We start from the raw sequence: 72,089 nt of genomic DNA, 5'->3' as shown, positions 1-72,089 counted from the left end.
TGTGGACTCGCGCCTTTTCAGCTTGGCAATCCATTCTCGGAGCGGCTTCATAAACGGAATGGTGATTAAGAACATGTTAGGAGTCAATCCCATCTTAGATTTGGGAGTCATGTCGCTCCGGTGACACGGCAGATGTTGGATGGGGAACCACTCAATGTTCCGGATCTCCTTCCTGGTTTTGGGGTTGAACTTGGTATCCATGGATACTCCAGGTATTATGTACAACCGGGCCAGCTGCTCCGTGATTGGATCTCTGAAGACGTCTCTAAACACGTCGCTGAGGATAAGCTCTATGTACATGTCATCACGGATACGATCTTTGAGGTCGAAGCCGGTTTCCTCAAAAACTTCTCGCACGGCGCAGTCACGAGGCTCCTCGCCGTCGTTGACTTTGCCCTTGGGGAACCCCCACCCTGTCTTTGCAAAGTAACCCTGAACCAGCAGCACGTGTTCCAGAGTCTCGTCTAGGATGATGGCGCCATAGGTGGGGATTCCCATCTTGTATAGCTTCCACTGCTCGAGGACCTGGTTGATGTCTTCCCCGCGAGGGAGAAGATGGGGACAGTAGTGGAAGACGGCCTTGGTGAAGTCCCTCATCCCGCACTGAGGTAATCCATGCTGCTGCTGCAGGAAGTCCAGGTAGAACCAGTGGGCCAGTTCAATGTGGAAACAGAGCCGGACGGCATTGTCTCTCTCCTCTGCAGGGATGTAGTTGAGGAATCGGGTGCACAGGTCGTCCAGAACCCAGGAAGGGATGTCATGGCGTTTGTTTTCCATGAGGTGAATGGGTTTGTGAAAGTATCAGGAGAACAACCCTCGACACTGATATAGTGGCTGAATGATCACTGTCGAGCCGGTCTATCAAATTTAAAGCTGAGCAGTATGACATCAGCCAAGCCCAAATATGGTGTCAGCCCTGACATCATAAGCTGGGCGAGTAGTGTGGTGAACAGGCACCCTGTGGTATATACCCAAATAAGGAGATGAGATGACTGATGTCAGTACATTCCAGGAATCTCTGTGTATCTTTACGTCTCGTATTTGGTCTGTCTTGGTATTATGCCCTAATATGCAGATAATTGACATTCACTACTGAATGCCATTATTGATTCCATTATTTATTTAATTTGGCTGTCAACGACTGTCCTGTCGGCCATGAATGCCTTTCTATGATAAAGATGTGCTGGAACGTAGATATTATGACCTGAAGTTTATAGTTTCGGTTGTGTTCATTTTGTTTGCAATATATGTTCGTCAGACGATTATTCCCTGGACTAAAACGAGACTAGACGTTCACTGATGTCCTGTCACCAAAGGCACTTTGCTAAAGGACACTTCAACACTAACTCTGGGGGAGCCCAGGATCGAACTGGGAACCTTGCGGTTTTAGGCCCTGAAAAGGGCTCCTGTTAAATTTAGGTAAAAAAGATGATAACACATATATTTTGTGCGCACGCGCACTATGGGGGCCCCAAAACAATTACCAGCCCAGGGGCCCTCGTGGGGGTTAATCCGTCCCTGTGTGCATTAATTTATATTCTCTGGGTGAAACTCCCAGAGTGGCGTCTGGTGTTCTGTTTCCGGGCCTAAGTGCCCTGATCACACTTACAAGAGAAAGGCCATGCACAGACAGACCCCACTCCCAAGGGAATACAGACTATGCACCCACAGTCAGACCCCACTCCCAATTAAGGGAATACAGACTATGCACCCACTGCACACAATGTGGTGGAAAGAGCACTTTCTAACCACTTGCACTCCGCAAAAAGCATGGAATACTTTGAGTGAGTGAGTTTTAAAACATGACCAATGACAAAAAACTCCCTTACCTAGTGAAAGAAACAACAATGTGCGAACACGGCAGCAAGATTTGTGAACTGTTACGATAAAAGGTTAGCCAATGGAATGGAACCACCCTTAGGAATACTGCCTCTGCCTGTATAGAGCGTCGCAGTCCCGCCCCCTCGAGAGACCCGGAAAATAAATCCCCGTTCATTTTCCTCATAGACTTTTCAGAAAGTATTTATTTAAAGATGTTTACGCTGCGGACAGAGCGGACAAATCATCGTGACAAATCATGACAACAAACAAAAATTTTCGGGCTGAACAAATAATTAGAAAGAAGGAGAAAACGGCAGGTTACAACCCTTTTTTTGTTGTTTTTCTTCTTTGTAATTATTTGTTTGGTATTGTGTTTGTTGTCGATGATTTGTCGCGACAAGAGTTGGCTCTGTACGACGCTTATATGGTCTTTAAATAAATACGTTTTGAAATGTCGATGGGAAAAATGCATTGGAAACTATTTCCTGGGCCTGGCGTCGTCATGGAAGGGGGAGGGACTGCGACGCTCTATAGTGTAGAACTCTAGTCTAGACCCACTCCGGGCCGGGGCACACCTTAGCGCACAGCCGCGGACAGAAGAAGCTGACGCCCGACGTCATTCCGGCTTTGTAGACAGCTGGTGGATGGAAAAGAAGCTCCACCTCCGCGGCTGACAAAAGCGACGGACTCCCGGGGGTCAGCCGTGGGGGTTGAACTTTTTTCCACCCACCAGCTGTCTAAAAAGCCGGAATGACGTCGGGCGTCATACCTTGTACATATAACGTACAACGATGCAATGTGACATAGCTCTGTTTACACAATGTGGGTGATTTGAGGCATTTTGTTCCAAAAATGTGTTTAGCAAAGATCCACCTGTTGGTGGCGCTATAACAGGCCAATGTGAAGGGTGGGATATATTCCTCAGCCTAGTAGGAAAGTGCGTGAAAGATTTCACATGAATTCAGACAGATCCGTCTTGAGCACATGACTGAGATAATGTGTGTAACGATTTGCGGGATTTTTGGACAAAATCTGGAGGAGTAATATCAAAAAATGTGTTTTACAAAAACAAAAATCAGCCCTCAGCCTTATCTGTGGGGTTGGGCCATGCATCCAGCAAGCCATGCCAGAATTGTACCTCTCAGTCCCGGCATAGTAGTTCCGGAGTGGTTCCAACAGATTGTGTGGCCCTGGTCTTTCCCTAGCCCGACATGTAATTCAGACAGGGGATTAGTCCGACATGCGTCTGCTCCCGTGCTTGCGGTTATGGTTAGGTTAGGAGTTGAGGTGGGTTGTCATTTTGTCGGACCAATGACTAGTGTGTCTGATCGAGGGTAGCTACTGGGACGTAAGTCGGGACTTGATCACCCCGGCTGGGTCACCTGAGTGAGGGGTACGATGTTCGTGAGACCCGAAACCCGATGACCTTGGGATACATCACTGAGCATACGTCCCAGTTGCATCCATGCGATGTATTTTCGTTCTGCATGTCTTATTGACTGTTGGTAGGGCGTTCCACATTTTGGTGGCATAGGAGCGGAAAAAAATTAGTCCCTTGTTTGTGCCGAATCTGGGTTGCACATGGTCTGTTGAACTCCCTCTGGTGTTGTGGGTGTGGACTTTGTTGACATTAAGGAAGTATTTAGACAGGTACATCCGTTCACCTCCACCATCTGTTCTCTCCCCTCCAGGTAGGATTTCATCCAGCTCACTGATGTGCTATCAAAACCAATTGCTTTTAGCTTGTTAACCAGTATGGAGTGGGTCACAGCACTGTACAGGGAATAATAAGTAGTAGGCAAAGTTTGCCTACTACTTATTATTCCCTCAGTGTGTGTGCAAAGTTTGGCATCGATGACTGACGGACACACACACACACACACACACACACACACACACACACACACACACACACACACACACACACACACACACACACACACACACACACACACACACACACACACACACACTAAAGCATAAACAGTGACAGTGACAGTACCCGATACCAACAGTAGGGGGCAGCAATATGCTAACTGGGGCTACACCAAACTGGTCGGAAGTAGAGAACATCAACATATACCCGGCTCCGTCTTTTGAGCTAATTTAGAACTTCCTGTCTGAGAGCTAGCTAATTTAAGACATCCGGTTGCCTTCAGAATAAAATAAGGTTATTTAATTAATAATTATTACATTACATTATTAGTATTATTATTACATTACAGTTATTGTAAAGACACACATTATGTTTCTGTGTAAAAATAAGTAATTAAATAACATCAAAAAGTTATCTAAATGGATAAATGCTATTCACTGGAGTGAATATTCTATTATATTCTAAAAACGACTTATAAATCCTAAAGCCTTGTTTATACTTCACTGTGCAACGGTCCTATGCTGGACAATAGCAGATATGCAAACTCACAGCACATCTCATTCAAGACACTGAACTTGCAGATCTGCCATTTTTGAACACACTATAAAGTTAACCATTTATCATGCTGCTCTACGTGGCACTGCATTCTGTGACATTAAACCAAATGGCATTTTCCACTCTATGACACTACTGTTCTACATTTTTGTCTAATAAAATAGGCTATTAATTTAATCAATCAAACTGCATTAACTAACAGAGATACTACCCAAGCTATCCATGTCAACATGCTCTATAGGAGTCTCAATAACAGGTATAAGTAACGTTTAATGTTTAGTAATGTTTAATGTAGCAGAAGAGGCCATTCATTGAACAGAGTTTTGCACAATTTTAACATCCCAGATCGATTGAAATATGAATCTACTGTGCTGTGCTACACCGTGATATATTAAGAGTACAATAACATTCCATTGTGAATAAAAACCTATTAACCACAGTGTAATGCTAAAGGTTTCATCACAGGGCTGTCTGCTTCATGTAATATCATTAAAAGTGTTGTTGGTGACAGTTATATGAGTTGGAAGCATTAAGACCCATTTTAACCCTCAATGGCTTCCTTTCTGACAAATAACGTTATTGTAAAAAAAAAAAAAAAGATTCACACGTTCATATGTAGCTATTTTGCATTAGAAGCGGATGGGACCAAGGGACCCGGATGTAACGTAAGAGGACTACAATTTGACTACAATAAATTCACTGTTAAATCTCGCGGGCGTGGCCTCACACCGGAAGGAAGTGCCGCCGTCCTCAAATACGGAAGAGATGCGTGGAGGTAGGTTTGGTCAGTGTTTGTTTGGAACGTGCCACGTCACCATCGCGGGTCCGTCTTCGGAGCAAGTAAGTGATTAAATGTTATTTAATACTTAACGCTGTTGTTGTTTGTGTGTTCAAACGTCTATCACTTGAAGTTACTTGTTATGATGTTTATATATGATGTTTGTACGAAACTGTAAAACAGTGTTTCAGTAGCCGAATGGTTAGTGTCGAAGGTTTATAAACAACTATGCCCGGCCTCAATGTTTACTAACCGTCGACAGTACCCACTCGACTACCGAAACACGGCTTTAAAGAGTAGTATTTACATATCTAAACACAACAAGTAACTTCAAAAGTGATAACATGTTTGAGCCACGGACCACCATTTCACATTAATAGACTCTCACAATGGTGGTCAGTGGCTCAAATGGGTCTGAGAGACTAGATGGCCTCAAATGGTGGTCCGTGGCTCAAACGCTGAATAAATAATCGACTAGAGGTGAAAATAGTATTGTTTGGTAGGTAAAAGGACAAACATTCTGTGAAAATTGGCACGAAGCAACAAACATTCTTTGAAATTGGTGGGAAACGATCCCGGGCACTCATGTTAACAAAGCTCAGTCACTAACCACTATGCTACAATCAGCATTATATAATCAAAGGATCAAAAGTAGCAATCTTCTACATTCTCTAATTGTGTAGTTTTTTTGGAAATTAAGCAGATGCTTAACAACAATTGAACTATTGAGAGTGTAAAGATCTACTATTGGGGTCAATTTGGTTACCTAAATTAAATTGCTCTGTATTGTGACAGTAATCATTGCTATAGTGTGTGTTCAGTAACAGTGTTAAATAGCTCTATAGTGTGACAGTAATCATTGCTATAGTGTGTGTTCAGTAACAGTGTTAAATAGCTCTATATTGTGACAGTAATCATTGCTATAGTGTGTGTGTTCAGTAACAGTGTTAAATAGCTCTATATTGTGACAGTAATCATTGCTATAGTGTGTGTGTTCAGTAACAGTGTTAAATAGCTCTATATTGTGACAGTAATCATTGCTATAGTGTGTGTTCAGTAACAGTGTTAAATAGCTCTATAGTGTGACAGTAATCATTGCTATAGTGTGTGTTCAGTAACTTGCAACACAGCAGCCAAGTATATGCAGAACACATATACACGCATTTGACATAACACAAACAACAAGACAATTTACATACATAAAGACATGAAGAAAAGAGCAATATCCACCGCTTAGATTATCCTGTGGCTACTACAACTCCTGATTAAACCCTTTTCTATTTATTAAAGAGCTGGAGAGACAGGAATATTCCTGTTACTGAACACACACTATAGCAATTATTACTGTCACAATAACTTTGTACTTTTGCTACTGATGTTTGTGTGCAACATTTGAGCTGGTGTCAAGTCACCTTAATTCAAGTGATAGATTATATACAGGGGCATGCCATATGGTCTACCTGCACAGCCTTTGTGATTACTGGTAGATCACGATGTACCTTTTGGGCACCCCTGCAATACAGGATTCCTGTCCAGAATTGTTTTTTATTAAATATAGAGGGTTTAAGTGTAGGGTTTGTCATGTTGGTGTTCTCTATAACTTTTCGTCCTGGGCATGACGTTAAACTGTCCAGTGTAACTCCAAGTTACATGGGGTGGGTATGGTTTGAGAGTTTGTGATGCTCAGTTCTTTTTTTGCGTCTCGGTTCCTCAGGTGGAAGCTGCATAGTTGGGTTTTTGATGGGTTGGGTTTCAAGTGGCTGGTCGTTTGTTTAGATATTGAAAAGGAGGGGGGCGAGCGCGCTACCTTGTGGGAGGCCGTTCTTTTCGGCTTTCCATTTACTCCTCTGGTCATTTAACTGAACATAGAAGCGCCTGTTGTTGAGGAGGCTTTTCCTGACCATTGTGCGGTGTTGGACAGTGTCGTAGGCAGCAGAGAGATCTCTGAATGCTGCTCCAGTTATTTGTTTCCCCTCAAACCCATCCTCAATGTGTTGGGTGAGGTTGAGCTCTGTCCAGCACAGGAGCGGCTGGGACGGAAACCAGCTTGGTCTTTAGTCAGCTTGGTATCTATGAGTGGCAACAAGGCGTTGGAGTAGCAGCTTCTCATATAGCCTTGTAGGTGATGCAGAGGGAAATGGGTCGGTAGCTCTTTGTGGATAATGGGTCTTTGCCAGGTTTAGGGATTGCAACCACTTTGGCCTTTTCCCAGACAGAAGGGATGGTTTTCTGTGCTATGCATGTGTTCAGCATCCCCACAAGCCAGGTCTTTGCGTTGGGTCCCAGGTGCTGTAACATTTCTGCCAGTAGGTCATCAATCCCTGCTGCTTTTCCGGGTTTCAACTTTCCCATTGCAGTTTCAAGTTCTTCTAGGTCGAAGGGTTTGGTTTGAGGGCTGGCTGATTGTGGTTGGTCTGATACCACTGTGCGATGGTATTCTCCTGTGGGTCGGTGGCGGTCTTGGTCACAACTGGTGGCCAACAGTTGTAACCAACACCGCCACCGACCCACATAGAATACCATCGCACAGTGGTATCAGACCAACCACAATCAGCCAGCCCTCAAACCAAACCCTTCGACTTAGAAGAACGTGAAACTGCAATGGGAAAGTTGAAACCCGGAAAAGCAGCAGGGATTGATGGCATACTGGCAGAAATGATACAGCACCTGGGACCTATCGCAAGGACCTGGCTTGTGGGGATGCTGAACACATGCATAGCACAGAAAACCATCCCTTCTGTTTGGAAAAAGGCTGGAGTAGTTGCAATCCCTAAACCTGGCAAAGACCCATTATCCCCGAAGAGCTACCGACCCATTTCCCTCCTCTGCATCACCTACAAGCTCTATGAGAGGCACTACAATTTCTGAACAGACTATATTTACATCAATATGTCTGGGTCCCCACCTACTCACTCAGGGTTGACGTGTCACACCTGCAGTAATGGGAGGGGCACCAAAATGTGGTATTTTGATTGTTTAATGGGGGCACTCCCTTAGTATAAAAGTGTATGTTTTGTGTACACATGACCTGATGAAGATCAAATGGATCGAAACGCTGTCAGTATTTCAACAAAGAACGTCTTTCTTATACCTGTGGTGTGCGGGCTCCATCCAATACCTACACCAGTTGTGATGCAACAGAGTTTGCTGTGACCGTTGTGAATTATGGGTGGTGTGGTTTTTGCCAAGACGGTGGATTGTGGCCCATGCCTTCCTGCTGTTATTTGACATGTTGGTGTTCTCTATATCTTTTCGTCCTGGGCATGACGTTAAACTGTTCCGTTCGAGAGGACCAGCGACCCTCGAATGTAAACGGCCACGAAAGGAAATTATGTGTGTGTGAGGTGTTCTCTATATGTTGGGTTTCAGGTGGTTGTATTGTAGTAGCTTGACATTTCTTGGAGGGCACTTTCAAGGACAGACTCAATCTTCTGGAAGTCTGCTTGTTGGGTCGTAATGCAGAGGTTGTCGGCGTAGATGAAACGCTGGCATTAGGCATTGGGTAGTGGCTGGTCGTTTGTGTAGATATTGAAAAGGAGGGGGGCGAGCACGCTACCTTGTTGGAGGCCGTTCTTTTGGGCTTTCCATTTACTCCTCTGGTCATTTAACTGGACATAGAAGCGCCTGTTGTTGAGGAGGCTTTTCCTGACCATTGTGCGGTGTTGGACAGTGTCGTAGGCAGCAGAGAGATCTCTGAATGCTGCTCCAGTTATTTGTTTCCCCTCAAACCCATCCTCAATGTGTTGGGTGAGGTTGAGCTCTGTCCAGCACAGGAGCGGCTGGGACGGAAACCAGCTTGGTCTTTAGTCAGCTTGGTATCTATGAGTGGCAACAAGGCGTTGGAGTAGCAGCTTCTCATATAGCCTTGTAGGTGATGCAGAGGGAAATGGGTCGGTAGCTCTTTGTGGATAATGGGTCTTTGCCAGGTTTAGGGATTGCAACCACTTTGGCCTTTTCCCAGACAGAAGGGATGGTTTTCTGTGCTATGCATGTGTTCAGCATCCCCACAAGCCAGGTCTTTGCGTTGGGTCCCAGGTGCTGTAACATTTCTGCCAGTAGGTCATCAATCCCTGCTGCTTTTCCGGGTTTCAACTTTCCCATTGCAGTTTCAAGTTCTTCTAGGTCGAAGGGTTTGGTTTGAGGGCTGGCTGATTGTGGTTGGTCTGATACCACTGTGCGATGGTATTCTCCTGTGGGTCGGTGGCGGTCTTGGTCACAACTGGTGGCCAACAGTTGTAACCAACACCGCCACCGACCCACATAGAATACCATCGCACAGTGGTATCAGACCAACCACAATCAGCCAGCCCTCAAACCAAACCCTTCGACTTAGAAGAACGTGAAACTGCAATGGGAAAGTTGAAACCCGGAAAAGCAGCAGGGATTGATGGCATACTGGCAGAAATGATACAGCACCTGGGACCTATCGCAAGGACCTGGCTTGTGGGGATGCTGAACACATGCATAGCACAGAAAACCATCCCTTCTGTTTGGAAAAAGGCTGGAGTAGTTGCAATCCCTAAACCTGGCAAAGACCCATTATCCCCGAAGAGCTACCGACCCATTTCCCTCCTCTGCATCACCTACAAGCTCTATGAGAGGCACTACAATTTCTGAACAGACTATATTTACATCAATATGTCTGGGTCCCCACCTACTCACTCAGGGTTGACGTGTCACACCTGCAGTGATGGGAGGGGCACCAAAATGTGGTATTTTGATTGTTTAATGGGGGCACTCCCTTAGTATAAAAGTGTATGTTTTGTGTACACATGACCTGATGAAGATCAAATGGATCGAAACGCTGTCAGTATTTCAACAAAGAACGTCTTTCTTATACCTGTGGTGTGCGGGCTCCATCCAATACCTACACCAGTTGTGATGCAACAGAGTTTGCTGTGACCGTTGTGAATTATGGGTGGTGTGGTTTTTGCCAAGACGGTGGATTGTGGCCCATGCCTTCCTGCTGTTATTTGACATGTTGGTGTTCTCTATATCTTTTCGTCCTGGGCATGACGTTAAACTGTTCCGTTCGAGAGGACCAGCGACCCTCGAATGTAAACGGCCACGAAAGGAAATTATGTGTGTGTGAGGTGTTCTCTATAGGTTGGGTTTCAGGTGGTTGTATTGTAGTAGCTTGACATTTCTTGGAGGGCACTTTCAAGGACAGACTCAATCTTCTGGAAGTCTGCTTGTTGGGTCGTAATGCAGAGGTTGTCGGCGTGGATGAAACGCTGGCATTAGGCATTGGGTAGTGGCTGGTCGTTTGTGTAGATATTGAAAAGGAGGGGGGCGAGCACGCTACCTTGTTGGAGGCCGTTCTTTTGGGCTTTCCATTTACTCCTCTGGTCATTTAACTGGACATAGAAGCGCCTGTTGTTGAGGAGGCTTTTCCTGACCATTGTGCGGTGTTGGACAGTGTCGTAGGCAGCAGAGAGATCTCTGAATGCTGCTCCAGTTATTTGTTTCCCCTCAAACCCATCCTCAATGTGTTGGGTGAGGTTGAGCTCTGTCCAGCACAGGAGCGGCTGGGACGGAAACCAGCTTGGTCTTTAGTCAGCTTGGTATCTATGAGTGGCAACAAGGCGTTGGAGTAGCAGCTTCTCATATAGCCTTGTAGGTGATGCAGAGGGAAATGGGTCGGTAGCTCTTTGTGGATAATGGGTCTTTGCCAGGTTTAGGGATTGCAACCACTTTGGCCTTTTCCCAGACAGAAGGGATGGTTTTCTGTGCTATGCATGTGTTCAGCATCCCCACAAGCCAGGTCTTTGCGTTGGGTCCCAGGTGCTGTAACATTTCTGCCAGTAGGTCATCAATCCCTGCTGCTTTTCCGGGTTTCAACTTTCCCATTGCAGTTTCAAGTTCTTCTAGGTCGAAGGGTTTGGTTTGAGGGCTGGCTGATTGTGGTTGGTCTGATACCACTGTGCGATGGTATTCTCCTGTGGGTCGGTGGCGGTGTTGGTTACAACTGTTGGCCACCAGTTGTGACCAAGACCGCCACCGACCCACAGGAGAATACCATCGCACAGTGGTATCAGACCAACCACAATCAGCCAGCCCTCAAACCAAACCCTTCGACTTAGAAGAACGTGAAACTGCAATGGGAAAGTTGAAACCCGGAAAAGCAGCAGGGATTGATGGCATACTTGCAGAAATGATACAGCACCTGGGACCTATCGCAAGGACCTGGCTTGTGGGGATGCTGAACACATGCATAGCACAGAAAACCATCCCTTCTGTTTGGAAAAAGGCTGGAGTAGTTGCAATCCCTAAACCTGGCAAAGACCCATTATCCCCGAAGAGCTACCGACCCATTTCCCTCCTCTGCATCACGTCTTTCTTATACCTGTGGTGTGCGGGCTCCATCCAATACCTACACCAGTTGTGATGCAACAGAGTTTGCTGTGACCGTTGTGAATTATGGGTGGTGTGGTCTTTGCCAAGACGGTGGATTGTGGCCCATGCCTTCCTGCTGTTATTTGTCATCATGGTGTTCTCTATATCTTTTCGTCCTGGGCATGACGTTAAACTGTTCCGTTCGAGAGGACCGGCGACCCTCGAATGTAAACGGCCACGAAAGGAAACTGTGTGTGTGAGGTGTTCTCTATCATTTCATTCCAGACTTCACTGTCTATCTCCTGTGTTTTCCATTCATCTTGAGCGTTACACAGTCGTCTGATGTGCGGGGGGAGGTGCCGGCTAGCGCATAAAGGCACGGACGGGACAGGTGTTGTCTTGACCCATCCCATGATGATGCGACAGGTGTCATTTAGGGCTGTGTCGACCAATTTGGTGTGACGTGATCGGCTCCAGCTTGAGCAGGCATACTCTGCTGTAGAGAAAGACAGGGCCATGGCAGTTGCACGGATTGTTTGTGGGTCTGCGCCCCACTTGGGAGTTCACTAGTTTTCACAGGATGTTATTGTGGGTGTTCACCGTGGCTTTTGTGTTCTCCAGGTGTTTTTTTGAAGAAGAGTGTCCTGTCCAGTGTAACTCCAAGATACATGGGGTGGGTATGGTTGGAGAGTTTGTGACCATCCCAAGTGACGCTCAGTTCTTTTCTCGCGTCTCTGTTCCTCAGGTGGAAGCTGCATAGTTGGGTTTGTGTGTCTTTCTTTTTCTGTCTTTCTTTCTTAGGACGGAGATCAAGGTAGACGCCATAGGAAGGCTCAACACTAGCCGATGCCCCTAGAGATCCATCCCAAAGCTTCCCTCAGGGAGCACAGCAAGCCAGCTAGCCAGCAAGCCTGCCCAGTCAGCCAACGCAGCCAGTCAGCTCCGCCAGTCAGCCAGTGTAGAAAGTCAGGCTGCCAAGCCAGAGCATATCAGCCCTTGCAGTCAGCCATTGCAGCCATACCAGCCTTGCTCAGTCAGCTCAGCCAGGCCTCTCTTGAGGCCTGGCTCTCTGTCTGCCTGGCCCGGTCTGCCCTGCCCTGCCTTGCAGCAACAGAACCAGCCTTTCTGGAAAGCCAGCCAGCTCAGAATGCGAGCTGAGCAAGCCAGTGCAGCAGCAAGCCCAGACTAGGTTACCGCAGCCTTACTGTGCAGCCACAGCCACTCAGTCTAGACCAGCAGGAGCTGGCCAGGCTCCAACCCTTGCAGCGCAGCCTTAGGCCGGACAGTCCCCCTGCCTGCACTTTGTTGCCTTCCTGGCCTGTCTGCCTGCCTAGGCGCCTCGGTCTTCCTGTCTGTCTGCCTTGGCCTGCCAGTCTGAAACTGGTTTAGACTAACTGCGTGCTTGCCAGCTGCGCTGGCTTGCTGAGCTCGTATTCTGAGCTGGCTGGCTTGCCAGCAAGGCTGGTTCTGTTGCTGCAAGGCAGGGCGGGGCAGACCGGGCCAGGCAGACAGAGAGCCAGGCCTCGAGAGAGGCCTGGCTGAGCTGACTGAGCAAGGCTGGTATGGCTACAATGGTTGACTGCAAGGGCTGATGTGCGCTGGCTTGGCAGCCTGACTTTCTACACTGGCTGACTGGCGGAGCTGGCTGGCTGCGTTGGCTGACTGGGCGGGCTTGCTGGCTAGCTGGCTTGCTGGACTCCCTGAGGGAAGCTTTGGGATGGATCTCTAGGGGCATCGGCTTGTGTTGAGCCTTCCAACGGCGTCTACCTTGATCTTCGTCCTAAGAAAGAAAGACAGAAAAAGAAACACACACACAAACTCAACTATGCAGCTTCCACATGAGGAAGGCAGGCAGGCACGCAGGCAGGCACAAGCTGCCTGCGTGCTTGCTTCGCCCTCCAGTTGCTGCTCCAGTTATTTGTTTTCCCTCAAACCCATCCTCAATGTGTTGGGTGAGGTTGAGCTCTGTCCAGCACAGGACGGGACGGAAACCAGCTTGGTCTTTAGTCAGCTTGGTGTCTATGAGTGGTATGAGGCGTTGGAGTAGCAGCCTCTCTTGTAGGTGATGCAGAGGAGGGAAATGGGTCGGTAGCTCTTTGAGGATGATGGGTCTTTGCCAGGTTTGGGGATTGCAACCACTTTGGCTTTTCTCCAGACAGAAGGGATGGTTTTCTGTGCCATGCATGTGTTCAGCATCCCCACGAGCCAGGTCTTTGCGTTAGGTTCCAGGTGCTGTATAATTTCTGCCAGTATGTCATCAATCCCTGCTGCTTTTCCGGGTTTCAACTTTCCCATTGCAGTTTTGAGTTCTTCTAGGTCGAAGGGTTTGGTTTGAGGGCTGGCTGATTGTGGTTGGTCTGATACCACTGTGCGATGGTATTCTCCTGTGGGTCGTGGCGGTGTTGGTTACGACTGTTGGCCACCAGTTGTGATGCAACAGAGTTCGCTGTGACCGTTGTGAATTATGGGTGGCTCCCTGAGGTCCTTGATCGCCATTGGGTCCAACAGTGGTCATTGAAGCGTGCACACACATGCACACATGCACCTACACACACAGGGGCACATGCGTATGCACACCTGGACCTTTAAATGAACAACAACACAAAAACTAAGGCACTGGTGTCGGACTTCTGGTTTACCGGAACGGGGTTCAACTCCCTGCAGTGCCCTGCTCAATGTGTTGTATTTCATTCATTGGTCCATGGTCTCAGGTCATTGAGCGGCGCGCTATAGTGTGCGATTCTTCATCATTGTTGAGGATTTTTTAAAGGTGAAAATCAAGGAAAAGCAAAAGGCTATAGTCCATGGTCACGGACCGCATACTGGTCAAGGTCATTTATACTGGTGAAGATCATTTACTAGTCTTCTAAAGGTCATTTATACTGGTGAAGATCATTTACTAGTCTTCTAAAGGTCATTTATACTGGTCAAGGTCAATTACTAGTCTCATGAAGGTAATTTATACTGGTCACAGTCATATACTGGTCACGGTCATTTCTACTGGTGAAGGTCATTTATACTGGTCAAGGTCATTTGTACTTGTCAAGGTCATTTATACTGGTCAAGGTCATTTACTAGTCTTATTGAAGGTAATTTATACTGCTCAAGGTCATTGATATTGGTCAAGGTCATTAAGTGGCACGCTATAGTGCGCGATTCTTCATCATTGTTGAGGATTTGAAAAAAGGTTAAATTGCAGAAAAGCGAAAGGCTAAAGTCCATGGTCACGGAGGGCATACTATAGTATGTTGTTTTTCTTTTTTTTGGTGGTGTGCGGGCTCCATCCAATAACTACACCAGTTGTGATGCAATAGAGTTTGCTGTGACCGTTGTGAATTATGGGTGGTGTGGTCTTTGCCAAGACGGTGGATTGTGGCCCATGCCTTCCTGCTGTTATTTGTCATGTTGGTGTTCTCTATATCTTTTCGTCCTGGGCATGACGTTAAACTGTTCCGTTCGAGAGGACCGGCGACCCTCGAATGTAAACAGGTGTTGGGACAGGGTCAGGTGTTGTCTTGATGCATCCTATGATGATGCCACAGGTGTCATTTAGGGCTGTGTCGACCAATTTGGTGTGACGGGATAGGCTTGTAGGTGATGCAGAGGAGGGAAATGGGTCGGTAGCTCTTTGGGGATAATGGGTCTTTGCCAGGTTTAGGGATTGCAACCACTTTGGCCTTTTTCCAGACAGAAGGGATGGTTTTCTGTGCTATGCATGTGTTCAGCATCCCCACAAGCCAGGTCTTTCCGTTAGGTCCCAGGTGCTGTATCATTTCTGCTAGTAGGTCATCAATCCCTGCTGCTTTTCCGGGTTTCAACTTTCCCATTGCAGTTTCACGTTCTTCTAGGTCGAAGGGTTTGGTTTGAAGGCTGGCTGATTGTGGTTGGTCTGATACCACTGTGCGATGGTATTCTCCTGTGGGTTGGTGGCGGTCTTGGTCACAACTAACAGTTGTAACCAACACCGCCACCGACCCACATAGAATACCATCGCACAGTGGTATCAGACCAACCATAATCAGCCATCACTCAAACCAAACCCTTCGACCTAGAAGAACTTGAAACTGCAATGGGAAAGTTGAAACCCGGAAAAGCAGCAGGGATTGATGACCTACTGGCAGAAATGATACAGCACCTGGGACCTAACTCAAGGCCCTGGCTTGTGGGGATGCTGAACACATGCACAGCACAGAAAACCACCCCTTCTGTCTGGAAAAAGGCCAAAGTGGTTGCAATCCCTAAACCTGGCAAAGACCCATTATCCCCGAAGAGCTACCGACCCATTTCCCTCCTCTGCATCACGTCTTTCTTATACCTGTGGTGTGCGGGCTCCATCCAATACCTACACTAGTTGTGATGCAACAGAATTTGCTGTGACCGTTGTGAATTATGGGTGGTGTGGTCTTTGCCAAGACGGTGGATTGTGGCCCATGCCTTCCTGCTGTTATTTGTCATTTGTCATTATGGTGTTCTCTATATCTTTTCGTCCTGGGCATGACGTTAAACTGTTCCGTTTGAGAGGACCGGCGACCCTCGAATGTAAACAGCCACGAAAGGAAACTGTGTTTTTGAGGTGTTCTCTATCATTTCATTCCAGACTTCACTGTCTATCTCCTGTGTTTTCCATTCATCTTGAGCGTTACACAGTCGTCTGATGTGCGGGGGGAGGTGCCGGCTAGCGCATAAAGGCACGGACGGGACAGGTGTTTTCTTGACCCATCCCGTGATGATGCGACAGGTGTCATTTAGGGCTGTGTCGACCAATTTGGTGTGGCGTGATCGGCTCCAGCTTGAGCAGGAATACTCTGCTGTAGAGAAAGACAGGGCCATGGCAGTTGCACGGATTGTTTGTGGGTCTGCGCCCCACTTGGGAGTTCACTAGTTTTCACAGGATGTTATTGTGGGTGTTGACCGTGGCTTTTGTGTTCTCCAGGTGTTTTTTTGAAGAAGAGTGTCCTGTCCAGTGTAACTCCAAGATACATGGGGTGGGTATGGTTGGAGAGTTTGTGACCATCCCAAGTGACGCTCAGTTCTTTTCTCGCGTCTCGGTTCCTCAGGTGGAAGCTGCATAGTTGGGTTTGTGTGTCTTTCTTTTTCTGTCTTTCTTTCTTAGGACGGAGATCAAGGTAGACGCCATAGGAAGGCTCAACACTAGCCGATGCCCCTAGAGATCCATCCCAAAGCTTCCCTCAGGGAGCACAGCAAGCCAGCTAGCCAGCAAGCCTGCCCAGTCAGCCAACGCAGCCAGTCAGCTCCGCCAGTCAGCCAGTGTAGAAAGTCAGGCTGCCAAGCCAGAGCATATCAGCCCTTGCAGTCAGCCATTGCAGCCATACCAGCCTTGCTCAGTCAGCTCAGCCAGGCCTCTCTTGAGGCCTGGCTCTCTGTCTGCCTGGCCCGGTCTGCCCTGCCCTGCCTTGCAGCAACAGAACCAGCCTTTCTGGAAAGCCAGCCAGCTCAGAATGCGAGCTGAGCAAGCCAGTGCAGCAGCAAGCCCAGACTAGGTTACCGCAGCCTTACTGTGCAGCCACAGCCACTCAGTCTAGACCAGCAGGAGCTGGCCAGGCTCCAACCCTTGCAGCGCAGCCTTAGGCCGGACAGTCCCCCTGCCTGCACTTTGTTGCCTTCCTGGCCTGTCTGCCTGCCTAGGCGCCTCGGTCTTCCTGTCTGTCTGCCTTGGCCTGCCAGTCTGAAACTGGTTTAGACTAACTGCGTGCTTGCCAGCTGCGCTGGCTTGCTGAGCTCGTATTCTGAGCTGGCTGGCTTGCCAGCAAGGCTGGTTCTGTTGCTGCAAGGCAGGGCGGGGCAGACCGGGCCAGGCAGACAGAGAGCCAGGCCTCGAGAGAGGCCTGGCTGAGCTGACTGAGCAAGGCTGGTATGGCTACAATGGTTGACTGCAAGGGCTGATGTGCGCTGGCTTGGCAGCCTGACTTTCTACACTGGCTGACTGGCGGAGCTGGCTGGCTGCGTTGGCTGACTGGGCGGGCTTGCTGGCTAGCTGGCTTGCTGGACTCCCTGAGGGAAGCTTTGGGATGGATCTCTAGGGGCATCGGCTTGTGTTGAGCCTTCCAACGGCGTCTACCTTGATCTTCGTCCTAAGAAAGAAAGACAGAAAAAGAAACACACACACAAACTCAACTATGCAGCTTCCACATGAGGAAGGCAGGCAGGCACGCAGGCAGGCACAAGCTGCCTGCGTGCTTGCTTCGCCCTCCAGTTGCTGCTCCAGTTATTTGTTTTCCCTCAAACCCATCCTCAATGTGTTGGGTGAGGTTGAGCTCTGTCCAGCACAGGACGGGACGGAAACCAGCTTGGTCTTTAGTCAGCTTGGTGTCTATGAGTGGTATGAGGCGTTGGAGTAGCAGCCTCTCTTGTAGGTGATGCAGAGGAGGGAAATGGGTCGGTAGCTCTTTGAGGATGATGGGTCTTTGCCAGGTTTGGGGATTGCAACCACTTTGGCTTTTCTCCAGACAGAAGGGATGGTTTTCTGTGCCATGCATGTGTTCAGCATCCCCACGAGCCAGGTCTTTGCGTTAGGTTCCAGGTGCTGTATAATTTCTGCCAGTATGTCATCAATCCCTGCTGCTTTTCCGGGTTTCAACTTTCCCATTGCAGTTTTGAGTTCTTCTAGGTCGAAGGGTTTGGTTTGAGGGCTGGCTGATTGTGGTTGGTCTGATACCACTGTGCGATGGTATTCTCCTGTGGGTCGTGGCGGTGTTGGTTACGACTGTTGGCCACCAGTTGTGATGCAACAGAGTTCGCTGTGACCGTTGTGAATTATGGGTGGCTCCCTGAGGTCCTTGATCGCCATTGGGTCCAACAGTGGTCATTGAAGCGTGCACACACATGCACACATGCACCTACACACACAGGGGCACATGCGTATGCACACCTGGACCTTTAAATGAACAACAACACAAAAACTAAGGCACTGGTGTCGGACTTCTGGTTTACCGGAACGGGGTTCAACTCCCTGCAGTGCCCTGCTCAATGTGTTGTATTTCATTCATTGGTCCATGGTCTCAGGTCATTGAGCGGCGCGCTATAGTGTGCGATTCTTCATCATTGTTGAGGATTTTTTAAAGGTGAAAATCAAGGAAAAGCAAAAGGCTATAGTCCATGGTCACGGACCGCATACTGGTCAAGGTCATTTATACTGGTGAAGATCATTTACTAGTCTTCTAAAGGTCATTTATACTGGTGAAGATCATTTACTAGTCTTCTAAAGGTCATTTATACTGGTCAAGGTCAATTACTAGTCTCATGAAGGTAATTTATACTGGTCACAGTCATATACTGGTCACGGTCATTTCTACTGGTGAAGGTCATTTATACTGGTCAAGGTCATTTGTACTTGTCAAGGTCATTTATACTGGTCAAGGTCATTTACTAGTCTTATTGAAGGTAATTTATACTGCTCAAGGTCATTGATATTGGTCAAGGTCATTAAGTGGCACGCTATAGTGCGCGATTCTTCATCATTGTTGAGGATTTGAAAAAAGGTTAAATTGCAGAAAAGCGAAAGGCTAAAGTCCATGGTCACGGAGGGCATACTATAGTATGTTGTTTTTCTTTTTTTTGGTGGTGTGCGGGCTCCATCCAATAACTACACCAGTTGTGATGCAATAGAGTTTGCTGTGACCGTTGTGAATTATGGGTGGTGTGGTCTTTGCCAAGACGGTGGATTGTGGCCCATGCCTTCCTGCTGTTATTTGTCATGTTGGTGTTCTCTATATCTTTTCGTCCTGGGCATGACGTTAAACTGTTCCGTTCGAGAGGACCGGCGACCCTCGAATGTAAACAGGTGTTGGGACAGGGTCAGGTGTTGTCTTGATGCATCCTATGATGATGCCACAGGTGTCATTTAGGGCTGTGTCGACCAATTTGGTGTGACGGGATAGGCTTGTAGGTGATGCAGAGGAGGGAAATGGGTCGGTAGCTCTTTGGGGATAATGGGTCTTTGCCAGGTTTAGGGATTGCAACCACTTTGGCCTTTTTCCAGACAGAAGGGATGGTTTTCTGTGCTATGCATGTGTTCAGCATCCCCACAAGCCAGGTCTTTCCGTTAGGTCCCAGGTGCTGTATCATTTCTGCTAGTAGGTCATCAATCCCTGCTGCTTTTCCGGGTTTCAACTTTCCCATTGCAGTTTCACGTTCTTCTAGGTCGAAGGGTTTGGTTTGAAGGCTGGCTGATTGTGGTTGGTCTGATACCACTGTGCGATGGTATTCTCCTGTGGGTTGGTGGCGGTCTTGGTCACAACTAACAGTTGTAACCAACACCGCCACCGACCCACATAGAATACCATCGCACAGTGGTATCAGACCAACCATAATCAGCCATCACTCAAACCAAACCCTTCGACCTAGAAGAACTTGAAACTGCAATGGGAAAGTTGAAACCCGGAAAAGCAGCAGGGATTGATGACCTACTGGCAGAAATGATACAGCACCTGGGACCTAACTCAAGGCCCTGGCTTGTGGGGATGCTGAACACATGCACAGCACAGAAAACCACCCCTTCTGTCTGGAAAAAGGCCAAAGTGGTTGCAATCCCTAAACCTGGCAAAGACCCATTATCCCCGAAGAGCTACCGACCCATTTCCCTCCTCTGCATCACGTCTTTCTTATACCTGTGGTGTGCGGGCTCCATCCAATACCTACACTAGTTGTGATGCAACAGAATTTGCTGTGACCGTTGTGAATTATGGGTGGTGTGGTCTTTGCCAAGACGGTGGATTGTGGCCCATGCCTTCCTGCTGTTATTTGTCATTTGTCATTATGGTGTTCTCTATATCTTTTCGTCCTGGGCATGACGTTAAACTGTTCCGTTTGAGAGGACCGGCGACCCTCGAATGTAAACAGCCACGAAAGGAAACTGTGTTTTTGAGGTGTTCTCTATCATTTCATTCCAGACTTCACTGTCTATCTCCTGTGTTTTCCATTCATCTTGAGCGTTACACAGTCGTCTGATGTGCGGGGGGAGGTGCCGGCTAGCGCATAAAGGCACGGACGGGACAGGTGTTTTCTTGACCCATCCCGTGATGATGCGACAGGTGTCATTTAGGGCTGTGTCGACCAATTTGGTGTGGCGTGATCGGCTCCAGCTTGAGCAGGAATACTCTGCTGTAGAGAAAGACAGGGCCATGGCAGTTGCACGGATTGTTTGTGGGTCTGCGCCCCACTTGGGAGTTCACTAGTTTTCACAGGATGTTATTGTGGGTGTTGACCGTGGCTTTTGTGTTCTCCAGGTGTTTTTTTGAAGAAGAGTGTCCTGTCCAGTGTAACTCCAAGATACATGGGGTGGGTATGGTTGGAGAGTTTGTGACCATCCCAAGTGACGCTCAGTTCTTTTCTCGCGTCTCGGTTCCTCAGGTGGAAGCTGCATAGTTGGGTTTGTGTGTCTTTCTTTTTCTGTCTTTCTTTCTTAGGACGGAGATCAAGGTAGACGCCATAGGAAGGCTCAACACTAGCCGATGCCCCTAGAGATCCATCCCAAAGCTTCCCTCAGGGAGCACAGCAAGCCAGCTAGCCAGCAAGCCTGCCCAGTCAGCCAACGCAGCCAGTCAGCTCCGCCAGTCAGCCAGTGTAGAAAGTCAGGCTGCCAAGCCAGAGCATATCAGCCCTTGCAGTCAGCCATTGCAGCCATACCAGCCTTGCTCAGTCAGCTCAGCCAGGCCTCTCTTGAGGCCTGGCTCTCTGTCTGCCTGGCCTGGTCTGCCCTGCCCTGCCTTGCAGCAACAGAACCAGCCTTTCTGGAAAGCCAGCCAGCTCAGAATGCGAGCTGAGCAAGCCAGTGCAGCAGCAAGCCCAGACTAGGTTACCGCAGCCTTACTGTGCAGCCACAGCCACTCAGTCTAGACCAGCAGGAGCTGGCCAGGCTCCAACCCTTGCAGCGCAGCCTTAGGCCGGACAGTCCCCCTGCCTGCACTTTGTTGCCTTCCTGGCCTGTCTGCCTGCCTAGGCGCCTCGGTCTTCCTGTCTGTCTGCCTTGGCCTGCCAGTCTGAAACTGGTTTAGACTAACTGCGTGCTTGCCAGCTGCGCTGGCTTGCTGAGCTCGTATTCTGAGCTGGCTGGCTTGCCAGCAAGGCTGGTTCTGTTGCTGCAAGGCAGGGCGGGGCAGACCGGGCCAGGCAGACAGAGAGCCAGGCCTCGAGAGAGGCCTGGCTGAGCTGACTGAGCAAGGCTGGTATGGCTACAATGGTTGACTGCAAGGGCTGATGTGCGCTGGCTTGGCAGCCTGACTTTCTACACTGGCTGACTGGCGGAGCTGGCTGGCTGCGTTGGCTGACTGGGCGGGCTTGCTGGCTAGCTGGCTTGCTGGACTCCCTGAGGGAAGCTTTGGGATGGATCTCTAGGGGCATCGGCTTGTGTTGAGCCTTCCAACGGCGTCTACCTTGATCTTCGTCCTAAGAAAGAAAGACAGAAAAAGAAACACACACACAAACTCAACTATGCAGCTTCCACATGAGGAAGGCAGGCAGGCACGCAGGCAGGCACAAGCTGCCTGCGTGCTTGCTTCGCCCTCCAGTTGCTGCTCCAGTTATTTGTTTTCCCTCAAACCCATCCTCAATGTGTTGGGTGAGGTTGAGCTCTGTCCAGCACAGGACGGGACGGAAACCAGCTTGGTCTTTAGTCAGCTTGGTGTCTATGAGTGGTATGAGGCGTTGGAGTAGCAGCCTCTCTTGTAGGTGATGCAGAGGAGGGAAATGTAGCTCTTTGAGGATGATGGGTCTTTGCCAGGTTTGGGGATTGCAACCACTTTGGCTTTTCTCCAGACAGAAGGGATGGTTTTCTGTGCCATGCATGTGTTCAGCATCCCCACGAGCCAGGTCTTTGCGTTAGGTTCCAGGTGCTGTATAATTTCTGCCAGTATGTCATCAATCCCTGCTGCTTTTCCGGGTTTCAACTTTCCCATTGCAGTTTTGAGTTCTTCTAGGTCGAAGGGTTTGGTTTGAGGGCTGGCTGATTGTGGTTGGTCTGATACCACTGTGCGATGGTATTCTCCTGTGGGTCGTGGCGGTGTTGGTTACGACTGTTGGCCACCAGTTGTGATGCAACAGAGTTCGCTGTGACCGTTGTGAATTATGGGTGGCTCCCTGAGGTCCTTGATCGCCATTGGGTCCAACAGTGGTCATTGAAGCGTGCACACACATGCACACATGCACCTACACACACAGGGGCACATGCGTATGCACACCTGGACCTTTAAATGAACAACAACACAAAAACTAAGGCACTGGTGTCGGACTTCTGGTTTACCGGAACGGGGTTCAACTCCCTGCAGTGCCCTGCTCAATGTGTTGTATTTCATTCATTGGTCCATGGTCTCAGGTCATTGAGCGGCACGCTATAGTGTGCGATTCTTCATCATTGTTGAGGATTTTTTAAAGGTGAAAATCAAGGAAAAGCAAAAGGCTATAGTCCATGGTCACGGACCGCATACTGGTCAAGGTCATTTATACTGGTGAAGATCATTTACTAGTCTTCTAAAGGTCATTTATACTGGTGAAGATCATTTACTAGTCTTCTAAAGGTCATTTATACTGGTCAAGGTCATTTACTAGTCTCATGAAGGTAATTTATACTGGTCAGTCATATACTGGTCACGGTCATTTATACTGGTCAAGGTCATTTGTACTTGTCAAGGTCATTTATACTGGTCAAGGTCATTTACTAGTCTTATTGAAGGTCATTTATACTGCTCAAGGTTATTGATCAATATCAATGACCTTGATGACCCCAAGGTCATTAAGTGGCATGCTATAGTGCGCGATTCTTCATCATTGTTCACGATTTGAAAAAAGGTTAAATCGCGGAAAAGCGAAAGGCTATAGTCCATAGTCTCGGAGGGCATACAAAAATGTGTGGTGCTATACAGGCCGTTCTGGAAAATTTGGGACAGAGGTTCATCGTTGGCATCCAGGGAGTGTGTGTGCAAAATTTGGCATCGACCGGGTTAATGGTGCTGGAGATTAGCTGTTAACAAACTGACGGACACACACACACACACACACTCACTCAGAGTGCAAAACATACTCTATCCCCACGGCTTTGGCCTGGTGCCATACCGTTATTAATTATTGCCTACAATGTCAATTGTGAAATTACTTTACCGTTGCAATGCAAAATTTACATTTCAACGAATGGACCTCGTAAAACAAAACAAAAACCAAGGCACTGGTTGTGGTACTTCTGGTTTACCGGAATGGGGTTCAACTCCCTGCAGTGCTCTGCTCAATTTGTTGTATTTACATGGTTCATTTTTATTTTCTGCTCATTGTGTTGCCTTTTCATAGATGATAACCCCCAGGTTCTTTAATGTGTTTGCACTCCCTACAGTTAGGTTACCAAGTCTATTTATTTATTATTTCTGTTCACTAGAACTAGAACCAATTACCAAAGTAGGCTTTCTAATGACACAACTCGCCTTTGTTTTTATGTGTAGCAAAAACGTTCTTTTTATTTACGCCAAAGAGTAGAGGCTGGTCTGCATTCATGCGAGCGGGGAAGTTTAGAGTAACATAGCTCTAAATGAAACGCATTAGAGCTATGGACCAGAGCTAGTAGTCATAGCACTTCATGGTATATGCATAGTTTATATAGTTTCATTATAAATATATTAAACAGAGAGGACTGGAGTCAATTGGGTTATATTATGTTTAACACTAATTTGAAGCTGTCAAAATCTGACAGACTTCTGGCGGCCATGGCCACGCCCACCTTTTGGTAACGCCCACTTTCGGCCAAGCCCACAAAAAGGACCCCCCATGTCATTTGCCAGGCAGGCTCCACTCTCAGACAGATATTTGGCTCCGTCTTATGAGCTAATTTAGAACTTCCTGTCTGAGAGCTAGCTAATTTAAGACATCCGGTTGCCTTCAGAATAAAATAAGGTTATTTAATTCGTTAATTAAATAATTGTCAATGCCCCAAGGCACAGCACTTTTTTGAGCGTTGACCTCAGTAGAAGGTCTGCTGCCGTGAATTTTACACCTCTCCCACTTAGCGGAGAGTGGGGTGTGGTACAGGACATCTCCCCGAACGCGTGGGTATACTGCATCTACAAGTAGTACAAGATAAATTGAAACCATTGACACCTACTTCGATGGTTCAGTTGTCATCTATGCCGGGGAATTTAGCAGCTCTCATTCAAGCGTTTTTTCAAAATCCAGGTCACACATTTGATTGCAAAACAATCTGTGGTGTCACTCAACAACTAGTGAATAGCATCTTACTTGGCCTTAGGAATGCACAATGACCCATTAGATTTTATACACAAACTAGTAGTTTGGTTGAGTATGTGTGGTGTCCACACAGTTGGTCAAGCAAAACATACAGACATCTGTACATTCTGTGCCTGGACAGTTGAAAGCAATTAACAGAACAATAACGGAGGACAATTTGGAAGAAGATGATGATGATGTGGTTTTATGCAATGAAAGTCTAAATGACAATATGTGTGAAGCTATACCATTACCAATTCTAACATTTCTACAACAGACATCTGCTATCAAAAAATGTCACACACAGCGCAGGACTCAACATTTAGACGGAAACTTGAGAAATTCAATCTAGCCAACACATCAGTGTCATTAGTGTCTCAGAAATGTTCTAGGACAGAAGTATGCACCATATTAAATAGATTTGTAGAATACACACTTCGGTCTCCTTTCCTTGGAGATGACCTGCTTTGCCTGAAAAGTCTTAGTCTGTATAGTTGTACTCAATGTGGTGACAAGGCCTTACCATCTACAAAGAACATGTCACAATTCATAGTGCAGCCACTTGACGTGTCACAAAAAGGCATCTTAGACACTATTGCACAAATATTACCTGCTCAATCTGAACAATGTGAAACATGTCAGCAGGAAAAGAGCTTATCAACATATGAAGTAATTAACAGTCCACAGACCTTACTTCTCCTGTTAAGAGCTGGCACAAAAATTCCAAAAACGTTCAATTTATCCTGTCTGTACCACCAAAATGAGTATGCTTTGACCAGTATGTGTGTATTTTTCGACAGGCCACCATATGCGTCATTGTACATCCTTAAAGATCATAAATGGCATATCTGGACAAATGAATCGAATGACACAGCAGGCTATACCTTTGAGCTGATGCAAAGAACATCCGCTCGACAGCACACAAAGACAGTAGTCACAAGTAGTTTCTATGTCGTGTCATACGAGAAAATAAACAGTCGAGAAATAATCAAGTTTCGTCAGGACAAACAAATGCATAAATGCACAGACAGATGCAATCAACGCACACAAGTGACACCCATTCCAAAGCTAGAGGTAACTCCTTGACCTGACTTAGCTTGCGTAGAGAAAGTGATTTCATGTCAATGCCCCAAGGCACAGCACTTTTTTGAGCGTTGACCCCAGTAGAAGGTCTGCTGCTGTGAATTTTACACCTCTCTCTCTTAGCGGAGAGTGGGGTGTGGTAGAGGACATCTCCCCGAACACGTGGGTATGTCCAGATAGTTGCCTCGCGGAGGCCTCTTTGTCCAGTGTCCATTCTGGGTCCGGAAACGGTACTTTTTGTCAGCATTGACCCCAGTAGAAGGTCTGCTGCTGTGAATTTTACACCTCTCCCGCTTAGCGGAGAGTGTGGTGTGGTAGAGGACATCTCCCCGAACGCGTGGGTATGTCCAGATAGTTGCCTCGCGGAGGCCTCTTTGTCCAGTGTCCATTCTGGGTCCGGAAACGGTACTTTTTTCAGCGTTGACCACAGTAGAAGGTCTGCTGCTGTGAATTTTACACCTCTCCCGCTTAGCGGAGAGTGGGGTGTGGTACAGGACATCTCCCCGAACGCGTGGGTATGTCCAAATAGTTGCCTCGCGGAGCCGTCTTTTGTCCAGTGTCCATTCTGGGTCCGGAAACGGTACTTTTTGTCAGCCTTGACCCCAGTAGAAGGTCTGCTGCTGTGAATTTTACACCTCTCCCGCTTAGCGGAGAGTGTGGTGTGGTAGAGGACATCTCCCCGAACGTGTGGGTATGTCCAGATAGTTGCCTCGCGGAGGCCTCTTTGTCGAGTGTCCATTCTGGGTCCGGAAACGGTACTTTTTGTCAGCATTGACCCCAGTAGAAGGTCTGCTGCTGTGAATTTTACACCTCTCCCGCTTAGCGGAGAGTGGGGTGTGGTACAGGACATCTCCCCGAACGCGTGGGTATGTCCAGATAGTTGCCTCGCGGAGCCGTCTTTTGTCCAGTGTCCATTCTGGGTCCGGAAACGGTACTTTTTGTCAGCCTTGACCCCAGTAGAAGGTCTGCTGCTGTGAATTTTACACCTCTCCCGCTTAGCGGAGAGTGTGGTGTGGTAGAGGACATCTCCCCGAACGTGTGGGTATGTCCAGATAGTTGCCTCGCGGAGGCCTCTTTGTCCAGTGTCCATTCTGGGTCCGGAAACGGTACTTTTTGTCAGCATTGACCCCAGTAGAAGGTCTGCTGCTGTGAATTTTACACCTCTCCCGCTTAGCGGAGAGTGTGGTGTGGTAGAGGACATCTCCCCGAACGTGTGGGTATGTCCAGATAGTTGCCTCGCGGAGGCCTCTTTGTCCAGTGTCCATTCTGGGTCCGGAAACGGTACTTTTTTCAGCGTTGACCACAGTAGAAGGTCTGCTGCTGTGAATTTTACACCTCTCCCGCTTAGCGGAGAGTGGGGTGTGGTACAGGACATCTCCCCGAACGCGTGGGTATGTCCAGATAGTTGCCTCGCGGAGCCGTCTTTTGTCCAGTGTCCATTCTGGGTCCGGAAACGGTACTTTTTGTCAGCCTTGACCCCAGTAGAAGGTCTGCTACTGTGAATTTTACACCTCTCCCGCTTAGCGGAGAGTGGGGTGTGGTATAGGACATCTCCCCGAACGCGTGGGTATGTCCAGATAGTTGCCTTGCGGAGCCGTCTTTTGTCCAGTGTCCACTTTATAAAGTCAATGCACTCCAGTGAATAGCATTTATCCATTTAGATATTTATATCTATCTATATTTATTATTATTATTATAAGGATTTAATTACTTATTCTTACACAGAAACATAATGTGTGTCTTATAGCATCATATAGCATCATTTAAATGCTTAATTTGTAGTTTTAATGTGCAAATTAAACTTTTTTTCAATACTCTAGAGGGTACTCTTATTTTGAAGAGATCGTCCACCGGAAGTCTTAAATTAGCTCACTAGATTAGCTCACTAGACGCTGCCAACATATACCCACAGTGCACTGCAGTTGTGAAAAAACAGTGTCGCTGTTGACTTTACTGTTGACATTTTAAAATACCATACAAATTTAAGAAAACGAACTAAAACGTGTCGTTTCAAAATAGTGTCGTCGTTAAGAAGCAGGAGGTTTATAGGACCACGGAAACATAGCAGGTAGGCCTATTATTATGAAGTCATTAATGTGAACAACCCAGTGTTTCGTCAATGTGTCTTTTAATTGCTCTGCTACTGCCAGTAGAGTAGCTCCTGCTCTGTGAGACAGGACAACACCGACGGAGCAGTGCGGCTAAATATACACATTTTATTCTGGTTTTATTTTGGTGATCATAGGCTACCGACAGAATAATAATAACTGATCGAAAAAAACCTCTACGAGAGTCTAAATGTTTGGGCTAGGAGGACACACCATCATTTGGCACGTCTGTGAATTATAACAGTTGTCACAAACTCACAATAAGCACAACAATTGTCACAAACTCACAATAAGCATAAGTGTTTAGACTCTAAACACAAATATGTATAGGCTATGGCTACTAGAATGGTTGGTTTAACGCAGGGCTATCAGCATCATTATTCACCCCATGGAGACTTGAATTCATGGATATTTTTGTTTTTGTCAATCATTTGATGACCACAGTGGGTTTTTTTTATTGATTGATATTAACAGTTTGCAGAATTACCGTACATTTCAAGTACAACTCAATACAACTGTTAACTGTGAGTGGACAACACCATAAAGCATTACACTTGTTTACAATAGGGCCCACCATTTTCAATTCATCAAAACAATTAGAGACGTACGTACGGATATACACAATTATATATATATATAGTCAAAACAGGAAATCATCATAGGCCTATAGAGGAGGTACAAAGGGAAAACATACAGTGAGGGGGGAAAGGGGTGGGGGATTCAGATTTTACGGGGGTTACCAGTTTCGAATTGCAGCCGTCAGTAGGTGCCCTTTGAGGGCGGTTTTGAAGGAGTCAAGGGATTTGCATGTCTTAATGACTGTTGATAGGGCGTTCCACATTTTGGTGGCAGGGGCAAAATTTATTTAGTCCCTTGTTTGTGCCGAATCTGGGTTGCACATGGTTTGTTGAACTCCCTCTGATGTTGTGGGTGTGGACTTCGTTGACATTAAGGAAGTATTTAGATACATGGGTAATGGGTATCTTGGTGGTGTATCGAATCTTGTGGACCAGACCCATTGCACGATGCTGTACTCTGTCGTCAACCCTAAGCCATTCCAGCCTGTCAAAGTGGGCAGGGGTGAGGTGGGTTCGAGGAGTGAGGCCAAGTAGTAGCCTGACCAGTTTGTTTTGGGAAGTCTGGAGCCTAGTTTTAAGGGCCTTAGAGGTGCTGTGGTACCAGGAGGTGCATGCATAGTCGAAGAAACCTTGTACGAGGGCTCCTTCAGGTGTTTTTGTTGACCAGTGAGGAGATCCTGTATAGGAATCTTGGTTGACTTTTTTTATTACGTTGGTTGGTGGCCATTTTATCACCGGAAAGATTTGCCTCCAGGATGGAACCTAGGTAGGTAATTTCATCTTTTCGTGTGATAACATTGTCACCCACTCTAATTAAGAAGTCATTAGCCTTGCTGAGATTACTGTTGGAACCAAAGAGAATGGATTCAGTTGTTCCCAGGTGTAGAGATAGTTTGTTATCAGCGAGCCAGGTGCAGATTCTACCGAGCTCAGAGCTGAGGGCCTTTTCAACCTGCAGCTTGTTCCTGTCCGAGACCAGCAGTGCTGAGTCATCTGCGAACAGGAACAAGTTGCAGTCACAAGCTGATATGTTATGTCGTTATTAGGAACCGTAAAGGAACAGAACGCCACAGCTCACTGTGAGGGGTTCCGTTCACCTCCACCATCTGTTCTCTCCCCTCCAGGTAGGATTGCATCCAGCTCACTGACGTGCTATCAAAACCAATTGCTTTCAGCTTGTTTTACCAGTATGGTGTCAAAAGCCTTTTGGAGGTCCAGCATGACCATGCTGCAGTATTTGCTAGCATCCACCTCTTGTTTGATGTGGTCGCTCAAATAGAGGAGGCATGTGTCAGTGGAGTGGAGCTGGGGAGCCACAGACACAGACCTATCATGTCGTGCCGTACTTTTTGTTTTTTATATTCACTTGGTCATTAAGTTCCACAGAATGAGAGGCCTGATACACCGGAAACAAAGCAATACCACACCATAGATAGACAACCAATATAAGGGAAAATTTCCCAAATTTCACCATGCTTTAAGTAGCATGTGACAATTGTGACATGTCAAACTAGCATGTTTTCATGATTCTGAATCCATTCCAAGCATTTGTTTTGCACGAAAAACACTCCTTGGCCTAAAAACGGCCACAGCCATCATCACAAAATGTGATGAGGTCAGCACAAATGTGATGAGGTCAGCACATTTGGGCACATCTTGGCAAGTGGCTATGGCCGTATTTAGGCCAAGGAGGGTTTTTCGTGCAAAACTAATATGCTTGGAATGGATTCAGAGGCCTCCTAGTTTGACATGTCACACTTGTCACATGCTACTTAAAGCATGATGGAATTAGGAAAATGTTGCCTTTATATTGGTTGTCTATGGTGTGTTATACAAAATGGCCATAACCTTTTTCCGCGATGTTTCCGGCAGAGCAGGCTTCTCATTCTGTGGACCTTAATGACCAAATTAATGGAAAAAACACAAATAAAATGTACGGCATGACATCACAGGTTAATCCGTTAAACCGTTGAGCTTTTGGGCCTGTGGCTCCTCCGGCTATATAGACACAAAGAGTCTCCTTTGTGAGAGTCTCCCAGGAGTCTTCATATGGACTTCAGGGAGTGGTGAAAGTACACATGTAAATTAGCGGGTGGGTGCAACTGCAAACGCAAGCTAAAACTAGTGTCATTATGAAATGTTCACCGATACCAATCCAATCATAACACATGGGTCAATATTATACATATTTTTTTAACTTTTGTGTTGAATTAACTCATGCATATATTAGGGCTGCAACTAACGATTATTTTCATAATCGATTCATCTGCCGATTATTTAAACGATTAATCGGATTATGACACTTATTTTAGCTATCACCTTAAACATATATTTTAGGTTATTTTAGACATTCAAAATGTTTTAATTCATTCAAAATGTTATTTGATTAGCTGCTGATTAGGCTGCTATTCAAATAAAAGACAAACTAAATTAAAATTAATTAAAGCAACTCGTGGTGTCTTTAGGCTTATTCTGACTGCATACTTGCATATTTGATTAAAGAATAGCTACACATGTGTCAGTCTAGAAGGAACAGTACTCTTCTGAACTCAAATACTGTACAAGTGTACATAGTTCATTTAAAATTAAATATTGTTCTTGTTCTTGATATTATAATCGTTATGTGTCATATTTTGCTTTGCAGTCGCTACTGTGCAACTATCATCAGATTGTAAGGGAAGAGAGATGGCTCACTTCTCTTTTACTTTACTTACACTCAACACTGGAAAACTATTGTTAAGTGCATGGAAATCACCTATGATAAATTGCAAAAAACTAGTGATTAGTTGCCGATTCGATTAATCGATTACTAAATTAGTTGACAACTAATTGAATAATCGATTCGATTACGATTAATCGATGAATCCTTGCAGCCCTAGCATATATTCATTAATTTATGTTCACTTTGTAGGATTATTTACTATAGTATGTATTACCGTAATACACCCTTGTGATGTTGCACAGCTATTTGTAGTGAGCAAGGAGGTTGTTGGTGTGAGTAATGAGTGTGATTGATGCACATGGAGATTGGAGAATAGAGGGTATGCGCGTGACATCATCGTACCTTTAAGTTATGCGGGAACGCCCACTGAGTGGCAAAAAACTACTTTCTGGCCTTGACAGCCCATTCATCCAAACAGAAAAGTCCTGTCTGATTGCATTAAACAATGTTAAACTCACCAACATTGCAGCTGAACGAAAAGCTTGAATTATCTTCTATCTGCAAAGTTTTTGTTCAATGAAAATCCACCATAGAAACGTTATGAGCTACTTTCTGTCAAGAAATGCCCTGCATTTGATTATTTTTCTAAGTGTCAGAGTTTGGAAGTGCTTGTTTTCAATAACACAACATTTTGCTACCTCCTGCATTATGTGTCTAGAAACAGGTGGTACGCAGGACGTTTGAGTGATTTCCAACGAGCGCTTTCAAACTCCAACACTGCTGCTCAATGTTTTGCCACTCAGTCTAGATGAGGGGGGCGTGTCCTGATGGGAAAATCATGCAAGTGCATACTCTCTATAGGGTGTAAATGCAGACGGGTAGTAGTTGGACATAAAAATAGCATTTGCACGAGCACCTAAGTTGTGGAACGTACCCCTGACAATTAGAAAGGCAAATTCTATTTTAGAGCCGAATAAAAGTCCGTTCGGCTCTGTAGAGCCTACAATGTGACGTCATTTGAGGTTCGGGGGGGTGGCCGGGTACCGTCCTAAAGTCGGCTCTTCTGTGCTACTGAAAATTTCTGAGTATGAATCGGCCCTTAGTCTTCTCGCCGTTAGGGTTATATGTCTGGGTGGTCTCTCTCTGCAGCAGCGCCCTGCGCACGTGGTGTCTGTTTTAGCTTCCTTTTTCTTTTCGTTGTCTGTGGTCTGTTGAAGGTAGGGGTGGATACATAAAAACAGACGTTACCACCAGGGCTATTTCAACGTATTAACTTTTAAATCAGGCTGTTCTCAAACATTTTTTTATACCATGACCCCATATTATGAGATATATTTTTTGGCCATCCCTAAAAATATATGAACTCACACAGACTGGCTTTTCCCATTTTTCTGTGTTAAACAACAAAATAGGTACTGCGGGTATGAACACTAATTGCATTCACCACAGTCCCCTTCACGTTGGTTGCGACGACCCCAAACTTTTCAGGTCGAGACCCAAAAGAGATATCAGACGTTGGCCAGAGACCCAAACTAGTGAAAATAGCAGACCTACAGTATAAGCACACAACGCAGAAATGCAAACTTGCAAGCTTGTAGATCGGCTATTTTCACAACTTCTTCATTTTTTTTGTATTAATGCCTTGGACTTGGATTTGGTTTTAAATTGTATAGACTTATTAAAAAATATATGTATATATTTTGAAATACATCTATTTTTTGAATGTAGGAAAAGAAAATTGGATTTTTACTCGAGCGAGCCTTGAGCCATAAAAATTGGTCTGTAGTGTGGAGTGGACCACAAATGGGTTCCCGCCCACTGTTTAGCTCATACATCATCAAAGATTAATCTGATGGGAAGTTGGGATTACATTACTGCTATTATTTGAATGCGGTTTTATTCCTTTGCTTTTCTTTTTTTCTCTATTGCTCTGTAGAGCAGTTTGAGCTGCATTTCATGCCATGAAAGGTGCTATACAAATAAAGTTTTATTATTATTTTAATATTTTTGTATTATTAGGCCTTACTGTCTGCAAATATTATTGTTATTCTTCAATCATTAAAGTCCTTCAATTGCTTCATTTCAGACCAGTGTGTGGAGTCCAGACTGCAGGTTGAAGATGAACTCTCCAGACTCACCCAGGGACATTTCTATTAAACAGGAGGAACCTGAAGACCATCCACACCTTGGTACATTTCATGTGCTCTCTTACCTTCACAATATCACATTTTACTAGGGGTGCACGATTATGAAATTATGACCGATATCCGATCTCCGGTTATTTTCAGGGTCATATCTGCCGATACCGATTCTGACCGATTCCGATATTATACAGAGGACCACAATGGAAACAAGACTGTAGGCCCTCCTAGGGGCTTATTGGCCCAAAGCCTGTTAATACAGTATTCAATCAATCAATAAATAGCCTATACTCTTTTCCTACTGTCTGTTTTCACAACTAAATGTAGAATGTAGAATGTTTTTACATTTTTTTGCTGGTGAAAACCGATTAAATAATCTGTATTATTTTGAGACCGATATGACATTTTTATGGCCGATATTTCCGATTATGCTACCGATTAATCGTGCATCTATACTATACTATATAATAACTTGGCAAAAATATCATGACAGTGATGATATCTCGATATGCACAGCCATCATTCAAATACGTAACCTGTATCTCTCTCAATGTTCCCTTTTAAAACTCATTCACCGCCAATCCATTTTTGAGGGGCGCTAGCTCCCCCTAGGCCCAGCTTTCCGGGTTTGTGTAAACACAAACATTGAAGATAAAAGTGAGGACGCATATTGTGATTGGCCACCAGGGCAGGGCAGGTTGTGGCCTCCTGGTGGCGTTATAATAGGCCAATGTGAAAAGGGTGCCATTTCGTCTTACGCCTTGGATGGCAATAGAGGTGCTTAAAGTGAATGGCACATCGAGTGGCAAATCGAGTGGCAAAGCAACATGCAAAGTGAGTTTAACATTGTTTAACGCTGTTTAATGCAATCAGATAGGACTTTTCTGTTTGGATGTATGGGCTGTCAAGGCCAGGAAGTAGTTTTTGCCACTCAGTTGGCCTTCCTGCATAACTTCCTGGTTTGATGATGATGTCACGCGCATACCCTCTATTATCAAACAAATTGTTTTGCAAAAATCCACCTTGAAAGATTTCACGTAAATTGCACACTGCGTTCTGTTTATATTTACGCTACATCATCTTATTCGTTTTTCTTTCCTCTTCTACTACTCCCCTTTATTCTTTTTTGTATTCCCGATTTTTGTAACCCATCATTTTTTACCCAGTGTCAATTATCTAATGTAATCCTGGGCGCTACACTCCCTCTGTCAACCTGGGGAGAACCTCATGCTTTCATGCATGAGGAGTCCAAGCCGCTTCTTTTCACCTGACAGGGGGGAGTTTTTCTGGTTGGACGTAGCGTGGAACACGTTATTCAAACCAGTTTCTTTCCCCTCCATCAAGCGCCCTGGCTGGCCAGGGGGAGGCAGTTTCTAAAATCTTGATAAAACGTTGATGTTTTAGGTTTTTTTCTTCTTAGTAGTTAACGCTTTTTGGGCGGGAACCCAAAATGGGAACCCAAAGCATTGTTATTACTTTAGCCATTGGAAAATAGCAGATCTACAAGCTCATAGCGTGGCACCGAGTGCCGCGCTACGAGCTTGTAGGTCTGCTATTTTTTTAAGCGTGAAAATGTGGTGCAAATCTTTGAATATAAATTCTTTCAGAGCGAACGTTTTTACTCAAATCATTGCTTCTAGGAGCGTCCCTGGAACAAGATATTTTCAGATGGGGGTCGGCGGCCAAATACAGATAATTCTGGGGGTCCTAGACATGAAATATTGAGAACCACTGATACAGAAACATAGGGTTTTTCAGAAAACTTTAGAAGACATTTTTTTTAATTTCGATGTCAGGTCTAAATTAGTTAATAACTCGTTTGGTACGTGGACCACGGAAGATAGAAAACTTGATTTACATTTTAGTAATCCAGTGTTGACTATAATGTTATTATTCTGCTCCTAGACATGCCGCACAAAGAGGAGGTTTCTCATGGACAGGAGAGGAGCCCCAGTCTGCTCCAGGAAGAACCAGCAGAGCCTCCACACATTAAAGATGAACAGGAGGAGCTACTTCAAAGACCAGAGGAGCCCGATGGATCAATGTTGACATTACAAGCAGTGAAAAGTGAAGATGATGATGAAGACACCTCTTCACACTGCTGTGAAGTTGAAGTCGAGCTTGAATCTGACACGGAAGTCACTGAAGGCAGTGTTGATTGTGAGGAGACCAGTGAAGGTCAGTCAGTGTTAAACACAGAGACAGGACTTGAAAACGGAGAACTGGCATAATGACTGAATTTGGTAATAAAAAGAGTAAGGTTAAAAAGGAAATATAAAATATTGACGAGGAAGCCATAGTGCTCCTAAACAACCGACTTGTTTGATGATGGAAGCTTTCAAGTTGTATTCTGTACTCACCAGTTTTTACCTGCCTCGCCCCTTCTCTCCTCTCTCTCTCTCTCTCTCTCTCTCTCCCCTCTCAGGAGTGAGGTCCCCGTCTTCCCAGACTCAGTTCTTCTCCTGTTCTGAGTGTCCATACTCCTTCACATCTCAGGTCTTCCTCCACAAACACATCAAGACGAGACACAACGACCTCTACTACCAAATGCTCAGTCATCAACAGTTTACCAAGATTTTAACTCGACCGGGCGGAGATAAACCTTTCCAGTGTAAACATTGTGACAAGAGTTTCAATTGGCCATATCAACTGAAGACACACCAGCGTATCCACACCGGAGAAAAACCTTTCCACTGTACACTGTGCGACAAGAGCTTCATTCAGTCGGCTCATCTGAAGTCTCACGAGCGTATCCACACTGGAGAGAAACCTTTCCACTGTACACTCTGTAGCAAGAGTTTCAGTGTGTCATCTCATCTGACGGCACACCAGCGCATTCACACCGGAGAAAAGCCTTTCCACTGTAAACTGTGCGACAGGAGTTTCAGTGAGTCGGGTTCCTTCAAGATACACCAGCGTCTCCACACCGGAGAAAGACCTTTCCATTGTAAACATTGTGACAAGAGTTTCAATCGGTCGTGTTACCTGAAGGCACACCAGCGTGTCCACACTGGAGAAAAACCGTTCCAGTGCAAACAGTGTAACAAGAGTTTCAGCCATTCATCTTGTCTGAGGATGCACCAGCGTGTCCACACTGGAGAAAAACCTTTCAGCTGTACACGGTGTAACAAGAGTTTCAGATGTCGAGCTCACCTGACGAGACACCAGCTTGTCCACATTGGAGAAAAACCATTCCACTGTACACTATGTGACAAGAGGTTCATTCAGTCACGTGACCTTAAGAGACACCAGCTTGTCCACACCGGAGAAAGACGTTGTGACAAGAGTTTCAGTGAGTCAGGCGCTCTGAAATACAACCAGAACATTAACACTGGAGAAAAAATGTTCCATTGTGCACAGTGTAAAGATAGTTTTAATGAGTCACGTCAACTGAAGAATCACCAGCGTATCCACACTGGAGGAAAAACGTACCATGGTAAGCATTGTGACAAGAGGTTCAATGAATCGTACAAGAACAACGTACACAGCACATAACCAGGTCTGAAACTTTATGTTTTAGCTCAAGTAAATGTGTGTGTGTGTGTGTGTGTGTGTGTGTGTGTGTGTGTGTGTGTGTGTGTGTGTGTGTGTGTGTGTGTGTGTGTGTGTGTGTGTGTGTGTGTGTGTGTTTTAGCTCAAAGTAAAACTGTGTGCGTGTGTTTAAACAGTAAAAATGTTGTGTAACTTGGAGAGTTGACCTGAAAGAAGAGGGGCATTTAAGTATAACTGTAAACCTGAACAGTGTTTTCCTGAAAAAAAGAAACTTAAAGGGTAAGACCACTTTTTTGAGGTTTGTGTTGTGTAGTTACTTTGCCATGATGCGACTCCAAATGTGGACAAGAAATAAAAAAATACTGCTCCAGTGATTAGAAATTGATAATTCAAAATATGCTCCTCATTGACTTACATTGTAGCTAAAACAGCTCTCAAAGTCACTCTTTTAGTACGTAAACAAACACAAACAAAGTTGATTCAGACAATATAGAGCATCACCCAAACTCATGTGGTTTTATTTTTTCATAAAAATGTTAGATTCCTGTTGATTTTACTATTTGAAGATCTGGAACTGAATCCACGGATCCAGTCCGGGTTTTCTTCCCAATAAAATGGACAAATCAACAGGAAGATAATATTTTTATGAAAAAATAAAACCACATGAGTTTGGGTGATGCTCTATATTGTCTGAATCAACATTGTTTGTGTTTGTTTACGTACTAAAAGAGTGACTTTGAGAGCTGTTTTAGCTACAATGTAAGTCAATGAGGAGCATATTTTGAATGATCAATTTCTAATCACTGGAGCAGTTATTTTTTATTTCTTGTCCACATTTGGAGTTGCATCATGGCAAAGTAACTACACAACACAAACCTCAAAAAAAGTGGTCTTACCCTTTAAGGGGTTGAAATATAATTGAAATAACTTACCCAGTTGACAAGTTATGAACACAATACGTTACTCCTCCCTTGTTGTCCGAGACGAGTTTCTCTTAATTATTCCTAAACTCTTTTTAATTGTTTTATTCCAGACTCTGTGGAGTCCAGACAGCAGGTGCAGATGAACTCTCCAGGTCCAGCCAGACAGGAGGAACCTGAAGACCAGACGGATCTCGGTACGTTTCATTGTCTCTCTCCTTCTTCCCCTTTTCTAGCTTTATGGTGTCTGTCACATCTGTTACTACAATTCTCCAAACTACACACCCCCACAATTCTGTGCGCACAACTGTGCGCCGTGCGGGTGGCCAAGTCATAGACCAGTGCCGTTTCCGCGTGTGCTTTGTGGCCGTGATACACTTAATTCACCTCTGCATTTTCAACCCAGCTTTGTGGGTCTTCTACTACTAGCCAATCACACCGGGGCTTTCCTAGAACTGCGACGGGATCCATAATACTCCGCCACCCCACCTTATACACGGACAGCGGACATGATATTCACAGAGAAACACCAACACAGAACAACAACAACACAACCTGCCCAGCATGGAAATAACATGGTCAGTGGCCAAAGATAAATCGCTGTTTGCCCTCGTTTTGTGTGTCTCACTCAGATCGCACTGCCAAAGTGCGTGCTCTCTGTCACTCAATGTGATTCGCACTCCCCCAAAACAATGGGTATTTATAGTATATACATCAAAACAAGCCGCCATTTTTTTTAAACAAGCCAAAAAAAACACAACCCACCAAGCCATCATCTTTTAACCCATTTTGGGGCGGGAACCCCTTTTGGTGTTTTAAACATTATGTTATAATTTAGCTATTGAAAAATAGTAGATCTACAAGCTACGAGCTTGTAGGTCTATATTTATTTCAGAAAACTGGAGGATTTAGAAGATTTTTTTTTAATTTCGAGGACAGGCCTAAATGGGTTAAAACAAGCCCAGAAAACCACAACCTATGACTCGGGGGGGGGGGGGGGGGGTAAACTCCAGGTGTTCAGTTTGTGAAACCTGAGAACAATAGGGCCATTGAACCAATCGACACCTCGACATACAATATCGAGCCTACATGTAAGGTAATCTCCACCCCCCAAAACACTCACACAAAAGTAAGCATTTGGTGATATCATTGTAACCATATAATGTCTTTAAAACATCTATCTGTTGGAATGAAAACCTCCGTCAACATTCAAATTGTGTTAACATGGGAAAAGACGGAAATCACAAAAACAATGATGTGGCCCAAAGCATTGTAACAAGTCACATAGTGGCAGTGAATCTGCAATAAATCAATGAAAGTGACTGCCACATATTATGTGGAAGCCTGCACATATTATGTGCATGGTTCTTAAATAAAAAATGACGCTTAATTTCAACAAGCTATTACCTTATATTCTTACATTGTCTAAAGGACTCAGAGATTGCCATTAAATGCATTATTGATTTTCAAAGTGATGTGTGATATTGTGAATTTGTCTACTATGACTGCACTTTTAGGTTATTGTTGGCTATGTTATTTGCATCACGGACAGAGGAAAGTAAAAAAAAAATTGACACTTCTGTTGTTGACAGCATAGTATAACGCTGACAAAGGCTATACGACGAAACGCGTACGTTGTGCTGTCTGCTCTGCAGCATACTGTGCGAATATAAAATAATAAAAGTGCCTTAAACCAAATGGCATGTCCGTGAGTGCTGGTAATCTCTCCTTAGAGAATTTCTTGTAGTGTTGCAGTATAATAAATGACCAAAACATTCATTATTATAGACATACATATATTTATAATGATAAATGCAGTGAATCATTTTATCTCGATTATATGGCCACATTATTGGGCTTGTTTGGGCTTTTTTTCCGAGGGGAGATGGGGTGGCTTATTTCTCTCTCGAGACGAGAGTTGGCATATAGGCTACAAAATGGCGTCCTTGAAATTACAAACACTAGACTTCTAAATCTATGCTATTGACTCTAGGCTATAGAGCGTCGCAGTCCCTCCCCCTTTCAGAACAACGCGTGGCCCGGGAAATAAATCCCAATGCATTTGTCCCATAGGCAAAGTATTTATTTAAAGACGGTTATGCCGCGGACAAAGCCAACTTGGATCGTGACAAATCATGACAATGAACACAATCTTTTGGGCCGATCAAATAATTTATAAGAAGAAAAACAAAACAAATAGTGTTGTCTCCTGCCTTTATTTTCTTCTTTCTAATGATTTGATCGGCCCAAAATATTATGTTCATTGTCATGATTTGTCACGATCCGAGTTGGCTTTGTCCGCGGCGTAACCGTCTTTATATAAATACTTTAAGAAATGCCTATGAGGAAAATGAACGGCGATTTCTTCTCTGGAGGGGGCGGGACTGCGCCGCTCTATAGACTCTCTATACACTCTATTGGCTCTGTGGCGGTGATGGCAGAGAAGAGGACTCTGGCAAAGACACTAGCCATCCTGGACCATGTCAGTCACCCACTGCACACAGCACTTTATTCTCAGAAGAGCAGATTCAGTAACAGGTTTTTATCCCAGACATGCAGACAGTAGTATGATAGTATTTTGTGAAAATGGTGTGTTGTTTCAAGTTTCAATAGTGCAGCTGACTGAAAGGTGTCAATGGGTGAGGGGGTGATTATACAGGTGTGGTTAGGGATTGAATAAATTACCATTTGTTAACACCCATTAACAGGCCCTGAATGTGTGAAATCTTTCTAACCAGTTTTCAGTGCTTTGACAATAATGGTTAGGCAAGATTCAAGTGACCATAATCCTTATCTTCTTCAAATAACTTCCAATTTCAATAAACAACACATCATTTGAAAGCTTACATTCTGTATTTTAATAATCTGACTGTCAAACTAAAAATGACCAATGTTGACATGTGGCCGAAAGCATTTTAACTAGTCACATATTATGTTACGAGAAATGAACACTGTGTCATTGAATAAAAATCTGTCACGTGATGTATTTATATTATTTAGCCACATGACGTCTCACTTTGTCACGCCAGTCCAGTAAACAAACACTAAAAGTCCATAGACTTGGCTGCCATATGATGTAATTTGAAAAGCCAGTTCCCCTCACAAATATATTCACATTTTAGGAATCTAGTGTTTACTTAAATGTTTTCTTTTTTTTTCTGCTCCTAGACATCCTGCACATAGTTGTGTGCAAAGAGGAGGTTTCCCCTAAACAGCAGAGGAGCCCCGATCTGCTCCAGGAGGAACCGGAGCCTCTACACATTAAAGAGGAACAGCGGGAGCTACTTCAAAGACCATTACTAGCAGTGAAAAGTGAGGTTGACGATGAAGACATCTCTTCACACTGCTCTGCAGTTGAGGTCGAGCTTCAATCTGACACTGAAGACAGTGATGATTGGGAGGAGACCAGCGGAGGTCAGTCGGTGTATACGGGGACATGTGGGGAAAGTTGGAAGTTGAAATAATGGCTAAATTGGGGAATATGGATGAAAGAATAAATACATAATTAAACAAGGCAGTTGTAATGCTCCTAAACAACGATGATGGAAGCTTTTGATATTTTGGGATTTTGCCTTCATTGATAGATCACAGTAGACTAAATGGGGAGAAAGAGAATGGGAGTGACAGGCAGCAAAGGTTGGGAGTCTAACCCGCAACACGCTATGCTATCTGTCCGGGCAGAAGAAAGCTTTTAAGTTGTATCATACGCACCATTTTAACCTGCTTCTCTCCCCTTCTCTCCCCCTCTCTGTCCTGCTCTCTCTCTTACCTCGAACTACTCTCTCAGAAGTGAGGTCTCAGTCTCCCCAGACTCAGTTCTTCTCTTGTTCTGAGTGTCCATACTCCTTCACATCTCAGATCTTTCTCTATAAACACATGAAGAGGAAACACAACGACTTCTACCGCCAAATGCTGAGCAATGGACAGATCACCTCATCGGCCTGTCAGAAAGTCACCAGCTCCGGAGAAAAAACTTTCCACTGTACACAGTGTAACAAGAGTTTCAGATGTCCAGCTCACCTGACGAGACACCAGCTTGTCCACACCGGAGAAAAACCTTTCCAGTGTACACTATGTGACAAGAGTTTCATTGTCTCGGGTGACCTGAAGAGACACCAGCGTGTCCACACTGGGGAAAAACCTTTCCACTGTCAACTGTGTAGCAAGAGTTTCACTGAATCCGATAAGCTGAAGATACACCTGCGTATTCACACTGGAGAGAAACCTTTCCACTGTACACTTTGTGACAAGAGTTTCATTAAGTCATCTGACCTGAACAGACACCAGCGTGTCCACACTGGAGAAAAACCTTTCCACTGTAAACATTGTGACAAGAATTTCAGTCAGTCATGTAACCTGAACAAGCACCAGCGTGTCCACATGGGAGAAAACTCTTCTTCACATAGTTAATAGTTAACAGTGTTAATTGGCGGGCATCTATGCGACCACAAATTGCCTGTATTCGGGGGAGGGAAGCCGGGTGATATGGTGCATCAAAAAACGACAGTATGTTCAAAACTCTGCCGCCCGCCTGCTCACCAGAACCCGATCCAGGGACCACATCACACCTGTCCTCCGTGAACTGCAATGGCTCCCAGTCAAATTCAGAATTGACTTTAAAATACTCACCATCACATACAAAGCCCTCAACAACCAGGCCCCCCTCTACCTCTCTGAACTCATCCAACGCCATGTCCCCACCCGCTCCCTCAGGTCAAGCACTGCCAACCAACTGGAACCCCACAAGTCTAACAAGAGAACTTGAGGTGACTTCGCAGTGGCCGCCCCCCTCATTGTGGAACTCACTCCCAGCCCACATTTGAAAGCGTGAATTCCGTTTGTGTCCAAGCATAGGCATGGTGACACCCCGCCTGCCTGTGATTGGCCTACCGACACTGCCTGCCTTGACTGTCCTCCAAAGTGGATATGCTGGATAGTCTGATGCGAGGTTACTCCGTGGTGGGAAATGATAAAAGTAGTATGGTATGATACAAGAGAACGCTAACTTGTAAGTTTTATTTCTGTAGAAGAGGCAAACTAATATTGTTTATGCCGTTTGCTTTGATTGAATAATTGATTGAACATGCACGCCATAATATGATTTGATTTGGGTGTGTTTGTGTTGATTGTGTAAACTTGAAACATTATTGTACTATAAAAATATGGCAAAAGCTTGCTCTGGTGCACTGGCCTAAAAGTGGGTCCTTAAAAACTGCTTCAACTTCTAAAATGTATGTAGTATGTGTGTATGTATTTTAAAAGGGGGGCTTTTTTGTAAAAATCCCTGCCCGCAATATCTTCATATATTTAAAAAATAAGTCCAAAATAGGGTTACCAGTGAAGGGCAACCTGCCTATTCACTGGGGACTATACAAGGCAGAGGCGTCCACCCCCCTGAGTCCAAGTTATACTAGACCGCATACCTAAACCATGGTCCGAAACTATCCTCTAAAACCCAATGGTAAAATTGATATAAAAAAATTACATTAACAAAACAACCTAAAACCATAAAAGAGTAAGGCCTGGATACCATTTATTATTTTGCAGATAAATGAACAGAAAAGGGATAGAGATCAAGTATGTATGTATGTATGTATGTATTTATTATTATTATTATTATTATGTAAACCTACAGGCTGGGGCAGAACCTGTCAGCTCCTCACTCACTCACTGGCAGGTATGAGTCAGGGTTGCCAAGTAGGCTTGTTTCCCGCCAATGTTGGCTTTTCTTTTCCCAGAGTTGCAGTTTATTTTCCAGATTAGCGGGTTGCGGTTTTTTGGGCTTGTTTAAAAAAAATCAGTGGCTTGTTTTGAATATCAAACAAGCCAACATTTCTAGAAAGCTTGTTTTTGGAGGTGGGTTGGCTTATTTCTCTCATGAGAGTTGGCAACACTGGTATGAGCCAGTATGATACAGCAGAGGTTCCCAACCACTGGTACTAGTATCATCAGTTGTGCTGATTAGTGATTAGACGGCAGCATTATCTGGCTTAGGGAAGGAACAAAAAGGCAGTTCTTATGGTGGTACTTGGAGAGCCAAATATTTTCTACAATTAAATTCAAAGGAGCTTTATTGGCATAAGCAAACATACGTTTACATTGCCAAAGCAAGGGTCAAAATACAATAAAACAGTTGAAAATGGGGAAAGTATATACAGCTGGAGGGGGTACAGCATTTTGTAAACGGCTATGTCACATTGCATCGTTATATACATGGGTATTAAGTTGAAACAAAGCAGATTTGTTTGTCACTTTGGGACAAATGGTAGCATTTTTGTCAAGACCATTTAAATGGTATACAAAAAAGCTGCTCTGTTTACATGTGATAGAGTTACAGTAAGAGTTCAAATGGAGAAAGAATATAAAGAAACAGAACAAGATTAAAAAATAAAGTAGGGGAAATGTGTCTCTAAACTAAGTGATGGCTATTATGATCCTTTGACAGTCCCAGTCACATTAACAGCAAGTAAAAAAACATGTCAGCATCCTATTGCACCATTTTGTATGCATATTCATGAATATAATTGTGGACATGTCTTTACATTCTGAGAAATGTTGGACTGATGCTCATGTTTATATCGACACTGATGCTCATTATTACCAACAATGGGGGCAGTGTCTGGAGCAGGGTTTGCCTGCGGTAGGTTCCCAAAAGCATGATTTCTGATATCAATCAGATTTTTCCCCCACAAAATGCAACTAAATCGAACCCCCCACCATATGACTCCTTCGTCACAAACTGTGCAATTGAACACTCATCCCCCTGTATGAGTCCCCCTGTGTGTGTGTGTGTGTGTGTGTGTGTGTGTTCTTTTAGACCACACTTTCCTTTAGACTTCATCCGTTGCCACAAACTGTAGGCCTACTTGTAAAGGGCTTTGTGCCTGTATGTGACATTGTGTGCCTCTTCTTAGCTCCCTTTCGGTCAGCTTGTATATTCATATTTTCATGTTTCCATTTTCACTGCTTTTGTTGTTCATCTTTAACCTCTGGAGGCCCCTGGTTTCCGGCCGGACCAGACTGGTCTGTTTATCTCCTCTTTTTCAGGAGAAACTATTCTTAACACAAAGGGAGGTGCAGAGTATCTAGGCAAAATGTGTGTTTTCATTCCGTTTTTCTGGCTGCCATTACAGTCTCTGAAAGCTTGAAGAAAAAATCACTCCCTCATACCAATACCATGTAGGCCTACAACATAATCATCAATGCAACCTAGTAAAATAGATAAATGGGGGGAAAAAGTTAAAAATGTAAATATTTTGGGTTATTATAAACTGTGCACAAAACTGCATTATCATGTCATCAATGAGATGGTCAGTGTTACATAGTGGACACATTTTGAACTGAATTAACTTCAGTGCTCCCGTTTTTTTTATATCTTTAATTGTCTAAACATGCATATTAAACCACGACAGCCTGTTTTGGGGGTCGAATGATGTGACCCTCCCCCCGTCTCCACATTCCTGTGAGTTCACACTTCAGGCCCGTCTAGTGAAGGCATCAATGACCTACATTTGCATCCGTTTGACTCCTTTTCTAAAGACAGCTAATCCACCATGCAGGTGCAGGGTTAGTGACAGATTCCAACAGAACCACACAATTTAGCCTGCAGAAATCTTGAAGAGAAGCAATTGTTTTCTTTACCTCAACATCCTTAATTAATACTGAACTGTGAAATGGCTTCTACGGTTTTTAACTATTTGAATGGAAAGTGCAATGCGAAATAAGGCCTACATTTGTTAGATTTCCTACAGGGTTGAAGTGTTTGAACATAATGTGACGCTATATTAACATTATGCTGGGGACCCCCTGCAACCCCCGGCCCCCTTGAGGACCTTGGACCCCTGACCTCACTTTGAGAACCACTGCCAATGAAGTCGGTATTGTTCAAAGTTAGTCATCATCATCATTTTTCGACCGCGGTCGAGATCATGGATTTCACAATGCCACACCAGACTTTCCGGTCCTTCATTGCCATCCCCAGTTCCTGCGTATTACTGATGCATTGCATTGCGATGACATCAGGGAACGACAGTTTTCTACCTCTGGTCTGTTTTGAGGTAGGACTCCAGAGAAGAATAGATATGATAACCTCATTGTCAGCTCTGTAGCAGTGGCCGGCAAACTGTGTTCTTCTGGATCGGACTATAGTGAAGAGACATGGGGAAGGTTGCCGACCCGTATATTAGATTAGTCGATGGGTGGCTCTTCCAAGACAGATGTTGCGCTCTCATTAGAAGGCGTGTGTAAGTGCCATCCAACCATCAAAGTTAAAACAAAAACACAAACTGTGTTCTTCTGGATCGGACTAGTGAAGAGACACGGGGAAGGTTGCCGTATATTAGATCAGTCGATGGGTGGCTCTTCCAAGACAGATGTTGCGCTCTCATTAGAAGGCGTGTGTAAGTGCCATCCAACCATCAAAGTTAAAACACATAGGCCTATGCTGTTTTAATAAATGTCCTCAATGTATTGTTCATTACTGGTTAGAATGCACAGTGCTGATTGTTATTTAACCATTGACCATTCCGTTATTATCAAGGCTGCATGGGAGGAGTGTGGTGCAAGGAAGTGACATGTTTTTTTTATATAAAGTTTTAATAGAAACAAAGTAATAAAATAAGATGCACTAGATACATTGATAGAATGAAGTCGATGAAGATACAGTTGAGAAAGCTAAGGATAATTGAGAAATCAGCAGCTAAGATTACAGCCACTGTAAAATAGCAAATATAGTTTAGTTTGTATTCTTCCTCCCACAAGAAGACATGTTAGCTGTTATTCTCCTTACCTAATAAACATATTGGGAGTGCAAGGAACTGTGTGCGGACATCCTACTTTATCTGTATATTTTTGTTCAGCACCGGTCAACTTTTTCTGAGATCTGCGTGCTTCCCTTTTGGATTCTATCTCAGCTGTTATGTTAGCCACATGTTATTACGTTTTTACGTTTTCATACATTATTTATCTTAAAAGGCAATATGGTGAATATTATAGTAACATCACTTTGCATTGTTATGAACCGAGGGAAGGGGAACCTGCAGAATGTGAATGTTGTAGGCTAGTTGAACTACTTCTATCATTGAATTTTGTTATGTAAACTAAATGCAACAGACTATAACAAACTTGAACCAATTACTTAAACTGGAAAACAAGTTTTAAATGAATTAAACAAGTTGAGCATATTTTAAAGAATGTAACATCAATGCACTACATTTTGTTTTCCTTTGTAGGCCTATGAACAGTTTGTACATGATTTGACTAGGGGGGGGGGGGGGGGGTGTTGACCTTCAGTTTCAGTGTCCCACTCCAGTCTCCCACCCATATAGGTCCCACCCCCCACTTATGTATATTGTTGCTGTGTCCCACCCAGAGGTCCCACCCCCCACTCTGATTGGGCCACCATACACCCTCTGTGAGTATTTAGCAGGACTAGTCTGTCTTGTGTGGTGTCACAATAATCTGTGTTGTTAAGAATCGAGCTCTCTCTCTCTCTTCTGGACTTCTGGACTGGATCAGGTGTGTAGTGTGCTTTCATAAATGTTGTGTGAAGTGTGTTTTACACTTAAGTCCCAATAGCCTGCACATAATGCTGCTATGGTCATGCAAATTATGTTTAACCTCAGGATATGCTGACTGTAGATATATTTTGTTTATTTTTCTCCTTGTTCGCCCTGTCCTATCTTGTTTTCTGAAATCATCAGTACACTTTCTTTCAAAAAAGTGTATGCTACAGAAAGTGTTAAATTCGGTTTTTATGTGGCCAAACACCAACCAGTTAATACCTGTTTTTCACCTTTGCACTACCCACCTGAACTGAAGCCTCGCCCACAGCTGCAGTGTGTTGTATGTCTGATAATGGGGGAGGGCCGGGTAACCGTTATAGGGTTATAAATAATGCCTCACAAACGGTGTATCTTCGATTGGGCCTTTTGGCTCAAAGGCTTTCAGGATGAAACAAAATATATATTTTTTTGAAACCATATATAGGCTATATATTTGAATATTCTAACTACACCTGCGGGTCTATTATACTCGAATAGACCATACTCTAATACTTAGAGTAATATGTTAACTCTATACAAACGCATACAAAACAGAAAAAGTACAAAAATCTTTAAACCTGTGGGGTGTAATACATTTGATTTGATTCTCATGCTGAACTACTTAAACCATTATACTTATGATCTCTGCTGTTTTCTCTACTAGAACTGCTGTAAAGTTGAAACACTGCACCGGGGAACATTCCAGAGGAGGAAGTGCTACTAGCTCACAAAATGGCTTCATGGAAAAGACAAGAAAAGGAGCTCACCTGTCCCATGTGCTGTGACATCTTCAAACATCCCGTTATCCTGTCATGTAGCCACAGCTTCTGCAAAGCCTGCCTGAAGCAACGGTGCGCAGGAGGAAACCCAACATGTCCTGTTTGCAAATCGAACACCTCCCAGGATGAACCTACTACCAACTTGGCGTTGAAGAACCTGTGTGAGAACTTCTTAGAGGAGAGAAGTCACGGCTCTCTGTCAACAAGGTCTGAGATTTTCTGCACTCTGCACGGCGAGAAACTCAGCCTACTCTGTCTGGACGATGAACAGTTGGCGTGCCGTGTGTGCCAGCATTCAGAAAAACATGACGGGCACGAGTTCAAAACCATCAACAAAGCTGCAACATGTTACAAAGAGAATCTTCAGAAATCATTGAATTCCGCACAGGAGAAACTGGAGGATATTAATACAGTTGTAACTAATTAGATCATAAGAAATGGTTCTATTGCTGATTTTATTTCCCCATTTAGAGTTTTTCTTGAAAACCATTTTGAACTGCATTTTGCATTTTAAATAAATGTGGTGTTTTTTTTACCCCAAGGGAGACTTTCTTTGGTATTAAAGCATCTTGTATTGAACTATAATTTCCTGTGCTTTTTTTCCCTGCAAACTGTTAAAGTATTCAATCAATTTCCAACATGACATCCTTTGTTTACATCCACATTGAGAAAAAAAAAAAATGCACATAATGTAGGAGGCATTGTCATACTCCTACGGGCTGGGGTAACACCTGTCAGAGGGCAATGTTGAACAGGATGTCCTCCCGGTCGGGGTTCCTCACTGGCAGGTGAGCCAGTAGGGTACAACAGCAGTGCCAAACAGTGGTAGGAATTAATTGGCATAGGCCTACTGACTAAATTAATAGTATTGGTGTACTCTCGGATATCTGGTTATGGTTTATGTTGTGCTTTGCCCTGTGGTAAGTCCTGTTCTCTTTTGTTCCAATTGGTCTTGGGGAGCAGACCCTGATGATGATGATAATCAGTCTTAAGTGGCTGGTATATGGGCTCGGTGCCAACGCCCTATAAAAGCCTGCCTCCCTAGTTCTGCTCTTTTCACTTGCCTCATGCACCTCTCCTACTATGCAGGGCACCCTTAAACATGTTGGTTAATACGTGCCACACGCACCCACACACACTTCACTCATGCATACACACATACTACACAGTACACTACTGACTACTGATTTCCACACATCTGTTTATGATTAAATCCCTTGATTCCCTATTTTTGCTTAATTAATAAAATCAATGTATTTTTGGTAACCAATTTCAAAGTTAAAACCACATACACGGGCACGGTGGCACAGTCGTTAGTGCTGTCGCCTCACATCTAGAAGGTCCTGGGTTTGATTCCCACTCGGGACGCTGTGGGTGCTGGCGGCGTGTCCTCTCCGAGGCGAAAGGGCCTTTCTGTGTGGAGTAAAGTTTGCATGTTCTCCCCGTGCCCCCTAGGGTAGGTACCCTCACAAAAACATGCAGTAATCCTGGTCTCTAAATTGCCTCCCCCTGGCCAGCCGGGGCGCCTGATGTAGGGGAAAGGAACTGGTTGGAATAACGTGTCCCTTCCACGCGCTACGTCCAACCAGGGAAACTCCCCCCTGTCAGGTGTAAAGGAGCAACCTGGACACTCATGCATGAAGGAAGCATGAGTTCAAGTCCGTTGCTCTCCCCATGTCCCCCATATATGGGGACTAGGTTGGCGGAGGGTGTGTAGAGCCCAGGAATCTGAGTAGGCAGACATTTGAGTATCAGTGGATCAAGACTAGTTGTACATCGCCGAGTTCTGCATGTAGAACTCAGTTTGTGTAGGCAAATCTTGTCAAATGGCTGATGTACAAGATCACAATGGGAATTATTTCCTGTTTGACCAATGACATGCTCCAAAATATGGATTCTGTGGTGAAGGTGTGCCCCCAGGTACCCAATACATCGGCTTCACAGATTGCCCAAGCTTTGCGTGATGTTTGCGCCACTGCATCGATAAAAGTGGGAACGTACACAACATAAAGTGAACACTCCAGTGAATAAAACGTCTTTGCATGCCCACCAGTGCCGTCTGTGTGAGATGCTGAGCTGGACTATTCACCTGCCAGGCGGACCACAGAAACACTACCACGCTGCTGTAGCAGTGGGTCACAAGCTGTACTCGTTTGGAGGGGATTTCTGCGAGGGGAGCGTTGTGGACGACATGGTGGTCATCGATGTGTACGTCTTCAACACAGTGTCACTGCGCTGGAACAAGTTGCCCGCAGTGACCGAAAGGGGAAAACATCCCCTGGAGGTGCCTTCCATGTGCTGGGGCCACACAGCGGTGCTGATAGAAGATGTTGTCTACATATGGGGCGGTTTGACCACTTGTCAATTGAAGTGCTTCAATGTGCTTTACGCATTTGATGTCGACACCTGCAGATGGTTCAAGCCAGCCGTTTATGGGACTGTTCCAGAGGCGCGGTGGGGCCACTCGGCCTGTGTCTCGGGAAAGGTCATGTATGTCTTTGGAGGATGCAACCAACAGATTAGATGCACTGATGTCATGTATACGTTGGACACCGCCACAATGGTCTGGACTTTAATCTGCTCCGGAGGCACGCTGCCACCTGCTTCATTATGTCACTCTGCAACCATCATCGGGAAAAATATGTTTGTATTTGGGGGCAAAGGGTACCAGTGGGATCAGTACCGCAACGACATCAGAGTGTTTGACACAGAGACCAACGTCTGGCTGAGCACTCCTTCTGCACGGCTGCGTCCAGATGGACGCATGCGTCATACAGCCTTTGCCTACAATGGAGAGCTTTACATCTATGGTGGCGATAACAATCGTCAGACCTTCAGTGATCTGTGGAAATTCAACCCAGAGACTGTCTCCTTTCACAAGGTGGAGCCCAATGGGAAAGGCCCGTCTTCAAGGATGTCTAGGACTTGCTGTTGCAAGGTCGGAGATAGTATCATCATCTTTGGAGGAAATGGGACATACCTGGCATGTACAGGCCATCATCTGTATATCTTAGACTTAAGTCCTAGTCTGAAGACGTTATGCAAACTGGCAGTTATTCGATGCGGTTTGGAGTATTCAGGACTCCCACAGGGCATCAGGTGGGAACTGGCAGCCATGACTACCAACACGTCCATGACGTATGAGGACGTGTCAGCCCAGTCCGAAAGAATTTCATTATGAAAATAATAATAATGAAACACGCACGCACGCATGCATGCAGCATTATTTTTTCTTCCTATATGTACCCCAGTAGCTGAGCATTACTACTCATTTTCAGCAACGCCCTGCACATGGAAAAACACACCTGGGAGCTGACCAGTACAACCACAGTCTTATACTGTTGGCCACTAAGCAGCCACTGGAGCAGTTGGGGGTTCAGTGCCTTGCTCAAGGGCACATCAGCGGTGTTGGGTGATCCCAGATTTTTCCTGCCCGTCCAGGGAATCAACCGGCAACCTTTCGACAACAATGGGCTCCTCTAACCCTTAGGACAGACAGACAGACAGACAGACATCTTTGTTGCTTTTTTTATTTCTTTCTTTGGCGGACATTTAACCTAATTTCTCCTTTCATTGTCAATGGCAAATATGAGACGTGTGTCGACAAAAGCCTACTCCTGTTACAGAAGAAATGTAGCAAATTCTTGCTTCAGGTATGCCTGCGGTAAAGCCGCTCAGTCCCATGGCCATGATTCACACCTGTGCCCCGTCGGCCACCGGCCTACTTGGGAACGATGCAAGTGTCCCATATGGAGATCTGATCTGCCTGTCTGCCTGTGTCTGAAGAGTGCAAACTGACTGTGAAAAGTGGACTGGTTAAGTAATCAAATGGCAGGTGTGGGGTTGCCATGGCAATCAATTGTATGAGTGAGGCTGGGAATTGGTTAGGTGAGGGGTCTTAATTCCTAATTCTTATCCCTAAACTAACTTTACCCTTTTCTACTATTTTGAAAAACATTTTTGAATAGTTAAAAAAGCCAATTAAATTGGCACATTGCGAGCTCGTAGATAAGCTAGCATGACCCAGACCTCAGAAACTACATCTCCCAGAGTGCAGCAGCAAGATGCCTGTTCGTTACCTGTTTAGGAGCACCTTAAAAGGAATTATCTTAAACAAAACACCAGATGCAAACAGAAAACACTGGTTTGTTGTTTGCAAGAGGCTATAACCTCTTTGCATATATGACAGAATGACTACAAAGTCAACATTCAGGCTGTTTTGCAGCTTTGATCTGAGTTATAGGGCGCATTCGGAAATACTGTCACGGTCCGTGACATGTTATGTTTTCTTGTGTACCTTTTATTTTGTAGTATTGTTTTGTGCCATCCTGTCTTCCCCTGTAGTTCTGTACCTGCCTTGTCTAACCTGTATTGTGATTAGTCTTTGTTTTCCACCTGTGTCCTCTTAGTCCCTGTCTTGATTTTGAGTTTTATTCACCTGTGTCTAGTTATATGTCTATAAGTATGCCCTTGTGTTTTCAGTTCTTTGTTGGTTCGTAAATTGTTGTCAGTGTATTCTAGCTCCTCGTGGTTCCTTGTATTTTCCTAGTCCCAGTGTTATTTCTTGCTCCTAGTTATCCCTAGTTTCCTCGTGTTTCCTGTGTTTGTTCCTGTCCCTCTGGTTTTTGGTTGCCACCACCGTGCACTCGACCTGCCTTGTGTCTGCCTCATCCTCTGCATTTGTCCTGCGCTTGGGTCCTACACACCTCTGACTCTGATCATGACAAATACCGCACCGGAGCACACTCGCCTATTAGTTTGCATTGCACAGTGCGCTCAGTGGGCTATTTCCGAACGCGGCCATAACAAATTACTATAGGCCCTATAGTAATTTGTTATGGGCGCGTTATATAAGGGTAATACTAATAATAATAATAGTAATAAATGTTTCTCTTAAAAAATCTGCACTATCCACACGTTTCACAGATTTAATTTCTTTGCTAAATAGTTACTGTATCAATTATAAATCAGTGATACGATGAGCATCACGATACATTGGTTCATTCATGGCGATACGATATGATTCAATGATTTAAAATTGATACAGTAACTATTTAGCAAAGAAATTAAATCTGTGAAACGTGTGGATGGTGCAGATTTTTTAAGAGAAACATTTATTACTATTATTAGTATTAGGTACCCTTATTATTATTATTACACTTATTATAGTGATTCTCTGGCAAATACATGGACATTGTATTTGAACACACGTGAAAAAACCCGCACAACATGAACACAGAGAATACACACATGTGTCATATCGATAGACCAAACAATACGATACAAAGTAAAAAAATAAAATATATTCCTGCTTACATATCGATATACTTTGATACGTTGAAATTACAATTAATATTTTGATGCTGTTGCTGTATCTTTGCACCCCTAGTAATTATTTAACCCACAGAGAATATGCACTAATCCGAGAAAATAAATAAATGTTGAATGAATGAATGAAACTTGTATCTCTGACTGGATGTCCCTTGATTAGACTCATGACTTGCACCTGTAATCAATCCCTCTCTCTCTCTCTCTCACACACACACACACACACACACACACACACACACACACACACACACACACACACACACACACACACAATAGGGAGCATAGGTCTCTTTCAGGCTTATGTATTGCTGGCAGCACGACCCATTATGGCCTTCTTAGTGTTTCTCTCAGGTTTCAAAAGCATTATGTAACACTTTGGCCCAAACAATGCCGCCAAAAGGCCAAAACTAGATGCCAAAATAGCAAATACCTCCACTACGTCTGCATATTTGCCTGGAGAGCTGATATATGCTGGGATGAAGGCTATCCACACGGCACAGAAGATCAACATGCTGAACGTGATTAACTTGGCTTCATTGAAGTTATCTGGAAGATTCCTAGCCATGAATGCTAAGACGAAGCTGAGGAGTGCCAGTAAACCAATATAACCTAGTAACACTGCAAAACCAACTGTTGATCCCACTTCACACTCATAGACTATCTTATCGCTGTAGTATTGTGTGTTTTTATGAGGAGTCGGTGAGGCAGACACAAGCCAGGCTATGCAGATTATTGCCTGGATGGAAGTGAGAGCCAGAACTGTTCCTCTTTGCTGCATCGCACCGAAAAACTTCATAATGTCTGCACCCCCAGGCTTGGAGGCCTTGAACACGGCCAACACCACCATAGTCTTTACCAGGATGCAGGAGACACACAGCACAAAGCTGATCCCAAACACTGCATGCCTCAGCTGACAAGTCCAGAGTCTGGGTTGTCCAATGAACAGGAGTGAGCACATGAAACACAATTTGAGTGACATCAAAATTTGGAAGCTGAGTTCTGAGTTGTTGGCGCGCACCATTGGTGTCTCTCGGTGGTAGATGAAAATTCCCAACACAATGGCACAGGTAAGTGTGCCTAACAATGAGATGGTTGTCAAGGAGATACCCAGTTCCTCATGGTAGGAGAGGAACTCCACGCTCTTTGGGACACAGTGGTCACGCTGGGGACTGGACCAGAAGTCCTCTGGACAACTGGTGCACTCTGTAGAGTCTAACAAAGGAAAGACGATTAAGGTCACAGACATGCACAATTCCAGCCTAAAGATAATCTTCTGTATATACAATGTAAACCTACCAGTCTCATTGTTGATCTCTCCTTCAGAACAAGTGATGCAGTCAAAGCAGCAGACAGGTTCTCCTTTCCTTCTGGCCACACGGGTTCCAGGCGAACAGCTCTCACTGCACACTGACCGAAGTGGCTACAGAGGAAAGTGAACAACGATCAGTTTAAGTCCAAACTAAATTACATTCACAACATCAACATTAGTTATTGCATAGCCATAGCAACCTTTTTGGTTTCAAAGTTCCAGAAGATGCTGTCTTCATCAATGATGAGTTCTTCATCTCCAGAGACCGACGTCTTGTACACACCTAAATACTGAACCTCTGAGCTTCCATTAGGGAGCCACACCATGTTCATGACATCACAGATTGGCGAGGCATCGCTGTTCTCTTCAAATGATACTTGATAACCAAACGATGTGGTGAAGTTGATCTTTTCCAGGTAATACACAAGCTAGAAAAGGCGATGAACAAAATTACGAAGAGCAAGAGACACGATTTAAACATGAAATGCATATTATTTCCCCCAACCATAGGTGCATTGAGAAATGGGATTATATTTTAAAATAAAACCAATTAGGCAATTTGTATGATGTATTATCACTATAAGAAATTTGGCAACACAGTTTATTATTCATTATGTATAATATTATCTGTCTATGTCTCTGTCTGTCTGTGCGTGCGTGCGTTCATGTGTATCGTTGTAATCCACGTATAACTCGAGAACCGTTCGCCCCACCGACTTCAAATTCGACACACGCATTCCACACCACCACAGGGAGTGCAGTGCCCGGAGTCGATCAGACCGACGGTTGTACGGAACCGCCTCTGCCCGGGATCTAGGACAGGGCCCCCGACCATGGTCCATATATGGAGCTTGCCCTGATCTGCCATCAAAACACTCCATTTCTGGGCATGCAAGTAGTGCACATATACCAATCCTGGTATATGCACCTTTCCTTACGAATGTCCATGATTGTTGCCACGCTCCTAGAATAACCCACCCCATCTGCTTTGATTGTCACTATGGGCTGATCAGAGTTCGAACGTCCTGTATGTTATTGTAGGCCATCTTCCTAATAGATTCTATTATATTTAAGTATCTTCTTTGGGTTCATCTATTAGACTGAAAGAAAATACTTTGACAACTCTTGAATGAACCCTTTGAACCTTGTAAATGATCGTAATTCATTTTAAACTATTTAAAAACATTGACTGGTTACGTAATTAATAACAACCAATTAAGGTCATTTTATGCGTATGCCGTGGCTGCGTATGACGTGATGAAGATATGTACCATGTATGTTTCAGTGTCGGGTGGATTAAAGGAAATGCCTCTATGTATATATATGTATATGCAATTTGTAAGTTGATTAGCAGTATACTGTGGTTACTCGGGTCGTTTGATGCGTATGTCCGTAGCTGCTATGACGTGATGAAGATATGTACCAATGCCGGTGGTATAACTGGCTCTCAATGGTGACGTAATAATATGTTTCAGTGTCGGGTGGATTAAAGGTAATGCCCCTATGTAATCTGAAACCAATGCCATATCAAGCACAAATTAATCATTACGTCATACGCAGCCACGGATATACGCATCGGAGCGCCGGACGAACAACATTACTTGCACGCTCTGCTTGCGCAAGTAAGTTGATTAGCAGTATACTGTGGTTACTTGGGTCGTTTGATGCGTATGTCCGTAGCTGCATAATGGCGTGATGACGATATGTACCAATGCCAGGGTATAACTGGCACCGGACAAAAAAACATTACTTGCACGCTCTGCTCGCGCAAGTAATAACCGGGTGGGCATTTCCGGTTGTCCAGAACCATGCAGCACAAAAGCCTCTCTGCCCGGGCTCTGGACCTGATCACCTCCATATGTGGATCTGGCCTGTTCTGACATCACAACACGGGCACCAGTCTAGTTCATAATTATATCTCTAATAAACAGTTTGTTATAATATCACACCTGCCATGGCTGGACTGTCTGCAACGAGGCACAGCTGTGCCCGGTGAAAGGCCCTCTTCCTGGCACACACTGCAGCATGTCATGGAGGGCGTGGGCCACAGCATACACAGCCTTGTACACGGTCACCTCTATCCTGAGGTCAGACACATCCAGCAGGGTAGTCTCTGCTGTCCCCAGGTCCTCCTGTCCAGTACACACCCTCCCACCAGCGTCCACCCACTCTGACGGAAGGGGTGCAAATTTACACTGAAACGTGTGCTCCCAAAACTGCCTCACCTGAAGAGAATTAAAACTTAATCAGAAATATAATACCTTGTGAATATTTAAAGATGGAAGTGCCGTCATGTGAGTACCAGGACACGTAAACAATTTGGGGGGGAAAAATAAACAGAAAAAGTTTGGATGTAGCCTACAAAAATACCGGCGTAATACTAGCTCCATTCTAATCTAAACAGCATTTTACTGTGGGAGGGGTGGAGAAAATGGATTACTTTTATTTACCTCTACACAATATAAATATAACCTTGAACATAGAACTTAAACAAGCGGCTCACTATGAAATTTTCACGGCTATTTCCAAGGTCATTGCCAGGATGTATTTTCGACAAGAAGTCCTTGAGTCCTGGTATCTCTCCACGGTGGATTTCAACACCCAGGGTGCCTCTCAGGTAGGGCATGTAACGAGGATCCTGGAGGTTTGGGTCTGCTAAAAAATCCACACCAGCTATCCACTGCAAACCTGTCACCTTCTGCTTTACCACCTGTTGATTGTGAACAATTAACAATCAACGACAATTTAGCAACTAGAAAAGTGCTCCTCCGAGCACAGGTCTCCGCCATGTCAGGTTTGAAAAGGTGGCGCTAAAACAGCCCTTAGTTTTAAGATGTGTTGAATATGGTTTATTTGCTTATCGTGCAAAGAAGAAAGTGTAGGAGAAAACCGTTTAATTGTGATCAAATTGTATGATTGTATGCAATTAACCAAATGCTTGCAATTAAATAGAAACCTATGTCTGTATAGGCTTATGAAAGTGAAATGTCTTCACGTCGATATGACTCATTTCAGATTGAGTTGAGGTATGGTGTGAGTTGCCAAATGAACATGGATCATAACCAGGTACGTGCAGAGAGTGTTAGAGGGGCAGTGGCTGAAATCCTGTAAGAGGGCACTTTTGGACAAAAATAGCTTTAGCTAGTGGAGATGCGGTGCAACGACATGGATTTCTAAACAAATTTGTTCAACGCAAAAATACAAGTGTTCAAGTTCAGGAGACTTCAGGGGCATGGCATGGAAAGGAGTGGCATTTGCATTTCTTTCACCATTAGTAAATGCTACATTCGTGGTCTGGAAAGGGCAGTTCTTTTACAGACGGGTAAAAGGGCAGCTATAGAGGCTGAAGCCCCCTTTGATGTCTATGTGTGTGCACGTCTCTGATCTAACCTCGTCCATGAGTTTAAGTGCACGGATCCCATGTTGAATGACGGCGACCACGCGCGCTGTGGATTTCTTCATCACAGAGACAATTCTTTGCAGTTCAGCAGGGTCACTGTCCCAGGGTGTAGCCTCCACGTACGCCAGGCAACCCCAGCCAGACTGGGCCAGCTCAGTCTGGAATATTTGGCCTGCATCGTGGCCATAGGTATCATCAATAAACAGCAGTCCGAACCAAGTCCACTCAAACCGTCTCATAATCTGGAGTATAGCTCGCACCTGATCAAATGAAAAAAATAAAATAAATACTGGTAAATCTTTGATCTCTTTGAAAGTTCCGTTGCAGGATCTGTCTGTCTGTCTGTCTGTCTGTCTGTCTGTCTGTCTGTCTGTCTGTCTGTCTGTCTGTCTGTCTGTCTGTCTGCCTGTCTGTCTACCCAAATCAGTGAATCTCCTATAGATTCCACTAATTAAAAGGTATTTTTTGATTGATTGATTGAAATTGTATTAACACAGTTTGCAGAATTACAGTACATTTCAAGCACAAACTCAATACAAAGCTGTTAAATGTGAGTGGACGACCCAATAAACCATTACACTTGTTTACAAGATTGGGGTCCACCTTGTTCAATTCATCAAAACATTTAAAGACGTACAAATAGACAATTCTAAGAAAGAAATCTTTATCTTCTAATCTTTATCACAATCATATGAGAGGTGACATGTGATATCAATTACATTCACTAGAGGGATGTATTTGTCATGTGTGTGTGTGTGTGTGTGTGTGTGTGTGTGTGTGTGTGTGTGTGTGTGTGTGTGTGTGTACGTGTGTGTGTGTGTGTGTGTGTGTGTGTGTGTGTGTGTGTGTGTGTGTGTGTGTGTGTGTGTGTGTGTGTGTGTGTGTGTGTGTGTGTGTGTGTGTGTGTGTGTGTGTGTGTGCGCGTGTGTGCGTGTGTGTGTGTGTGTGTGTGTGTGTGTGTGTGTGTGTGTGTGTGTGTGTGTGTGTGTGTGTGGTGTGGAACATGTACTACTTAGAGAGGTTCACCTGGATGGCACTACTTATGATGGTTCTGAAGAAGGATGGGTACTGATTCCGGTCACTCAGGCAGGAGCACATGGCCCAGTAACTTATCTGAAAAAAGGACACATCTGTTCTGTAATATGACACTTTTTTCTTTTCTTTTTTGAGTGGTGCGCAACCACTCCAAGGAACAGCAATGTCCGTGTTCAGCTATGTACCTATGTGTGTCCGCCTATGTGGATATTGCTGCACTGTTGGCTGCTAATGAGAGAGAGAGAGAGAGAGAGAGAGAGAGAGAGAGAGAGAGAGATAGGGAGATAGGGAGATAGGGAGGTGGGGGGGTGGGGGAGTTGCACCACTCGGTTCACACGGGTGCAATTCTTTGCTCCATTTCCCCTGCAAGCAAAGCATGTGAGAGGAGTGAGCTGACAAGGCTGTTTTCATGCTCCACTCCACCTGTCACTGTGCTCAACAGTGGCGTGCACAGATAGACACTAGGGGGTGCTAGAGCACCCCCTGCCCTTTTGGCAATGTGCTCTTAAAGGGACACTTCGCCCTTTTTGCAAAAAAATATATGTTAATGACGTTTAGAAGCTTTAGATCACTTTCCTGGGGGTATTTATGTGTGTAATATGTGGTTTTAGATATTTTAGATTGTAGCAGTGAGCCTGTTGTCTCTGATGTCATGGACACTGGTCTCACTACCTTCCTGGACTACAATTCCCATAATTCTTTGGTGCACTGCTCCTCCTTGTGGATAGGGGGAGAGCTGTCTTTCTGAGACAACATGTAGTCCAGGAAGGAAGTGAGCCCAGTGTCCATGACATCAGAGACAACAGGCTCACTGCTACAATCTAAAATATCTAAAACCACATATTACACACATAAAGATCTCCAGGAAAGTGTTCTAAAGCTTCTAAACGTCATTAACATATATTATTTTGCAAAAAGGGTGAAGTGTCCCTTTAAAAAAAGAAATAATTTTTTTAGTGTGTGGAACATGGTGACATTGATCAAATCTTCGATTAAAAAGAAATAGCAGACCTACAAGCTCGTAGCGCGCCACTCGGTGGCGCGCTATGAGCTTGTAGATCTGCTATTTTTCAATAGCTAAAGCACCAAAATGGATTCCTGCCCCAAAATGCACTGCACAAGGTGCCCTTTTTTCACTTGAGCACCTGCCCCTCTAAATGTCTGTGCACACCACTGGTGCTCAACACCACAGAAGTGAAAGTGACTTGAAGATATTGCCGGAACTATATACCTCCTAATATTGTTGTGCCTCATTCAGGCATCCCTGCATTCAATTTCTTTCTTAGAAATGATTGATCTACTATATTAATGCGCCACGTCTCTGCGTGCGTACGTGTGTGTACGTGTGTGTAGGTACGGTTGTAATGCACGTAACTCGAGAACCGTTTGACCCACCGACTTTCACATTCGACACACGCGTTCCCACACCCCCACAGGGAGTGCAGTGCCAGGTATCAAAAGGCTCTGGTCAGGCTCTGCCAGTGCAGGGACTAATGATGCCATCTCCTTTCACCTGTGCAATTTCCAGCCTCTGCATGCCTCAGCCAATTGAGGCTCAACCAATCAGGCTCTGCCAGTGGGCCGAATTGATTGCCAAGTACACTTTTCATTTTGCAGTCTTGAATTCACACACAGGCACATACACAGATCTCCATGTGGGACACCGGCTGACCGTTAAAACGGGTGCTATGACAACGTATATCATCAGGTTCCAAAGTTGCATCGTTCCCAAGTAGGCCGGTGACCGACTGCGACGGTCACGTACAGGTCTAGTTTAAATTAAATGGTAATGTGTTAATGTTGACTTCGATTTCAAACTCCCCATTAGACTATAGGCCTATATGTGACCATGATATATATATATATATATATAATCCCTATACTCTTGGGCCCGGATGAATCCAACCTGGAACACAGATCCATTGCACTCTGACCTTATGAAAACCTACATTCGAAATCTGCCTGTTCTGCTGATATCGTATATCTCTTTCAAGGATAATGCGGGTGGAAACTTTTGTTTGATTTACACACAGTGTCACACAAACGTGAAAAAAACTGCCATACTTACAGTATATACTCCTATACTGTAGGACTATGTAAGTACTGTAGAAGGGCATTGCAACGATACATGTACATCATATTATACTGTGTATATCGTCTCTGTCGGGTAGACCCTCATGTCCTGTAACAATACTGTTACTGTAGGCCTAGGCTATACGGTTACTACTTGCCTATCGGGCCATGGCTCTTTAGTCGGCTGGTAACGTACTGTGCCTTTAGAATGGGGAACCCGGGTTCGCCTCCCGGTCCAGGCCACATTGGTGGCAGCGGTGGGACAGGTTAGCCGCGTTCCCCATTCCAAAGGCAAAGTATGTTAACGTACCCGTAAGCCCAAAATGTGTAGCTCTGTACTGTGTTTGGAGCTTGTTGACCTGCTACTTCGGATGCATTTGTGTGATGCTGTAGTATGATTGATCAAATATAGGGAATTTATGGGAGAAAAAAAAGGTTTCTGCCTGACAACAACAAATATGACAAGCAACCAAAGCACATATCATCAACAGGTGATGTCAAAAGGGGGGGGGGTTCAAGTAGTAAACTTACCAGGGGCACGCTGTACAAACCTACTACACTAGATATGGCGATAGAATTAGCTGAGGACGCAGCACCCACAATTCCGAGCACCGGCGGAGAGCCAACACAGCTGTCATCCAATAGAAAATGTGCCTCTCTCCCACTGACCAAAGACAATGCGGCACGGAATCCAACGCCAAGCGTGAAACAGGTGTCATAGATACTATATCCCAGCGTGACGTTGGGGAGCAGGCTGGGGTTGCTGTTGATCTCTGCCACGGCAAAAGCCATGGTCTGGGCCTGCCTGAACACGTCAATGCTGAAACTGTAGCACACAAAATACACTTTAACCCATTTTGGACTGAGGTCGATTTAAAAAAAAGGCTTCTAAATCCTAACATTTTTCTGAAAAACCCATGTTTCTATGTCAGTCGTGCTCAGCCTTTTTCATGTCAAGGACCCCCAGAATTATCTCTATTGGGCCACGGACCCCCATTTCAAAATATGTAGTTCCAGGGACCCACCCCAGAAGCCAATATTTTAGTTAAAAATGTTCTCTCTGAAAAAATAGCAGATCTACAAGCTCGTAGCACGCCACTCGGTGGCTACTGGATCTACTGGATCTACGCGATCCAGTAGAGCTAAGACAAGTCATTCTGTATTTCATATTGCTTAGCTTTGTTGTTTGATTGATTGAAATGGTGAATGACACAGTTTTACTGTGCTCAAAATAATTGATACTAAATGTACTAATGAGAAGAATTTTGCATGTTTGGGTAATCATTTAAAACAATGCATTACACTTTAACCAGACCTGTTTTAAAATCATATTGTGTTTAGTCAACTAAAAGTAGACACAAATTAAAACATTTCAGCAGCCATGGACTGGCACAGAAAATCGGCCTTGGCATTTGTGGTCTTCACACTGGCCCAAAGACTGTCTTTTTTCATTACGTTTTATTTTTGTTTCGGCTCAGCCCACGGCCCCATGACTGCCAGGCCCTTCGTTCTGGCATCTGCCAGAATTGCCAGACCAGCCAATCCGGACCTGCGTTTCAGATATCTCAAATGTGACTTGTATTTAAAAGATTAGATTAGATTATATTAGATTCAATTTATTGTCACTGCACACAGTATACAAATACTTTGACTATGAAATGAAGAGTGGCGTCTAGCCAGAAGTGCAATACAGTAATGCAGCAATGACAGAAGAAATACAGAAGAAATTACAGTATGTACAGTAATATACGGAACAATAAATAAGCAATAATAAATAAGCATGTAAGTATGTTGTAAGTAAGTAGGCTATAATAGATTAGGGGCTATATCTTGCGCCACCCCTTAATCACCCCTTAATCCCTAAACAAATGTGCCTTTTTTTTTTACTATTTAAAGAAAACATTTTCAAATAGTTCAAATAGCCGATCTACAAGCTCACAATGTCTCGATGTAGATCGGCTAGTTGAACTATTTTAAAAGGTTTTTTAACCCATTCTGGGCGGGAACCCCTTTTGGTGTTTTAAACATTATGTTATAATTTAGCAGACCTACAAGCTCATAGCGTGCCGAGCTTGTAGGTCTGCTATTTTAGAAAAATCGTTAAAATGTGCCTCAAATCTTTCCGAAAATTGTCATGATCTAGAAAACATTTTTTTTAAAGGTCGACGTCAGGCCTTAAAATAGTAAAAAATGGAAAAAATAAGTGTAGGGATACGCGATAAGGGTTGCGCAAGATGGAGCCCTCGGTATACGAGAAGAACAATCTGTACAGGTTCAAAAGGCAAAAGTACAAAAGGCTCAACATTTTGCTGTAAAAAATGACTCATATATATGTATATACTCACCCATAGCAAATGAGGTCCAGTTGCTTGGAGGTGAAAGACAGATCAGGGAAGACGGGTGAGAGGTTGAAATCAAACAACCCTCCCAGAACCACGTCTCCAGCCTTGTAAAATCTGTTGAGATTAAACAGTGCCTGCAACTCACAAGAAGAGGACGATGAGGAACACAGAGGAGAGAAGTAAGAGAACAATATCAAATATGAAAGCAGGTGTATGACTAAAGAAACCCTCATGACTGTCCTCTGTCTCACCCCCGCACCCATTCTCTAAAAACCCATTGTCCAGTTCTTACGTTTTATACACAGTGCTGCTGTGGCATCCCCTGTGCCACCACATGGCATTACATAATATCTCACAACACTGTGCCCATCCCCTGTGCCACCCTTATGACATTATGTGATCTTTCACAATGCCCATCTCAGAGCAGAGGCGGAAGTATAGATGCGGGCCTTAAAAGGATCCCTGGCTAATAAAAACACAGTCATTATTTTATTTCATTTATAAATAGTTATCATATTAACTGTAGGAAGTATTACGTTTTTTGTCGGCACATGCATTCTGTACTTTACATTATATATTAATAATATTGTTTCCACTCTGAAGGATTGTCAATCCCATCTTTACGCGGACGACACAGTTTTATATTGTGTTGCCAATTCTGTTGAGGTTGCCGTTAAGAACCTGCAGCTTGCTTTTAATACTCTCCAGGATGCCCTGGTTGAGATAAGACTCGTTTTAAATGCAAGTAAAACTGTATGCTGTTTTCTAGGGCTATGAATATTGACTTGGATAGTATACTTCTTCAGATGGCTCCACGATTGAGAGGGTCTCTGAATATAAATATCTTGGCATCTGGCTTGACGATAAACTTTCTTTTAAATTTCATATTGTTGATCTTGTCTCCAAACTTGGACAAAAACTAGGTTTTCTGTATAGCAATAAATTCTGTTTTCCAAATTCCAGTAAAAAAGCTATTATTGGGTCCTGCACTTTCCTCTCGGTCCTGGACTACGGGGACATAATTAATTTATAGGTCCTTCACTTTTAAAGCGGCTAGACACTGTCTACCACTCTGCCTTGCGGTGGACTACTGGAGATAGTTATGGTACCCACCACTGTGCACTTTATGAGACCTCAGGTTTATCCTCTCTGACAGAGAGGCGAGATAAGCATTGGCACCTATTTTTATATAAAGCCATTGCCGGGATGCTCCGTGACTATAACTGCTCCATGTTGGAATTGAACAATAGCACGTATCAGACCCGCTCTAGTGATTTTTTAAGGCTCAAGGTTCCTCAGGCTCAGACAGAGTTGGGCAGGACAGCTTTTTCTGTCTATGGCCCAACCTCGTGGAATTAACTTCAAAACTCCTTCAAACTGAGCTCCCTGCCATCCTTCGGTCAGATCAAAGGAATGCTCCAGAAAAATTTTCGCCGTGATTGCTCATGCTTCAATTGATTTATTTTACTGATTGTTCTGCATTTAAGTTCCTTTGTAATTTATCCTGATTTATAATGTTGTGTTGATGTATTGTTTTGACTGTATTTGTGAATTGTAACCGCGGCTACGTTGAAAATGAGGGCTTGCCCTCAACTGTATGTCCGAGTATAAATAAAGGTCATGATGATGATGATGATGATTCCATACATTCCATAGGCACACATGGACCAATTACAACATCAACTATTCTAAATATTCTTATAACGGCACCCACTGCCGTTATAAGAACTCTTCGCGTCTGGCTTAAGCAATTACAGCTTGTCCTTAGGGGTCATCTTAGACCACCTACCCACGCTGGGCAACCTACGCTGTCGAGGGTAACTTTTTGGGGGGGCGGAAGTTGTGGGATTTTGGCATAAGTACAGCTCAAAGAAATTACGTTAACATTTTTTCAAATCAGGTTACATTCTCCGTAAATGATACGGTGTTGTGATTGGTCAAACGGATATCGTATCTGGGGGTTGTAACAAGGAGACATGGCTCCACTCAAACTGCTGTGTCCACGCCCCAATTACTGCATTACTGCATAAGTGGTAACTGATTATCCCATCCCCCTATAAAGCCAGGTACCCAGTCATTCACTGTGTGGCCCTGGTTTTTCCCTAATGGGACTGATCGAGGGTATAGCTTACTGGGACCTGAGTCGGGACTTGATCACTGAGGATACGTCCCAGGTGCATCCATGCGATGTATTTCTTTAAGTGGTGCAACCACTTCCTTAAGTGACTATGTGTGTGGGTGTGTGGGTGCGTCTGAGCACGGAAACAGGATGGTTGTTTTTCACCACCTGTGCGCAACCTAACAAACACACACGCACATATTAACTGTATATATGGTGATTTCAGGTGTGCCAGTACAGTACAGTGACAGTACAGTACAGTAGAGGGTACAGTAGAGGGACCCCCACACGGTAACTCTGTCATTTCTCAACCGTTTCGGACGTGGGGCGGCTCGCCGGAATCGGGCCGACACTGGGTGCGTTCCTGTGGGTCTGGAACCCCCCCCCCCCCCCCCTGGAGACCCCCACACGGAGTTGCACCACTTACTTCACACGGGTGTGATTTTGTTTTTCTGCTTGGCTGTATATGCACTGACTTGTGTGAGCAAGGTATAGGCATCGAGTTGTTTTGATGTCAAACCATGCTTTAGTTTAGAATATCATTATGTGCATTTTTGCTCCTATATACAGATCTTTTTTTTTGTCATTGACAATGAAACGAGAATTTACGCCATATGTGTCTGAGCAAATCGGCTTTTTTTTTGTGCCAACACAAACATTAAGTACAGCAGGTTGGGTAATGTACAATGATAAGAGCGCCCCTCACTTCACACAGGTGTGGTTTTTGAATGGTCCTATTGTTCCTCAGGTGCGCCAAAACTATATGTTCTTGCGGCGGGAGCTTTATAGATGGGCCATTTTAAAAGTGATGTTGTATTATGTATCTTTATATTGTGGTTCTGACATAATGTTGTACTTCTATCAGGCATACCATCAGCAGGTGTAGCATCCGTTGTGTTCAGTGTGCATGCCGATACTCCTTCCATGAGTCCCTGCTGTACCAGAGCTTGACTGCAATGTCTTCTATGAGTCCCTGCCATGTACCTACAGTATCTATCATTGGGGTAGACAAGTAAGACGCGCGGACGCGGGAAGCGAACGCAGCTCGTAAATTTAGTGGGTTTTTTAAAGATTTGTTTTAGTGTATGTGTGCGTGCGTGTTTTTTTTTTACGTTTCCTTTAAGGTTTTTTTAAGTTTCTTAAAAAAAAAAAAAAAAATGTTTTTATTTTAAAGTTTTTTTTAAAGTTTTTTTAAGTTAAGTTTTTTTTTAAGTTAAGTTTTTTTTTGTGTGTGTGTGTGTGTGTGTGTGTGTGTGTGTGTGTGTGTGTGTGTGTGTGTGTGTGTGTGTGTGTGTTTTGTGTGTGATACAGCTGTGCCCTCTGGTGGCGGGCGGGTGGTGTTACAGCATGACACACACACACACACACACACACACACACACACACACACACACACACACACACAGACAGACAGACATGTTCTGCTAGGTCTCATAGTTAGTGCTCATTGCGTTCGCAATCACTGCATTCACAATGAGGACCTTGCCCTGCAGCCGTACCACGCCATCAGCAAGCTGAGTCATCGCCGAACAGTTGCAGCAACAACTGTTCTCTACAAGATGCACACTCCCAACTGTCCAGTGGACCTCAAAGCACTACTATACCTCAAGCTCTCACACCTCAGGTCGAATCACCCGGAGGGTACTACCAAGCCACGCCCTGGAAACCCCCAAGTTAAACACCAAATGCCTTGATAGGAGCTTTCTCCACTCTGCTATGAGGACATGGAACAGCCTTCCTCCGGTGGTGGTTGTTGGAGACATTACATCTAGCAGTGTTCACGCCTTCAAGAAGAGGCTGAACAAACACCTTCTCAGTATGTGACTGTAATCCCACAAAGACTGTCATTCATCCAACATTCAGTTTACATATCCTGACTGAGTAGCTGCAGATCATTGATAGGCTCTTTAATGTGTTTTTCTCAACAAAAAAAACCCTACCAGATCTTGATTGTCGAGGTAAAACAACAATTTTAATGTGTTACATGGTGGATTGAGCTAACTGCTGTGTTTTGCTCTTGTCTGTGCTTCATGCCCCTTTTCTATACTGTACCTATTTTGTATTGTATTTTACTCTTGCATTGATAACCAATTGCCCAATTAGATGTTAATTGATACTAATTGTTGTCTCTTGTGTACTCAGATGAGAATTTACGGAGGCACTGTGGGGAAGAATTCTTAATTCCCATCTTCCTCACTGCATGCTGTGTGCGTGTTTAGAGTTCACCTGGTGAACGAATTTGTACGTCTCTAAATGTTATGATGAATTGAACATGGTGGACCCTTTTGTAAGTGTAATGCTTTATGGTCGACAGTTTTGTATTGAGTTGTGCTTGAAATGTACTGTAATTATCCAATCTGTTAATAAATACTTAAATCAATCAATATAACTTGAGCTTAAAGGACTGGGCAGCTGTTCTCACATTATTGCTTTTCTAGTAGGAATATATCGTCTATTGGCGATTTTGTGTGTGCGTGTGCGTCTGTGTGTGTGTCTACCTTTTAGTTCTGAGCTCATTCTGAAGTTCATGTGACAAAAGCAGACCATACCCAGGTGGGTTGCAGGTGTGCGTGTGTTAATTAACCATTGATTACATTTTGCCATGCGGCGCCCAGAGCTGACGAAACACTGGCTCAACAACAAGGTGCAATGTTAATGTTAATTAATTCCCCACATCTAAAGAGGGGAATGAGTCCCTGGAGATCTGCTCAAAACATGCTCAAATTAATTAACAACACGTGAGTGCCATACAGGGATGGACAACAACAACACAGTAGCCTACAACTCAATTGTCGTTACTATGTAGACGTTGTCGCTGTTGAGTGGAAACCTTGTATGTCCAAAACTGTTACCTTTTGAGGGAATTGAAGAAATAACCTGTTCCAATGGATCCACGTAGTTATTATTGAGGGGCGCTAGCCACTCCTATATGTCCAGCTTTGAGGGTTAACACAAACATTGTCCTAACAGAAACATTGTGTAAACACAAACATTGAATGCCATTGGCAATGAATGGCCAGTTTTGAGTGTTTGTACAAACACAAACATTGAATGCCATTGACAATGAATGGCCAGTTTTGAGTGTTTGCACAAACACTCAATGTTTGTGTTTGCACAAACACAAACATTGAATGCCATTGGCAATGAATGGCCAGTTTTGAGTGTAAACACAAACATTGTGTACACACAAACATTAAAGACGAAAGTGAGGACGCAAATTGTGATAGGCCGGAATGAGATGATGTAAAAGCGCCCCTCACTTGACGAAGTTGACGGGTGCGTGATTTGTTTTAGTCACAATTAAGCTTTTGTTAGTACATTGCTCAGTGGGTGGGAGAGCAACTGTTCAACCCCTCACAACGCCCGCGGAAGGGCATGGGGGCCTACCGCAGTATCAAGAGCAGCACCACCAGGCTAATGAACCGTTTCCATGCAACAGCCATCAGATCGCTGAAACATGGCATGATTCTGTCATCAGAACGCTGAGCAAGGCAGAGGAGTCTTGCTCATAATGACAGGCTTGATTGATTGATTGAAGTATTTAACAGTTTGCGGAATTACAGTACATTTCAAGCACAACTCAATACAAAAACTGTTAACTGTGAGTGGACGACACCATACAGCATTACACTTGTTTAGAAGAGGGTCCACCGTTTTCAATTCATCATAACATTTTGAGACGTAAAAATACAGTACACACTTCTATGTTAATGCTATTAGGCTGGCCCCTAGACCTTTTTTTGCTCTTCCTGAACCTATACTGTGGATTATACCAGGGACTAGTTGACTTGGACTTTAGCTCTTCCTTGAACCACCCGTGGCGTGGACTATTGGACAATTAAGGTACTCGAATTAAGGTATTCTTCCTCCGCAGATTATACCAATGTCAGCCCTCAATTTAGCTGACACACACTGACTCCTTGCACCTTGTAGTGTCCTAGCATGTTGAATGATTAAGTATAATATAATGCACATTACAAAGCGCCTATAAATGCTCACACACCTTCTATAGCTCTCATCTCAGGTAGGCCTATACTAGTACGTGTAAATATGATTTTTTTTTCCTGTGGAAAAAGCTAAGAGAAATATCTAAAGCCTAATATCTAAAGCCACAGTGGCTCAGGAGGTAGAGCAGGTCGTCCAATGATCCATGGGTCGGCGGTTCGAACCCCGGCTCCTGTCTAGGCACTATATAAATGCACCATTTGCCCAAACACTCCTTTGGACAAATCCGTTTTAAAGTCAACCACACCAATGCAACTCCTTTTGTAGCCTCGGAAACCCAGACGTTTTTATTTACAGGGAGGAAAAATTTCAATTCGGCATAGAGTAGCGCAAACGTCGATCACTCTCTGCTGATTTCTGATTGTCTGCATCTTTGTTAAATTGACGCACACACACACATGTACACACACACACACACTCCTCTCTCTCTCTGTCTCTCTAATTAATCAGTCTCATGTCGCGCAGCTGTGTCTAGATTCTCCCGGCGGATCCGGCCGGGAGCTGCCTATGCCATAGAAAGCATAGGTGGACCCCAGGCTACTCCTTTTGTGGTAAAGAAAAACCCCCCCTTAGCTGGAAGAAATGTCAAGCAGAACCCGACTCTGCCTCTACCGTGTCGGGGGAGAGAAAGAGACACAGAGAGGGAGATACAGGTAAATACAAGTAGTAGCAATAATAATACATGTCAAATGTAAGATAATATAAGGTGGAGGTCGCGTGTACGCATCCGCCTGGGTGACAGCAGACTGCTGGGAGAGCGCTGGTGCTTTGGCATCATGGGGGGTCAGATGAGATCAACATATGGAATGAATTATGTACTGGCCATATATGGAGCGTGACTTGAGTGTACAGGGTTTGATGAGGTCAGATCAACATAAGGAATGTCAGAACAGGTCAGCTCCATATATGGAGATCTATAAGGGTGGCAGCGGGGGCAGTGTCTTGAGTGTACAGGGTTTGATGAGGGCCCAGGTAAGCCTTAAGTTTTGGGCCTGTTGAGAACTCCAGTTTTCGCCGGCTGCCGGGTGTGGCTGCACTAAAAGCTTTGGGGCAGGCCTGTCTAGAGTTGGACAGGTATCAGTGAAAAGGCAGACATCGAAGAGGAAGGACGAGTGGGGAAGGATCAACATATGGATTGGATTGACGAACTGGTCAGCTGGAGGCGGAGATGGAGGCGTGATGTCACGAGGCGTGCCCATTATACGGAGGCGTGATGTCACAGGGACTGGGCAAGCTCTAAACTGACTGGGCCACGGCCCGCGTGGCCCAATGGGCCCTACGCCGGTGCACGAGGCGCGGCCATATATGGATTTGTGACGTGACGCACGGAAATGCAGGTTTTCATATGTCGCAATAATAATGTTAGATAATATACAGTGTAGTGGAATAATATAATATGGTAGGAATCCTGTGAAAAGGCCTGGTCCACGGTCATACTCTTGATAGGCAGGTTAGTGGCAGGCCTTATACTGGACCGTGAGTCTGTACAGTGTTACGACGATGGACGGCTCGCAGAGGCCTATTCGTACTCCAGATTTAGGTGATAAGGTAAAAACAAGAGGGATGAGTTTGGGTGAGCGGTGAGTCGCTTACAACCGCGGCCGCTGCGTGACGTCATGTTGTAGTTTTCGGTGGTTTGGTCACCTTATCATGTATGAACTGGCCTTATCTCCTCCTCTGTTGTAGCTGTTGACCCTCAACATTCTGTTGTAGCTGTTGACCCTCAACATTCTGTTGTAGCTGTTGACTCTTCACATAATCACATTCTTGTAGCTGTTGACCCTTCACATTCTGTTGTAGCTGAAATATCCAGCTTACAGCTCCTGCATTTGATTGTTCCATCCACAAGGGGTCAGTGTAACACAATGATTGAGCCAGACAGGGCTGTAAAACCCAGACATGCACGTTACACACTGGTTATAAATTATATATAGGACAACACAGTGGTGCAAAGTAACTAAGCAGTGGTGTAACTAAGTATATTACTCGAGTGCTGTACGTACATTTGGGGTTATATATATATATATATATATATATATATATATATATATATATATATATATATTCTTTTTTTTCCTTTTTTTTTTCTTTATGAATTGATGAATTGAACAAGGTGGACCATGCAGGACCTCTTGTAAACAAGTGTAATGCTTAATTGGGTCGTCCACTCACAGTTAACAGTCTTTGTATTGAGTTTGTGCTTGAAATGTACTGTAATTCTGCAAACTGTTAATAAATATTTCAATCAATCAATCAATCAATCAATCAATATATATATCTATATATATATATATATATATATATATATATATATATATTGACTTTTATGGATATGAACGATCAAGCATTATAGTATTTCTAAACAGGCTATACACGTCTGCATGTTTTAATATTGTGTCTGTGTGCATTGCGCAATTTTTGCAATACTTCTTCTGCTCCACGTCTTGAAGTTGCAAGTTACTTTGTAGATTTTGATTATGAATTATTATTATTTCAAAACCTACATTAACCAATTAAGCCCTGTATGTTATGATATACTAGCTATTAAAAACAATCAGCAGATCTACAAGCTCAACTGTTGCA

General features: G+C 44.4%; 2 protein-coding genes and 1 long non-coding RNA gene across 3 annotated transcripts; 2 read left to right on the top strand and 1 right to left on the bottom strand.

The window, feature by feature from the left end:
* The first annotated feature begins 33,101 nt into the window (after positions 1-33,101).
* On the top strand, positions 33,102-35,985 carry LOC310857489. The gene is made up of 3 exons (XR_014569139.1): positions 33,102-33,207; positions 35,065-35,337; positions 35,585-35,985. It is a non-coding gene; the product is annotated as an uncharacterized lncRNA (long non-coding RNA).
* Positions 35,986-35,995: 10 nt separating this feature from the next.
* Positions 35,996-42,336, top strand: LOC310857221 (uncharacterized protein; the record flags this gene model as incomplete). Its single annotated transcript, XM_083762831.1, has 5 exons — positions 35,996-36,595; positions 37,685-37,768; positions 40,740-40,985; positions 41,359-41,553; positions 42,170-42,336. The coding sequence occupies exons 1-5, from the start codon at positions 36,235-36,237 to the stop codon at positions 42,334-42,336; spliced, it is 1,053 nt and encodes a 350-aa protein (XP_083618957.1). The 5' UTR covers positions 35,996-36,234.
* Positions 42,337-53,521: 11,185 nt separating this feature from the next.
* Positions 53,522-67,024, bottom strand: LOC310857220 (extracellular calcium-sensing receptor-like; the record flags this gene model as incomplete). Its single annotated transcript, XM_083762830.1, has 8 exons — positions 53,522-54,435; positions 54,520-54,643; positions 54,733-54,960; positions 56,482-56,757; positions 57,923-58,192; positions 61,710-61,866; positions 63,386-63,516; positions 66,974-67,024. 8 exons carry the CDS (start codon positions 67,022-67,024, stop codon positions 53,522-53,524), a joined length of 2,151 nt encoding a protein of 716 aa, XP_083618956.1.
* Between the last annotated feature and the right edge of the window lie 5,065 nt (positions 67,025-72,089).

The sequence above is a fragment of the Protomyctophum parallelum genome (genome assembly GCF_964188405.1).
Source record: "Protomyctophum parallelum genome assembly, chromosome: 4".
NCBI lineage: Eukaryota > Metazoa > Chordata > Actinopteri > Myctophiformes > Myctophidae > Protomyctophum > Protomyctophum parallelum.
This window is presented reverse-complemented; position numbering and strand designations above follow the sequence as displayed.